Raw genomic sequence first — 72,089 nt, forward strand, 5'->3', positions numbered from 1 at the left:
ATTCACACACACTCATCCCTTTGCATATGCTCATACATGCCACACACACACACACACACACACACACACACACACACACACACACACACACACACACACACACACACACACACACACACACACACTCTACTACCTGTCCACTAAACTCCACAGCTCTTGCCTCTAATGTGATCTCCTCATTGAAAGTATTGGGCGAACACAAACCTTTGACTGAGTTAATTAACTCAGCAGAGTTAACTAACACAGCTGGTTGATTCTCTGAATCACTCAGTTACATAAATGCCTTAGCACAGACATATGCAGGGAAGGGCAAATGGCTAATTATCATTGGCTTCCCCCCAGAATTGCCTCATTCTTATGTAGCTCAACTTCAGAGATGGCCCACTGTGATAATTTAACAGACCATGCTGTGGACCTGTCTCTGGATCAGAAAGGGCTGTGGCTGGCAGTAGCAGCCATAGTTAAGGCTTACCATTGGAAGTGTCCCTTTCTCAATCTGGCCCTTACGACTGACCTCAAAATCATCTATACTGAAATGGACTTAGGCATTATAGAACTATGGTGAAGCCCATATGGTGTCATTGAATCAGGGGAAAGAGGAGCTGGTCTTTTCTACAATTCTATGAATGCCTACTGCTGTTTCATATTTGTTTACATGACCCTTAAACAAAGGACAAAAGGCTTAATGATTACTGACACCTGCAAATACCAAAATAATTTACCTGTAGAAATGAAGGACTGTTTTGATTGTAAATCTGATATGATCAAATTTTCTAGGAGAAAATAAGCAGATGGATGTATACAAAGATTTTTAGGGTACACACAACCTGTGCTGAGAGGCCTGGGTACACAGGTTGACAACAATTTCTCATTTGACCATCATGTAGCAACAATGGTTAGAAAAGCCTTTTACTTGGTTCATCTCATAAGTAAAGGGATTGCATCCAGAAAAAAAGGAGATTACTTCTCTGTACTCCTCCCTCATTAGGCCAATAATTGAGTACAATGCCCTGTTTGGTATGTCCATCTTCAAACACCTGCACCAACTGGAAAGGGCACAGAAATACCTCACAAAGAGAATGCATGGCCTCCAACAACTGTCCTATGTGGACAGGCTCAATTCACTATCATGCTACTCGGTATCATACAGATTGCTCAGAGATGATCTGTGTCTAGCCTACAAGGCAATCTCAGACCCTGCTCTACTAGAGATACTCCATATCCGTAAGTCTAACTCCTCATGCATTACTCCATCAAAAGGCTTAAATCTAATATGTGACATTAACAAAATCTGCTGGAGAGACATGTTTGTTTCCCAGAGGCTGCCCCATCTCTGGAATAGACTCCCCATACATGTCAAACAGAATACATTGCTGACCCTCTTCAAGCACAACCTTGATGAGTGGATGGGAAACCACAAATTTGTCCCAGGGGTTCCACCTGTGTCCATCAGTGACAGGGGCAACAGGTGCTGATTGAGGTTTCTTTTTTGGGGATAAACTCTTGGGTAGATGTGTAAGAGTCCCAGGGATGTTAGCCTAGTAATCTCCTATGATCCTATGCATCAAGCTATTCTGGCACCAAGTGACAAACCCCAATCTGGTACTTCCTCTCATCTCTAAGTTGAGAAGCATTTGAAAAGGTCCTCTGCATCTGCTCCCTGAAAAAAAAAACATAAAGCAAACTTTTCTTTCCTTTTAAACTGTAGCAACTGCTTGCTAGAAATCTACATGTTTAATAACAAATATTTGTTACTGAATTTTTAAGGCATAGTAAAACTATGTTCAACTATGCCAATAAAATGTTAAGTTCAGGCTATATTAACTCCACATGTCATATGACATGCAGAATAACAATTCCAGGCTTAAAATCCCTAAGATACCAGTAAAGAGTAGAAACAGTGCCCCCCCTTTTCTTTGTTTTATAGGGTCTTCAGATGAAACCATTGTCTTACTTTTTAAGCAATTAGGGACCCAGTATTCCAGTATCTCTTGTACCTACATAAATTAAACAATCCAATAAATACCACAGCAAGCGGTATAAACCTGAGAAATTCATTTCTCAGTGTCTCCGTCACATCTGGACTAGACATCCACCCTAGAGATAAAACAATGTCATACACTATCTTCCTTCAAACAGGACCTGGATAATTACATGAATATTTATAAATTTATCCTGGGCTTGACTGGCATAGCCTCCCTTGAGAGGGGAGGTACGGTCCAGGGTGTGAACAGGTAGGGAATGCCGATCACAAGACCCGTCAGACTTGCAGTTCCTTTGAGTCATATAAATCCTATGCAATAAGTAATTAATTCCCATAGCAAATTACTTCAGAGATTTGCTCATTGCATTCTGTAATCAAATGTGGAGTGGTAGGGGTTATTATTCAGTCTGTACTAACCAATTTGTTTTAGGTTAATGTTTGTGATGCATAATATATATTTTTGTCAAGAGAATGTGATACTTAAAGCTGTTACTTATCAATATGCTGTTAATATGTGCAATTAAGAAAATAATTTTGTATGCTATAATATGGGGTGCAGCTTACGTCTCTTTATTTCCAAATATACAGAATGCCACCAGAATGCTAAGCTTATAATTGGAGAGTTTATAAATGAAGTTGTTCATTCCAGTCTTCTTTCTGAACTCACAGAAAGTAAATAGAACAGACCAATCAAGGTGATCCAAATACAGTTTGAAAAAGATGAGAACTAATATGACTCTTGTCAAATTTCCAGCAACTTTGAAGTCGCACCACCAGGACTGACCAGTGGTTGACCACATTATGAAAAGCTGCAAGCTATTAGACTGCAAACTCACACGCATGCTTTCCATCTTGTCACGTCTAAAGCGCACAACAAATGCATTTGAAAAACACAGGGCACTAGACTGTCTGAAGCTATTTATTTAAACATCAGTAACTGACAAAACCAACTAAATATCTTTCTACCATGCACAAGTTGATAGAGTTGCATGGCTGGGTAAAGATTAGAGAGACATCTTACATGCTGAAAGGTGATCTAATCTATTCATTACAGATACGTTGCCTTTTTCACATTCATGTCAGGAACCCTAAAAACTATGCAGGTCCACTGCTGGCATATAAGAATACATAATCTGTTGATTGGCACTAACAATAAACTCACTTATCCTACTAGGAAACAGTTTCTGTGTACTCCATACTCCTACAGGGGTGTCACCAATCCCCATCCCAAAAATTAATGATTTTCATAGCTTCATAGATTACTACTAGGCTAACTGCCCTTATGGGACATTTTAAGCTGGGCCAATTACCCCACATGAGAATCAAACCCTGCACCTTGTGTCTGTTAGGTAAATACCTTAACCAGTATGCCAACCTTCCCAAACCAATCTTCTCTCAAACTTCACCATCTCTTACTTAGCCTTTTATGTTCAGAAGATATTCCCTTAAACCTAGGGCTACCTTAACTCAGCCCTCAGTTATAAAACCCAATCACTTATCATATCAGAAAGAAAGACTTTAACATTGATTGCTTTAATGCATGCATTCTTAATAATAAATGGAACAGATGTGAAGCATGACTGATAACAGCAAACCCCCATATTCTTGCTATATCAAAAACCTGATTGAAGGATGATTGCTGCCCCTCTACCTTTCTACAGGAAAAGTATTACATTTTATATATATAATGACAGCAGACCAGGCCCTAGATCTGGTGGCAGTACTTCCGCTCTACTCAAAAGAATATTGCAATTACAGTTGTGTGTTGCACAAATGTTCATACTACAGATGAGATTCCCAATTGGGTATTCTCTGACATCATATTAGGTGGGCATACTCACATGTGGCTTGCCACAGATTATATCCCAACCACCATCCACTGTCTCTGCTTTACATAAAACTCTACAACATATGTTCCCTAAAGGAGTACATAACACAGCTGTTCTTGGTGATTTCAAGATCAATGGTTTTGGGAAAGACTTTTTACTGCAGAACAAAATGTTGCAGGAATTTAGCCTGAAACAAATACTACAGGCTCCTACTCAAACCCATACAAGAACTGGCTCTAGCTCCACACTTGACCTAATAATAACCAACATACAAAATAGGTGCCTTCACACTGAAGTACTCCCCATTGCTTTGAGTGACCACTCACCCATTAAATCCATTTGGTCATTCAGAAAAACTAAAATAATTGAAGGAAGATCTTTCCCTAATAATAAGCTACTGAATCTCAACACTCTACTCAGTGCTATGGGTTAGACTGTCCTGTATGCCATATCTGTAATGAGCTATGCTTTAGAATTTTACAACTAAAAACTGATCACAATTCAGGATACACTGTACCCCCTTAGAAAAAGATGGCTTAGATCACAGTGTTGCCCAAGGCTTTCAGTGGATATTAAAAACAAAATTAAAGTCAGAGATTTAGCCTGGAAGACCTGGAAAAGAATCCCCAATAATATATAGCTATGCCAAACTTTTCTTAGTTTAAGAAACATAACAAGGACTGCAACATGTACTGCAAAAGCCATGTACCTTACACAGAAACAGGAATCAAAGTGGTCTAGACACAATCAGTTTTGGAAAGAAATCATATTTAAGACGGACATGAAATAATTTTTCAGCTTCCAAAAACGAATCAATAACAATGAAATACTCTACATTTGCTAATAATTATGCTGACCTTTTATAGTTCATCATAACCAGCATAACTAAAGCCTTTCCAACACTTTAGTCTCCCACCAATGAATAACAAGAACCTTCATCTCCTGATCTATGCCCTCTATTGTCTTTTGCAGTAACCACACTTATCTGAAATTTCAGTAAAAGAAAACAAGTCCTTACCTCTCAGTTTCAACACTTTAGGATTAAATCCAGCAGTCTTCATCCAACTTTCCTAAGACATGCAGCTGAAAAAAAATCACTAAACCCCTTACTCTTGTCTTTAATATCTCTCTCTCTCTCTTCCACCTCAGGCACTGTCTCACCAGCATTCAGGCATGCAGTTATAATCCCTCTAACTAAAGTCACTTCTGTTAATGGGCTGAAGGATTATAGACCTATTTCCACCCTGTGATCTATTACCAAAACATTTAAAAAACTTTTATACAAGCAACTACTTAAACACATTTAACTATGGCCATAACTATGGCCTGTTATGCGATGCACAGAATGGTTTTCACAATACCTTCAGTACCTTTACTTCCTTGGTAATAGCCACTGATACCATTTATTGCAGTCTGAATGAGGTACCTGGCTCTGCAGGTCTCTCTGTTGATATGACAAGGACATTTGAAATGGTTAACCCTACCCTTCTACTCAGTAAACTCAAAACACTCAACTTTGGAGATAAGACTATTGGCTGGTTTTGCAGCTATCTAAAAGGCAAAACATTCCAAGTACATAGAAATGTTTCATCCTCTAGTACTGGTAAATGTAATACATGTGTAATGATATGCTGCTGTTGTAGTCCAGTACTAGCCACTAAGACTCCACAGAGGAAACCGGAGGGTTAACCTCAGACCAGCAACCTTTAGAAAAATATCTGAAATTAAATTACTTTATAGCTAGGCCATAAAGATGCTTAAATGCAGCCAGAGACACAAAGTATGTTCTAGGAAGCTTTCTGTATTGTCTTTGGGGTGACCTAATTGCTAGTCTGGAGGTATGAAGGAATGCAATTGCTTTATCACTTCCAGTACCTGCCAAAGATCTGAGCAAAAGCCCTCACCTGGGTATTTTACAGGTAGATGCCAGCTGTCAGCAATAGGGGTTTGCATGAGAACTAGAAGTCATATGTCCAAACCTGTTAATATCAAATCAACTTACACTCACCCACAAAATCACACACAACCCCAATAGCTGCCCTGCAATTTCAACCCTCATCCAACTACAGGCACACACCAGGTCCCTCAGATCTTCTCATAGGCCTCTCCTCAAAATTACTAAATCACACAACTACCATGGTGACTCCCACTTCTCTAACAAAATAGCTAAGTCCAGGAATGCTCTGCCCCCCTGGCTTACAAAGCATCTCCTCCTTCTCTTCATTTAAAACAAAAATAAAAGAATATCTCACTAGCAAGTGGCTCTACTCCTGTAGTTCCCCTGGATAATCTTTTTTCCCACACTTTGCTCTATCATTCTTTACAGCTGAATGATTGTTTTTTTCTCTTCAAGTAACATTTGATTATTTCCCCAGATATGACTGTAAATACTTTAAGTATCTTAAAACTTTCATTGTTTAATTTTCTGTAATCTCTGTATTAGTATATTGTTCATTTTTCTTCTCTGTCTCAAATTGCTACAATGTCTGTAGCGTGTGTTCATAGCTTTCTATGGTACTATTTCTGTATGTTTCATACTCTATAATGTTCATACGTTGAAATAATTTTTATTGCATTTTTTATGTTTTTTATGGTACTAATTCTGTATTTTTATATTTTTTCTTCATGGAGCTTTTCTCCTCTGGTCTCCGCTGAAAACGGGTTACTTGGCCAGTAAGACACTACCCGATCAACAAATATAAATAAATAAATATGACTAGGAATGATGTCATTCTGCAAGCTATCCCAGCAGCAATATTTTAGATATTATTGTGAGAAGTCTCTCAGTGAGACAGAGCATTATGCATTCTGTCTTGGGCCTGACAACAGCAAGAAGGACCACTCACCACATCATTTGCCTTGCTCTGTTAGTAAGTTACTAGGGAATAGTATATTTCTCTCAGATATAGTCAGCAATATAGTGAAGGTTAGTTTTGATATTATTTTTCTTTATTTATTTGAGACTATCCTTCAATGTTGTTTTAAATATTTCTTGTGATTTTGAACTCTGATGTCACTGTGAATATATATTTAGTATTGTCTTGTTATTTTATTATTTAATATTAAATATATTTAAAACTTTCATTGTAGCTGACCTGTGTAGAGGTATTTTAGTTTTGAGATTACTTGCATATTTATTTGGTGACACTGTGTGGGACACTCCTAATAGCCTTGCTCTTGTCAAACTGCCATTTGTATTAATATTACACAGTAAGATTGGAAACCCTTTAAGGGCCCAAAAGTAGCTGATAAGGAGTGAGTGATGGCAATGGTTAACTAGCTTATAGTTTGGGCAGAAGGGGGCATAGATAATAGACTTGTGCCAGCCTTTCCCAGGTGTGTGTTTGTGTAACTCAAACCTCAAAGAGTGTGTGTGTGTCAGCTACTTGGGCAGGGACACGAAGCACTCATTGGACAGAGCGGGTGCTGGAGGTCTTGGCTTGGTCACTCAGCTGAGATCTCAACTCTATAGCTGTGCCAGTGGGGAGTCTTATTGGGGATCTGGAGAAAGAGAAAGAAACCAGCCCCGGACTGATTGTGGTCTCTGTGTGCTCTTAAAGGAAATTGTACTTGATGCAGAGAGCTGCATCTGGAAATACTGTGTGGGTACCTGTTATCCTCCCAGTGAACATCTCCCCATCTTCTTGGTTACTGGTCCAGTGGAGGGTCATCACATATAAATTGGCTGGCAGTGGTGGGATCACCACATCACATATTGGAATTCAGTGGTGTGGATATTGAACTCCTGTAGCCTGTAAACAGTGGTCACTAAAGAAAGTGTTTGTACTCTCAAGCAGCCACACAGTAAACATTTAGAGTTTCAAATCACAATAGTTTTATTTGTTTTTGTTAGCTTAGTTAGGGAGAACAGGCAAGAATGTCAGCAGAGGATTATGGCAAGCTGACAAGGAACCAATTGGCTGAGATATGCCAAGCCAAAGGACTGGAGCATGCCAACCTGACTAAAGCGCAAATGATTGCAGCCTTAGTCACAGCAGCATCACAGACCCACTACCAGGAAGACAGCCATACTGGCCTTGGAGATGTACAGCTCTCAGAAAATGGGCAGTTCAACTTTTCCTCAGAGGACTTAAAAATCCATCTGGAGACTTGAACTTGAGGCCAAATGTTTAGAAATAGAATCAGAATCTGTGGTGTTGAGAGGCTGAAGAAAATGAGAAACTGAGACATTTGGAGGCTTAAGAAAATGAGAGGCAGAGGCAACATGAAAAGAAGATGCTAACTCTTCACCAGGGTCATGGAAGTAATGGGAAGGGAATAACTGAATCCCAGAAGCAATAAAGGTCAGTAAATTTCTTCCACAAATTACAGAGGGTGATAATTTTGATATTACATACCCATTCAAACATATGAATAAAACTGAGTATAATGTTGACCAAGGGCTCTTGGTATGGTTCCTGACCCCCTTATTCTATGGTAAAGCTGTAACTGCTGTTTCAAAAATGTCTGATACTAATTGCTTAAATTATAATGCAGTTAAAAGTTGTTTATTAGAGTGTTTTAACACCTGAAACGTATAGAAAAAAGTTTTGTATGCACAGACGTAAGGCAGATGAAAGTGCACTGAATTAAACACTTATTTTCATAGGTGGGTGAGTGGGTGTCAGGTCACCACATTTGAAGGGCTGGCAGACATTTTGGTGAGAGAAAAAGTGCTTAGCACTTTGCCTAAGGACATGAGAATCTGGCTGGCAGATAGAGAATGCAACACCGCAGATGAGTTGGGGAAAAAAGGAGACGAATACCTAGCAAGCAGGGCATCACTGCACAGGAAAGGGATTATTAGTGCTCCACATGGGTATAAGGGAATCCATGGTGGGCAGCCTAAATTGCCCCAACAGAGTCTGCCAGTAGAAGGGGACATGACTAGTTCAAGTAGATGGCCAGGATCAATGGGTAAATGATTTAAATGTAACCAGTGGGGACAAGTAGCATATAGATGTCCAAGGAGGAAAGGTGGGGAACAAAAGGTGGGACAGCCAGTAAGTGGGAATGAGAGAATGCCAGCAGTATGTTGTCTGGAGACAACAAAGGTACCAAACTATGAGAAGAGGTTATATCCTATCTTATTAGATGAGAAACAGGCCACTGCTAAGAAAGACACAGCCTCTGATCTAACCATTGAGAAGCTGCAATGGCTAAACAGGAGCACTACTTGCTTGGGCAGTCTACTCCAGTCAGAGCTTTAGGAGGGACCCCATTCCAAATACCTTTGGCTAGGGCTCACCTTGACTGGGAGGGTGGAAAAGGAAGCAAGCAAGTAGGTGTATTTGAGGCTATCCCTGGAGATGTCCTGACAGGGAATGATTTTGATAATGCAGTACCTTATGTGGATGCAGTGACATGCAGTCAGGCTTGAAGATAGGCATGTGGGTCTGGTAGCCTTGGGGCGTGGGACCCAGAAAGACTGCACAGTTGAAGCCAGGACTGGTGAGGTGGTTACTTCAGGGAGGGAGCCACGCTGTAGCAGTGAGACTGAAGGTCAGCCACAGCTGTTGGTGGGTACTGATGTTCCCTTGGACAGACTGACTACAAGGGCAGAGGTGAGTTGTAGTACCCAGGCTGACAGTGAGGCACCGCTATCAGAGAATACCAGACTTTCTTTGGAAGGGGAGCTGGGAAGGGTTGCAAAGAGAGAGTTGAGACAGGCTCCGCTCTCAGACCCTACATTACAAGGCTTGACGGAAGTAGCTAAGGAGGCACTGATTCTCAGGGAAAGGGGGAATCTGCATACTGGGACAGAGTGTTACTGTACAGAGAATGGACCCGTGAGGGAGGGCTAGAGGGTGAGTGAATACAACAGTTGGTAGTACCCAGAGCCTACAATCTGGCACTTCTAGCTATAGCCCATGGCATTCCCTTTGCAGGTCATGTGGCCATAAAGCATACAAAGAGACATATTTTGAAGAACTTTTATTGGCCTGGGATTTCCAGGAATGTAACAGGGTACTGCAGGATCTGTGAGCAGTGCCAAAAAGTAGGCAAGGCAGGAGACAAGGTCAACGATCCTTTGATGCCTTTGCCTGTGATTGAGGAGCCATTTCAGAGGGTAGCTATGGATATTGTGGGGCTTCTGAGTACCCTGAGTTCCAAAAGAAAGAAGTATATCTTAGTGATAGTAGATTATGCCACCACATACCCTGAGGTGCTGGCTCTGTCCTCCATGGAGGAAGAAATGGTGGCAAATGCTTTGTTAGAGATTTTCAGCAGGGTTGGTTTCCCAAAAGAAATACCAAAGGATAGAGATGCCAATTTCATGTCAGACCTGCTGGCTTATCTGTGGAAGCACTGTGGGGTGAAGCACCTGAAGACCACCCCCTACCACCCCCAGACTAATGGTCTGGTGGAGAGGTTATATTGTACATTAAAAATCATGCTACCAGCATTTGCAGACCAGTTTAACATGGAGTGAGACAAATATTCACCCCATCTGTTGCTTTCTTACAGACAGGTGCCTCAGGAATCCACAGATGTTTCACCCTTTGAGTTGTTGTATGGGCATAGGGTGAGGGGACCTCTAGATTTGATTTGCAATGAGTGGGAGGGTGTGTGTGAATCTCACAAGGAGTGTGCTGTGGCATATGTTCTAAACCTCATGATAAGGCTCAGGAAACTCATGGGCTTGGCCCAAGAGAACCTGGCAGAAGCCCAACAGCAGAAAAAGGTCTCGTGTGACAGGAATGCTCTAGCCAGAACGGATGCTATGGGGCAGCAGGTTATAGTTCTCACTCTTGTCAGACACAACAAGCTGCAGGTAGCTTGGGAGGGTCCCTTCAAAGGGGTAAAGAAGGTCAGTGATGTTAACTACATGGTAGAACTGCTAGGCAGGGGCACAAACTGTACCATGTTAACATGATAAAACCTTACAATGATAAAGAGGCCCTTTTGCTGAGTATTTGCAGCGGATGGCAGAAGGAGTCTGAGGGGATCTGGTGACTGATCATCTCAGTGAGGCTCAGACTGACACCTCAGTGGAAGAGGAAGAAATGTCCCAGCAGCTGTCCCCTACCCAGGTTTGAGAAATCCGAGCAGTGTTGCAGGAGCTTGCAGGAATCTTAATTGGGAAACCAGGGTGTACCCACTTGGTGCAGCACCATGTGGATAAAGGACCCCAAAGGCCTATTAAGCAGGCCACTTATAGGATGCCTGAGAGAGTCAAACAGACTCTGAGGGAGAAGATACAAGAAAGGTTGGAACTGGGGTAATCCAGGAGTCCAGCAGTCCCTGGGCCTCCCCACTGGTGCTGGTACCAAAGAAACTAGACTAGGACTACAGGAAACTAGTCACACACAGTCAGATGCTTACCCCATGCCTAGCACATATGATGCCCTAGAGCAGCTGGGTGGGCTAACTATCTTACCACTGTCGATCTTACCAAGAGCTACTGGCAGGTGTCCTTGACTCCCAACTCTAGATAGGGGTCAGCCTTTGTGACTCCTTTCTGCTTGTATGAGTTCATGAAGATGCTCTTTGGAATGAAAAATGTCTCAGCAACTTTCCAGAGGCTGGTAGATCATATCCTAGCAGGAGCAGATTTTGCACTTGCTTACCTGGATGATATTGTCATCTACAGCCATTCCTGGCAAGAGCACCTTCAGCATGTCAGGGAGGTGTTGGGCAGACTACTGAGGGCAGGGTTGACCATTAAGCCCAGTAAGTGTCAGGTGGGTATGGCAGAGGTCTCCTACTTGGGACATAGAGTGGGGAGTGATAAGATCAGACCAGAACCTGACAAAGTGGAAGCCATTCAGTCACAGCCTGCGTCTGTTACCAAAAGTTCAGGTGAGGGCATTCTTACAAACAGCAAGGTACTACAAAAAGTTTGTCCACAATTATAGTACCAGAACTGTTCCCCTCACAGACCTGATAAGGAAAAACAGGCTAGATAAGATAGTGTGGACGCCAGCATGTGAGCAGGCATTCCAGAAGATTAAAGGAGATTTGGGAAGACCCCCTGTGTTAGCTAGTCCAGATTATAGCAAAGAATTTGTTGTGCAGTTGGATGCTTCAAATCACGGAGTGGGGGCGGGACTCCACCATGTTTCCTCAGAGGGAGAGGAGCACCCAGTGGTATATCTCAGCCATAGGCTCAAACCCAGGGAGGAATGCTATGCAGCTGTAGAAAAGGAATGTCTAGCCACAGAATGGGCACTCCAGAAACTCCAGACATATGTATGGAAGGAAATTCAATACAGTTACAGACCACAATCCCTTAACATGGCTACATCGAACCAGCCAGCAAAATGCCAAGTTACTAAGGTGGAGTCTAGGGTTGCAGGCATATGATATGACAGTGCAGCACTGAAGTGGAGTTAGTAATGCCAAAACAGATGGGCTATCAAGACAGAGTATGAGGTAATGTATTCCCTGACAGGCTCATCCCTCTCATGAAATGTTTCTCAAGGGTCACTTGAAAAACTAGCTTGAGTCTTCAAAGGGGAGAAGAAGTGTGATGAATGGAGGTACTGCCAGCACAGCTAGCTGGAATTTTGTAAATAATTATATGTTATTTGTGAATATCACACTTATTTATACAAGATGCTTGTGTTACAAATGTATTAGAACTGTATGTCATGTTTATATCAATTTGCTCTGTACAGATGTTAGTGTTGAAAAGGTAATTGTAAACTGCTTGTGCTTAAAATGTATCCACAGTGTGTCCTACTGGAAGAGAATAGAAATGCACATGCACTGTTGTAGCTGTTTAAATGTATACGTTAACAGAGGAAACCGGAGGGTTAACCTCAGTCCAGCAATCTTTAGAAAAATATCTGAAATTAAATTACTTTATAGCTAGGCCATAAAGATGCTTCAATGCAGCCAGAGACACAAAGTCTTTACTAGGAAGCTTTCTGTATTGTCTCTGGGGTGAACTAATTGCTAGTCTGGAAGTATGAAGAAATGCAATTGGTTTATGACTTTCAGCACCTGCCAATGATCTGAGCAAAAGCTCTTGTGTGGGTATTTTTAAATACTGCCAGCTGCCAGCAATGGGGGTTTGCATGAGAACTAGATGTCAGATGACAGGAAATGATGTCATTTAGCAAGCTATCCCAGCAGTAATATTTTATATATTATTTTGAGAAGTCTCTCAGTGAGACAGAGCATTCTGCATTCTGACTTGGGCCTGACAACAACAAGAAGGACCACTCACCACATCATCTGCCTTGCTCTGTTAGTAAGTTACTATGGAATAGTATAATTCTCTTAGATATAGTCAGGAATATAGTGAAGCTTAGTTTAGATATTATTTTTCTATATTTGAGACTGTCCTTTAATGTTTTAAATATTTCCTGTGATTTTGAGCTTTAATGTCACTGTAAATATATTTAGTATTGTCTTCTTTTATTATTTATTATTAAATATATTTAAACCTTTCATTGTGGGTGATCTGTGTAGAGATATTTTAATTTTGAGAGTACTTACATATTTATTTGATGACACTGTGTGGGGCACTCGTAATAGCCTTGCTCTTGGTCAAACTACCATTTATGTTAATATTACACAGTAGGATTGGAAACCATTTTTAAGGGCCCTAAATTAGCTGATAAGGAGTGACTGTTTGCGGTGGTCACTACCTTATAGTCTGTACAGGAGGGGGCATAGCCAGTAAACCTTTGCCAGCTTTTCCCAGGTGTGTGTGTGTGTGTGTGTGTGTGTGTGTGTGTGTGTGTGTATGTGTGTATATGTGTATGTAAATCAAACATCAAGGAATGTGTGTGTGTGTGTGTCAGCTACTTGGGCAGGGACACAAAACACTGGTTGGACAGAGAGGGTGCTGGAGGTCTTGGCTTGGTCACTCAGCTGAGATCTCAACTCTATAGCTGTGCCAGTGGGGATTCTTATTGGGGATCTGGAAAAAGACAGACAACCATCCTCAGGCTGATTGTGGTGTCTCTGTGCTCTTAAGGGAAATGCACTTGATGCAGAGAGCTGCATCTAGAAATACTGTGTGTGTACCTGTTGTCCTCCCACAGCTGCCATTGGTGAGGATTGAGGCTCCTTGATTACTGGTCCAGTGGAGGGTCATCACAATATGTTGAAAAAATTCTAGAAAACATGTAACAGAGGGACAAACACTTCAAACTCCAGTGCCATCAACTTTTACTGTGCTGGGTGGATGCAAGGTGCGATGAAGTGGTTAGCTATTGTTTACCTGTATCCTTTAAGTACTGTACTGCCCATATAACTATGCATGTATAGTAGTACATTACTTCATTAAAATTTCACTTTTTCATTAAATGTTTCTGTTTCCTTTATTATCCAACATGTACTGATTTATATGATATTTTAAAGGTATGATATGGTGTTTAACTACTGTTTTGAGGTGAAGTGATCCTTCTGTGATATGGCATTTTCAATAATCCGGCACTCCTCAGGTCCCAGTGGTGCTGGATTAGTGAATGTCTGCCTGTTCTAAGTAACCCCAAGAAAGCCAATATCATAGTCTTTGCCTCAGCCAGGAAATGAATTACCTAATATTCCTCCTATCCTCTTAACAGATCTTAATGGGAACATAATATCTAATGTCATCGAACAGGCAGAGGTAGCAAGGCCTAGTATTCAATCCTAATTTTTACTTAACCACAGATACATACCTTTCTACCTCTTAGCACAAAGAATCTGCTGGGCAAAGCCAAAAATAATGGTGGGACAAAGTCCCTAAAATTGGGACAAATTTTAAATATTGCTCTCTTAAACATAGAAAGCTGTTATAATAAAATGTATTGTGTTATAATGATTTTTCTGAAGGATATGAAGTTTGAAACTAAAATGCCTGTTATTTAGTGAATTCAGTCCTCAATGATTTGCCACTAAAGTCCAGAAAACCGCACATTTATGAGGATAAGATCAAAAATATGAGGCAAAAATCTGGACATTTGAGAGGTATGCACACATACAGATATTGTAACTGATGAAGTCCTTGCTCAATTAAACTGTTATAAGATCAACACCCTCTTTTCACCCACTGCTCACATGGCCATTGCTAATAAAATATTTCGATACCCAAAACCCTTCCTCCTCTTGTTATGCATTCAACCCCCACTATACTCACATAATACAGACTGTTGAGAATAACGTTTATAGATCCAGTCTATTAGCAGATACCGGAATGCACCACTGCAATTTGCTAAAAAATTCTAAATGGCTTTCAGTATCTCATAGGGCCACTTTTCTTTTAAATAAATAAAAAAACACCTAAACATGTTAAATGTACATAGTGAGTGACACAAGTTTGAAAAATACATATCCATACATGACATATAAAGCCAGAAAGAAATATGCTTGTTTATAAAAGAAGATCAAATAACTAGTACAAAGCAATAAAAAATCAATTACTAGTGAGACAGATATGAGGAAGACAAATCAAGGTGAACCAAATACAGTTTGAAAAAGGCAAGCGCTGAACATTCAGAAAAGAACATCTAAGTATATAGGAAATGGAAGGAATTTCAATAACAAAAAACAAAGAAGATATTAGAGGGCATATGAGTAAGAACCTGGGTACTGTTATACTTTCTGCAAGTCGATGGTAGTTGATAACTCAACTAAAAAATAACAAGATCTCCAAAGCCCATGGTACCAATATCTCTGAATTTAAGGTTTTCAAATGGGCAAACCTCACACCATTCTGAAATCTCAGAATTCACGCTATGCCCATGCCACCTCTAAAGTTGCAGTAGCAGTGAGTTACACAAAGTGACCTATTCTTTGTGCATAGAGATGTCAGTGCTGAGCAGAGCAAAATACAATGGGAGCGTCAAAATTGAACCACCGTGGTGGTCCACCAACATAAACTAACTATAATAGAGGGGTGCTGAAAAGTTCTAAATTCTGAGTGTTAGTTTTCCTCTGTAGTTGAAAAGAGAGTAATATTGTCTTGTAAAATGCCAGTTTTCAGAATCATAATGCTATGATCTGACATTGTTTCAGATCACTGATTGAACTATGTCAATGAAAAGTGTGGAATTTTCAATTGTGGAACTCTGAGCCATCATGACGTTCCCATTCCTGCAGAAGAAAACTTCAAAGGAAATCCATGAATGTACAATGCAAACACTGAGTGACAAGTGCCCTTCTTAGTCAACTGTGAAGAAGTGGCGTTCAAATTTTGAGTGGAGATTTCTAGACCAAAGATGCAGCAAGGTCTGGGAGGCCTCAAATGGTGTCACCTCCTGAAATTGTTGACCATGTCCATGACCTGAGTTTGGCAGATTGGCAAATATTTGCTAAAACAATTGCTGAGACACTTCAGATATCCAGGGAACATGTTGGGTTTATAATCCATGAGCAGCTGGATATGCAGAAGCTGTCAGCCAAGTGGGTGCCCAAATGTTTGAATGCTGATGAGAAAAGATGTTGTGTGGACATTTCCAAGTTGGTTTTGCAACATTTTCTTTGAGCTGATCCCAACCTTTTGGAATGAATAGTTACTGTTGATGATGAAACATGCCTACACCACTATGATCCTGAGACAAAACAACAGTCCATGCAATGGCGACACTCAAGTTCACCAAGGCCAAAGATGTTCAAGACCCAACAGTCAGCAGGAAAAGTCATGGCCACAGTGTTTTGGGATCAGGAAGGTGTTGCAATGAATGACTGTCTTCCAAGGGGCCAAACAGTTAATGCAGAATACTGCTGTAACTTTCTGTGCGATTAAAGGAGACAGTGAAAGAAAAAAGGAGAGGGAAGCTGTGGAAAGGAGTTGTCTTTTTGCAAGACAATGCACCTGTTCACAAGGCTGGCAAAATGATGGCTGTTTTGACAATCTGGGGTTTGAGTGTGTAGACCATTGACCTACTCACCAGATCTTCCTTCATTTAAATATTTCCCGTTCCCAGTTCTTAAAAAGAGTTTGGAAGGGCAGCCATTTTTGAGCGATTTGGAGGTGATTGCAGCAGCAGAGCGGTATTTCAGTGACCAGACTTCAGACTGAGTGATTTGGAGCTGATTGCAGCAGCAGAGCGGTATTTCAGTGACCAGACTTTAGACTGAGCGATTTGGAGGTGATTGCAGCAGTAGAGCGGTATTTCAGTGACCAGATTTCAGACTGAGCGATTTGGAGGTGATTGCAGCAGCAGAGTGGTATTTCAGTGACCAGACTTCAGACTGAACGATTTGGAGGTGATTGCAGCAGCAGAGCGGTATTTCAGTGACCAAACTTCAGACATTTTGTTTGACAGGGTTACAGAAACTTCAGACATGGTGTGCCAAGTGTGTTGAACTTCGAGGAGAATATGTTGAATAACTTGTAAGTTTCATGGCTCCACTTCATTCCCATCTTGGTCAGGTTTAGAACTTTTCAGCACTCCCCCCATAACAGAAAAAAAGAAACCTCCAGAAATGATGCAGCAAATCCAAAGTTCTACATGACAAGAAAAGCATCAAAATATTACTAGGATATTGAAAAAGCTCCTACGACGAGCAAAGCAACCCATCATCTTAAGGTAGCTACTGAAGCTAGGAGACTATGGGAAAATATCCAAGAATGCTCAGAACATATTCTAAATGGCACCACCCACTCTAAACCATTACATATTGCCATTATACTAGTTGACATGTTTAGTGCATGTTTTGCCACTAGCACGGTTTCCAAATGCATATATCCCAGAATACTTTTGTACCCATATTATCACCAAATAAATGTTCTGATGGTACTATCAAAGACATGACAACATTCCTGGATGTTTAAAACTTCAGTGCTAAACATACCCTCACTTAACCTCTAGGTGAATTGTTTAACCTAAATTTAGATACAAGAGTTGTTCCTGAGTCCTGGTGCACTGCAGTGGTGAAGCCCTTACATAACAGTAGCCCTGCCATGCAGTCCAGTAATTATAGATGTATCAGCCTCACAAGAAGGATCTGCAAAGCTATGGAATGTATCTTAACCAACCTCCTCAGTTATGACATCAAATTCCTATTAGGCTTGACTGTTAGCAGGTGGCTTCATCAAAGGGAGATCCTGCCTATTAATTTTTTTTTAAAACTTTTTTAAGATGGTGACTCAGACTGTTGATATCGGTCATAATGTCATAGTGTTCGCAAAGCATATCCTGATCTGGCCAAGGCATAGTAAGAAAGTTGAGTGCTCTGAAAATAGATCCATACATGGTAAGACGTATAGCAAACTGATAAAAAGATGACACTTGTATAGTTATTGCAGCAAGTGCTTTATCTGATGGTATGAAGGTAACCTTTTGTGTCCCCCCAAGGCACTGGATTGGGACCCTTCCTTTTCTGAGTTTACTTCATTGATTTCCAGAGTGAGAAAAAAGACCACTGGTTAAATAAGTTTGCAGATGACTGTTCACTGAATGTTATTGTCAAGACCTCCTCTGACACCTGTACCCTTCTAGAAGAACTTTCCCTAGTTAATACCTCATGCAGTGAAAATGGGCTCAAATAGAAAGCAAGAAAGTGTAATGACATTGTATTTGGCAAAAAACTCCTATACACAACATATAATATAGGCAATCCCCACCTGCACAATGAAAATGTAGTCTGAAACCTTAGAACCTGGGTTGACAATTCCCTTTCCTTGAGTCATCATGTAGAACTGTAGTCAGAAAATCTGCCTACTTAGCACAAGTGATAATTAAAGCTATATCAACCGGTTCTAAAGAACTCATCATTTCCTTAAATTCTTCATTGCTTAGACAAATCATTGAATATCTGGTCCATTTGCTATGTACCCCACTAGATATAGCAAAAGAATTAGAGAAACCCCAAACGTTCCAAACCAAGATTGTTTTTAAAGACTCTGAGCTACCAAGAGAGGCTAGAAGCTCTAACCTCTTACTCACTACCTTACAGAATCTTAGGGGGAAAACTATGCCTTACCTACTGCACCACTACAGACTCACTTGTACTTGATCTCCTGTTTCTCCAAAGTATAACACCAGAAACAGAGGCCTAAATCTTCACCAGCAGATATGTAGTATGTGATAAAGAGGCAAATTCATTACACAGCACCTCACCATCTCTTTTAATAAATTTCATGTGCAGGTTTAGCAGTGTGACATATTATCAAAGTTTAAAATGAACCGAGATGATTGGATAGGTACCCATTAATTTATCCCAGAACTTAATGGCCTATCCTTAAGGTGGGAACTGGCAAGCCATCAATGGTCACAAGACTAAACTGACTTTTAATGCCTGTGAATCCTTTAATACTGTTGCTATACTGACTTGTCTAAACATGGGCTAAACTCTTGGCTAGGCTTATAAAGGACTCAGGGTCAGTAGCCTAGTAACCTCCTATAGGTTGGCCCAAATGAAAGAATTTAAAGCATAAAATTAACACTGGTTGATGCTTGGCTAATTGGGGCCTTAGGTCATCTCAGAAAGGGGAAACTCAATGAAGTTTTACAGCCTCTTGCGAACTTTGTTGCACAATCATACTAAAAATTAAAAAAAGCAAACGCCAAGAGGACACTTTTATACCGCATTACCTCATTAAAAATTACATTGTATCCTCTGTAAGGCAACACAGAATATACACTTTGCCTAACTCAATTCAGAGCAAAAACAGCCAGAGTTTAAGAAATTTGTCAGGAATCTGGAAAAGGCTAGCATTACACTGTAGTCTATGTTATGGAGGCTTATCTTCTCTCTATTGTTTTGGTTTAGGACCATGACCTATTTCCCATTTATCCCATGCTGTCATGCCCTGGTTAAATGTTGCACGGTGAACTATGGCACAAAGTATTTTGAGACCTGCCAGGTACTACAAATGGATTTTTGTAACAACTGTGTTATTTTCATTTAAGGCTTAACAGTTTGTTAGCAGTTTTTATTAATAGCACATTATTTTAATAATGCACAGTTCATTTATAATTATTAGATTCATCTGTCTGAGCCTTGATTATAAAGTGCTTAGTGCTTTAGTGCTTAAATAAACCTACATTTGAACTTTCCTGATTCATTCCAGAAATACTGACAGGCAAAGAAGCTGCTTTGATAATAGGCTGCTGAAATAAAACTTAAGGCATGGGAGCCATTTTGGGTATACCATGAAATGTCACAGAGAATAACTTTCAGGTGTCCTCACAAATATTCAAACTATGTGACACTTTAGGAACTAAAGTGTGCTGTCACACAGACTCGACTAATCAATACCTGGAAAGTGCAGAGCTTGTCAGGAGGACCATTTATGATGACCACTTTAACCTAGTGGACATTCCTGTCTATTAGAAGGTGGTACCTGAGATATTTGATGGGTTTGCACCAAGTTCATTACTGAAAAGAAAGCCCCTTCAGTGCTCAGAAGCCTTCACAATGGTAAGACTATAGGTATGGAAGAGAACTGGCATGAAACATTGAGGGTAAAGGAAAGTTGAGACTGTGTAGCTAATGTGACTCTCCAGTGTTGCATGGAGGGTAGGACAGCAAGTCCGGAATTGCAATATGCAGTGATGGTTCTCATACTTAAGCAAGTAGAAAACTGTTTCTGTTTAGGCATTTCTATGTATTCCTGAGGTTCACTATCTTGAATCACTTGCTTGCCCATTTTAGAACAAAACAAGTGATTTTCAAGACTGCTGGGCACTGTTCTGTGGAGTTTCTCAGTTCCACAGTAGTGTGCAGCCATAGAGTTCAAATATATATACAAGTTTCAGGCTGTGGGCGTACATGTGTACCTCTCAGTTTCTTTGCTGAAGAATTCTGGACAAAGCCAAAAATAATGGGATTACAAATATCCAAACTCAGGGATAATGTTTGATGATTACTCTAATTAATATTAAAAATTTACTAGAACAGGTTTTGCATCAATGTGCATTTTCTGAACAACAGGAAATATGAAACGCATGGAATTATGGCATGGAATTTTCAAGTGACTGTTATCCTCAGTGATACATACATACATACGTACAAATATTTCAAGCGCGGGCATAAATGCCCTTCTGTGTTGCCAATAAACCAAAACACTTGTTCCCATAATAAGTGTCCAGGCTGTTCTTGAAAATATCTAAACTAGTGCTTGCTTTAATGTAACTTGGTAGTCTGTTCCATGCATCAGCTACTCTGTCAGAGAACCAATCAATACACTTCTCATTCCTATAGAATCTTCTACACAGGTTGTCTAATGATTCTCTAGTACTTTTTGACAACCCTAAACATTCCCAGATAGTTGTCCCTAAATGCCCTATATACCTGAATAGGATTTCCTCTTAGATATCTGAAAGACACACTGTGCAAGTTCAGATATTTTAGTCTTTCATAATAACTTAGATTTTCACATCCATGGATGCCCTTGGTATATCTCCGCTGTACTCTTTCCATTTTATTCATGGTTGTTTTCCTATAGGGTTTCCATATTGTTATTCCATACTCAAGTTTGGGTCTAATGTAACTAATAAACAATGACTTCATTATTTTTAATTTCCTAGACTTTATGAATCTTTTTATACAACCTATAGTTCTATAACTATTATTAACCCATTGGTTGATATGATTAGAAAAACTCATACCCGAATCTACCCATATACCCAGGTCCTTAAATGAGTCTACAGTTTCAATCACTGTGTGCTGTATTAAATACTGACCTTTCAGTTTATGTCTCCCAAATCTCATAAGCTTAGTTTTTGATGTATTTATCAGCATATTATTATCTGGTGCCCACAGTGCCCAAATGGTCAATTTAGTCAAGTTATTTTGCAGACATGCCTTATCTGTAACACTTGTAATCAGTTTACCCAATTTCAGGTCGTCTGCGTATAGACTGTAAAACACCTCAGATGAAAAAGTTAGATCTGAAAGATGCACTCTAAACAAGTGAGGGCCTAGGACAGAACCCAGTGGGACGCTCTGACTGTAACAAAGGATTTCACCTGTCCAGTTGCTGTATGATACTTGCCATGTCCTATTTCTAAGCCATGCAGTTATCCATCTTATCAAGAGTACATCAATACCTAATTGTACTAATTTATTAATCAGTATTTTGTGTATGACCCTGTAAAATGCAAAAATTAAATCTATATAAATTACATCACACCACAATTTTTCATTCATAGCTGTTATTATATTGTTATAGAACATCATGTTACAGGTGGTAATAGATCTATTTTCAACATATTTATTATTTATTTTTATTTTACATTTGTTTACAAGGATAGTCCGACTGGACACAGGTCCATTTACAGTAGAGGCCCAGGGAGAAATGCTCCACAATTAGATTAACATCAACATGGTAATACAAACAATAATATAACAGTGATAACTGAGGTAAGTGCAGACATAAAAAGTCTCATACAATCCAGTCTAAACAATAAACAATACAAGAGCAGTAAGTACATTTACAAATATAGAGAGTCTCATACATCAAGACTTTAACATTGGATTAGTGAGATAGAATAAAAGAATAAAAAAATCATATGATTAGACATGACATATTATACAATTTCAAGTTGACAGTAAGATACCAAACTATAGCATATATACAGTACAGATAGCAGGGAGGAAGGAAGGTGTAAAGTGTGCTGAGATTGTGAAATGCATGTGATGCATGGACATAGCCATATATTCATATGATGTGATTTGAGATCATTTCTGAAATGTGTGTTAGTGGGGGCAGAGGTCAGAGAAGGGGGGAGGTTATTCCAGGATCTAGCTATGGCATGAGAAAAAAGAGCTTTCCCCGAGTTGTTGTTAGCTTTAGAGATGCAGAGGAGGGATTTTTCAGTAGATTGGCGAGGACGATTAGTTCTGTATGGAGAAAGTAACTGGCTTAGTGCTGGGTTTTTTCAGGATGTCTAACAATGTTAAAGGCAATGACTAGCTGGTGGTAATTGAGTAGCTGGGGATATTCTATATTCTATATGCAAGCTGATATATGGTTTCTAGTCCCACCTATCCAGTTCTGACAATAACATATCCAGTATTACCTTCTTTAATTTTCCACAACATGAAAGTAGACTTAAGGATTTATATGATTCTGGGTTTGTCCTACTCCCCTTTCCCTTAAAGACAGGTTTAATAAGCGCATGTCTCCAATCTTGAGGAATTTCCCCATATTTATATGACCTAGCGAATAATAGATATAATGGCAGTGTAAGTGATTTACTAGAAAATTAAACATTTTATGAGGGACAGGGCACATAATGAGACACAATTAGGAACCTTTTACAAAATTCTGGACAGTTTAGAGGTATGGGTGCAGGGGGTGCTTAATCACTGTAAATATGCCTGTTTCAAGCTAACCTGTTATTCTGCATCTAATAGGCAGCTTTCAAGGATGTGTAATCAAGGAAGAGCAGCAGGTGAAATTGGGGTTCACTCTTTCATAGAAGAAAGCTGTGTTTATCATATAACTGAGTCACACGTCACAGTCCCCTGAATTAAATGTTCTACTACAGTGCTGGAGTAAAGATTCTGGCAAGAAAATTATAACTAGGGCAAGGATCAGGGTGTCAGATTTTAGCCTTGGACCTGGGTTTGAGGAATTGTTGGAATGTTTTACTTTAGTCCACAGTGTTTTTGTAGAACTTAAGATGGTTTATGACCATTTACTACAGGATGCAGTGGGGGGAGGGTCCTGCTGCAGTATGAGGAATTGAGCCACTCATACATGCTATCCTGCCCTTATATAAATCTGGTTAGGAACTGTGCCACATTCTCAGTAGACTTGTTTAAATTGTGTGCCTGGTGTTTGTTTACTGTACATTTTGTTACCGTTCATATCCATGATTTTTATGGACAGGATAGAAAGACAGAGCTGATGTTAAAACACTCTCCAGTTTGGGGACCAACAGCTCTGTTGTGTTATTTTGGCTTCACCTGACTGTGCTTTCAGCCATACAGTTGAGCTATTCATTGCTGACTGTGATATGGAAATAATGAGAACATGAGAATCTGTAGTTCCAAATCAAAGGCTGCAGTGCTCTTCCAGAAAGGTAGGATGTTTCCCTCCAGGTGTGGACAGCTGCTTTCAGTGGATGACATTAAGGACCTCTTTAATGACATATAACAAGAGGAAGCATGAGACAGAGAAGCTGACTGATACAAGTGTAGTCTTGCTGGCACTGAGCTTGTCTTTGCTGATGGAAGCAGAGACTAGCACCTGGGATAAGTTACCAAGTTACACATCAGCCTGTGTTTCTATCTTTACCTGTTGTTATGAGAAGTGGATAATGACTGAAAGAATGAGTAAATGAGTACAGGTGGTGGAAATGAATTATTTCATCTGGACTTTTGGCCTTACTGTCTCCAACTGAGGTGAACAAAATGCCACGTAGACCGGAATCCAAATAAATCCAAGATTTATTAACACACGGTAACATAATGTAAGCACTTTAATTTGGTAGATATCACCAAACTTCATCAGACAAGTAACAAAGCAAGTGAATTCAAATATATAATAAAAACACACCCTACCTACACAATCAATTAGCACCAATTAAAAGCTAACAAATTAATGCATTAATAAACATTTAAAAGCACATATCCCCACAACTCAAGTAAAACATACAATACATAAATATTTTATATATACAAATACAATAAATATTCAAATTTAATAAAGTACCAACTGAGATGGACTAACATCCTGTAGGAATGCACAATGGGCTGCTCTGGGCATGTCCTCCCACCCCCCGGAACAAGGCCCCAGGTCAAGAGCAGAACACATGGAAGGGATTATATCACTTTGCTGGCCTGTGAATACCTGAACATCTGGACATTCCTAAAATGAGGTGGAGTCTTTGACTAGCTAAAAAGAATTTTAGTCTTGCATAGTCGGCTGTTATGGTAACACTCACCAGAAGCTGAAGGAAAATGAATAAGTGAGTGACAGGGTGAAATGAATGAAATAATGTGTGAGTGGGTGAGTAAAGGTAGGAGGACGTAAGTGAATGGGAACAAGAGTGAGTGAGCGAATGAGTTAATGAATGTAAGTGAGTGAGTAAGTGAATGAATAAATATGTGAGTGAATAAGTGAGTGAAGGTAGATGTACTTTACAACAAAGTCAGCAAATGGATCAGGACATCATACAGTACTATTAGGATTTTCTTAATAGAGGCCAATTATATCTTTAGGAACATAGTCTTTCCATAACTAGACTGTAGTGTTCCTGCACTGTCATAGCATCTACATGCAGCTTTATGAAAATATGGACTGCTAAATAGGATGTCATTATGTATGTCAAGAACTTTGCTGTCTGCTTCTAATCAGGACAACAAATTATCAAAAAGGCTGAGCTTTATTTGCTATAATACCTCATTTTCAAGCCTATCTTCCATAATCTGTCTCTCACTTGAGTATGTTATATAATTAACCTTTTAGAACCTGAGCTTCTGCTCATTGTCTCTTTTTCAAAATACCTTATTTGTTCATTTGCACAAGTTTGACCCTTAACAGCAGACTCCTCTTCATCCTTAGCTGAAAAACAGCTAATGCTTTTCACCCTCATGCAAGAATCATTTGTGACATAAAAGATATTAATCCCTGAACTAATGAAGCATCTGAACAGAAAATGCAACTGAGTTTTTCTCAATATCCAGCCCCACTTAATTCATCAATATCTACCAAAATGTCTTGTTGTCAGCTACAACCACTTAATACCTTTTAACCTGCAGAAACATTTTCCAAATATTAACAAATAATCACGCAAAGCTATTAACTATAGAACAGTCTTGTGAACCACTGGTGGGAGTCAAACACAAACCACGCGCACCTTATGTTTGTATTAAAATTGGTTTCTCTTTTGAGCATTCACCAAAAGTAATAGATTTCTTTATAGAGATGGGAAACATTCATGCAGAACTGAATCCACTCTACAGAAGAAGCCATAATAATAAGTAAGGAGTAAGAAAAAATGATCTGGGAAGTACTTACCTTATTAGCTGGAGTAATGCTTCACTACTGCTGCTTAAAACAGTTGTTGACATGAAAGCAAGTGAAATCTCATATTAGTTATTACTTCCCTTTCACCCATATCGCTGTTTGTGTTGTTTGCTTTAGTTTCCAGGTCAGGGTACACTCTGCTATATTTTATTTTTTTGCTGTGCGTCTTAGACTTTGTGGCCTAAAGCTACTGAGGATGTAATAGCCCAAGATACATCATAAGGTCAGCAAGCACTAGTATGCTTTATCTTAGTCAAAGGAAAGGGCATAGCAATCTGTGGGTGCAGAGAGGCCACTAAAATACTAAGTGGCGAACGGTGTGACAAAAGCAGTTACTGATGCCCTCAATAAATCGCTTTAAGTCTGAAAATACATGCTAGCACGTGAGATAAAAAGGAACATTTACTCTCAAAGAGAATGATGATGCTGGGCAGGCAATAAAGGGGCAGTGGCCTCACCTTTTTTCATTGTGACAGTAACTGCTTTGATATCCTGTGTTGGAAGATTACAGGATACCATCGCATGCTTTGTTCTTTTATCCTTAATGAGGAACAAATAATAGATGTAAATTGCCAAGGAAAGAGGCTCATCATGTAAAAAACTTCATAACTTGTACATAATGAAGTAAACTGACCCTTTCGTTTACACTGAATAATACGACTAACTGATACTCTCTACGTTCTAAGCTCATCTGCAGACCAACAGACCTAATCAGTTTAAAATTGATTTATCTACTACAGTTCTCTAGAAGAACTACAGGCAATGTATTTTTCATTATATATCTAAAAAAAAAAAAAAGCAAAACCAGCAATGTAAATCTACTCAAACAGGAACTGTGGAAAATAGATTAAATATCGTCTTACATATTCTCTAGCATTAATACAATGCAGGGACTTCAGCAAAGCTTCTGATCCATACAACTATTCATGAAAGTTGTTGGGTTACTGTTTATGTTATACAGGCTTAACAGCTACAGGCAGATTTTGTGTAATTATGCCTTAATGACCACATGAAACATAATAGTCTTCAGGGAATTGTTTGTATACCGCATGTTATGATTCATGGGTAATTCAGCATTTGCACAGGCTTCTTGCACTTTAAAGCAGAGTCCTAATTTATTACAGGAAAAATATATTGTACAACAAATCTCAGCATTTACACTGTACTTAGAAACCAAAGATACACGATTGCATGGATGTATATTTATTTTCAATGTCTAATGACATTGTGAACTCAATAACCTCCCATAAACCTTCCAGTTTCCATTTTCTCTGTTAAATTGCAGGAATGATTTTCTTGATTGTTCTGTTATTATATTGTAATGCTATTAAGTAATGTGAATTCGAAGTGGATAAGTCTGTGGTATCACATGATGTGAATGCAGGACTGAATACAGAACAAAATGATGGACAAAACAGATGGACATGCAAACAAGCTTAGGTGGTGCTGTGTATAAGTAGGAAGACAAACTGAAACAAGGGTGTGTGGATAGAAAGATAAATGGTTGGGTATTTTATATTTATACAGATGGAGTGTGGTAGTTGGATAAATATTATTGTATTTCTATTTAAAAATAAGTTATGCCGGCTAGAGGATAAATGGAAATTCACTGTAAGATTAAATGAGCAATGTTACTAACTATGAAAGTTTTGTCTTAATTTTGTCTGTGGAGAAACTTGAGCATTTTTGAATGTTCTCACTGAATCTTAAACAGATGACTTTCCTTATGAAATGCAAATGCTTATACTGTTTCACAAAGCAGATAATGCTATTTTTTCTATGGACATGAGTTGTATATGACCAAGCATGAATACAAAAAGTTTCTTAGCAAATGTTTATTTATTCTTCAGGCTCTGGCATGGCACCAGGATGTTAGGATGAGGTTGGTTGTACGAGTAATGTCTTGGCAGTATCTGATTAATTAGTTTTAGATGTTATATTGATATGATCTGACCAGGGCTATTGTATAATAAGCTAGTAATGCTACTGTTAAGGGCAGCAGCATCTCTGAAGAAGGGCTTGGCTGTTAAAGAGATACCAGTGAAAGCATAGGATAGAATGGGTAGAAGAGGTTTTATTTATAACAGATCTTGAACAGCTGGTTAAAATAATCTTAAAAGGGCTCTTTAAAAGCAGTGAAGTATTATCATCTCTGCATATATCAGGACGTTTTGTGCATTTACCTTTAAAAGATCATAGATTTTTGTACTAAGCTTAGGGCAGGAAAGCCATCAAGAAGATTTGCTACATCATCTTTGCAATGACAATGATGGACTAGGTCCCATTGGATAGGAGACCATTAGCATTTATTGTAGGAACAAATTTATTGTTACTCATCCATTTGGCAAGGTTTACTTTAAAAGTTTTCAGGGTGATACCCTGCTTGATGTGTACGGAGTGTGTATTCCAACGATGGAAGTTAAAAAACATAATATCTGTAGTGGAAAGGGGTCATGTATGCAGCTCAGTTTTTTATGTATGACTTGGAATAAAAATATCAAGGCAATTATGGGAAGAATATGAACCTATAAAATCAGAATCATTATGATTATAACACTTAAAAGATAGATTTGTATGAATAAGATGAGCAAAGCCACCAAGAGATTTATATAGGATGTTTCAGCAAATAATGAATAAAGATTATGTTGCATGATTAATGTATCATAATGAGACATTAATGGAGGATAGTTTTTATTTAGAGTTTACTGAACTTTTTGTAGCGCATACAGTCACAACTACATACATGTTCATTCCTTGATGGCATACCCAATCACTATATTTGTGAGTGGTTCCATTTATTCCCTAAACAGTAGTGAAAATGATGCACAGATTGTCATACCAGTTAATTTAGCGATGTTGCCTCTATTAATCATGACTGGATGACTCAGAAGATGCAGAACGTAAGGTGTTTGTGACTAACTGTTTTGTAAAATGTGAATTTTTTTCCTACCCTTTCATAAATGCTCTGCTCTTCTTTACAATGCATGTCTCTTTAATAGTGTTCTGGAAAATGTGGGTCTATATTAGAACATAGAATGTTTAATAGTTCAAATCACTAAAGGTCGACTTTTAATGATTGAACTATTAAAACATCGAATGTTCCGAAAAAATAATTCAAAAAAAAAAAAGAAAAGAAAAACTAAAGGATGTAGGTAGGGGGGCAAGCCCCCCTGCACCCCCCACCCCCCGCTACTTAAATATACCAACTCCAAGATTGCACTACATTGAAGTAAATGGAAATCTCCCCTTATGGAGATTTCAATTTACACATCCGATATTCTGAACGTTCGCTATTGTCGTGTTGACAATATCAGATTCGATATTGTCGGTTTTTAACAATATAATATAGACCCAAAAATGTTATGCATTCCTTGTGCATATCCCACTGATCTGATGGTAGATTAGCATTCCAGTTCTTGTCTATTGTCATTTTTACTATTGATGCTAAGACTCTAATTGAACGTAACTGTTCTTCCCATTGACTAAGCTGGACAATCATTCCCTGCATAGAAAACTTGCAGGAGTCAATAGGCTACACTTCAAAAATATGTTTCCACAAAATTTGCCACTCTGACAGTTAATTTTTTCATTTACAGTTCCAGAGCACATACAGAAAGGGTTCATTGCATTGTCTACCTTTCCAACATGTATCATTTGCTTACCTGCCCTCTTAGTAGTGAAAGGAGAGCATCAGACACCATCTATAGTAATGGTTCCATATATCAATCCACCTACCTAAGGAGATTGATGAATCCCAGATTTTGTCCAGTGCAGATCTACTCATCTTGATTTTTTCTCTCCCACTTCTGCAAAGCCTATGCTGTTGCATCCTCCCTCTGTTCCACTAAGTCTGAATGTAGTAGTGCATCACAGTCCTAACTGAGACATTCTTCTCTTCCATATGAAGCAATCAGATGATCTAAGAGCAATTTTTCCTCTGCCTTATAATCTTACAAATAGTTGATTATTGTGCAAATTATTTTCCCACTACACCTGTGCTTATTTATTATAGGTTCATAGCTTCATAGGTTCATACTAGGCTATCTGCCCTAGGGCATTTATAAGCCTAGCCAGAGTGTGTTTGGCTTTCTCCGCCCATTTTAAATTAATTTTGTTATGCCTTTTTTTGAGGTTAGTATACTGTGCCTCTGTCTAACAGTGACACAGAAGTGATAGCCGGGGTAAACCTACGATCTCCCATCCACTCATCAAGATTCCTCTTGAAGAGAGTCAATGTGGGACTCTGCCTAACCTGGACTGGGATTTTATTCCAGAGTGAAGGGAGCCTCTGGGTTATGAATCTGTCCCTCCAGCATGTCCTATTTATTTCAGTGCTGAGGTTCAAGTCTCTCGAGCGCGTAGCTCGATGGGATTTGGATTTTCTGAGGTGCAGCATGTCCATTAATTCTGGGTTGGACATGGCTTTATACGTCAGGCACAGATCGCCTCTGAGCAGGTGGTATGCCACTGAGTAGAGCTGGAGTTTCTTTAACCAGGCAGCATATGGCATCTGTTTGAGCCCTTTGATCCTCTTGGTGAGGTACTTTTGGGGTCTTTCCAGTTGCTGCAGGTGTCTGGTAAGGTACATCCCAAAAGGGGCATTGTTCTCAATTATGGGCCTGATGAGGGATGAGTAAAGAGATACGATGACCTCCCCTGATCTAGATTTGAATCCCTTCATGATTAGGTGGGCTATATAAAATGTTTTTCTAACCACTTTGGCCACGTGGTTGTCAAATGAGAGATTGCTATCAACTTGGGTCCCCAGGTCCCTAATGACTTCTTCTGTACTTAATGGATTACCACCTATGTGGTAATTTGTGGGCACTTTGTTTTTGCCAAAGGGATGACTATACACTTTTGGTGTTTAGCTTGAGGCCATGGCTCTGGCACCAGTTGTCTGTTTCTATGAGGCCCTTTTGGAGGATGCTTGTGTCAGCTGGAGAGTTGATTATGGCGCCCAGTTTGCAGTCATCTGCGAACTTGGTCAGCCACAGTCCTTCCATGTTGGCCTGTACCACCGAGAAATATATACCGAACAAGAGAGGTCCCAGGACTGAGCCTTGTGGGACACCACTTGTAACTGGTTTGGAGTCTGACATGGCTCCAGCAATTCTAACCATGTGGGTTCTGTTCTTGAGCCAGTTTGCAACCCATCTAGTGACATAGGGGTTTATATTTAAGCTGGTGAGCTTATCTATAATGCCCGAATGGGGTATTGTATCGAAGGCTTTTGCGAGGTCCAGGTAGGCTGTGTGGACCACCTTCTCCTCGTCAATGGCGTTGGTGACTGTTTCAAAGAAATTGACCAGGTTTAAGAGGCAGGATCTGCCCTTAACAAAGCCAAACTGGGTAGGATCCAGTGTCTGTAGGTCCCCAATATCTTCATTTATGAGGTCCATGATGATCCTTTCCATAGCTTTGCAGACCAAGCTAGTCAGGCTTATGGGGCGATAGTTTCCAGGATCCGTTGAGGCACCACCTTTGTGGAGAGGGACCACTGTTGCTGTACGCCACTCTTTGGGTACATATCCTGTAGTAAGGCTAAGATTGAACAGTAGTTTTATGTTTGGGTTTAGCTCTTCTTGGAGTTCATGTAGGATGCAGCCCGGGACACCATCTGGTCCCATTGATGCTGTGTTTTTTGCTTTGGAGAGGGCGGCTCTTACCTGAGCATCTGAGATGTCAGAGGCAGCACTCTGTTGGGATAGATATTTGCCCTTTTGGTGGGGACAGGGGGGAGAAGTTTGCACTGAACCTGTCAGCTAGGATGTTGGCAATGTCTGTGGGCTCAGTGTATTTTTTGTAATTTTGGACTAATTCTGAGCATATCTGGGAATTCCCACCCTGGTTCCTAACATAACTAAAGAAAGCCTTGTGATTATCCTTAGTGTCCTGTGCAATTTTTCTCTCGAAGCTGGCCTTAGACAATTTTATGAGTGCCCGTAGTTTTTTGCTAATACTGATCAGAGATGCCTTCCCTTTTTGGGATTTTGCTCTATCATGTAGTAGCTTCCTCCTTCTATTGTATAGTTTGTTTATGGCTGGGGTCCACCAGACAGGACGTTTGCCTTTGGAGGATTGGGTCTTGGTTTTATTTGGGATTGCATGATCCATGCATTCCTGAAGGTGTTCATAGAATGCGTTTATAAGGGATTCTGCGGTCTGGACCATATTTTCCACAGGCCCGGGGGCTTTGAAGGATTTTGCCTCGGTTTTGAGGCGTGTGAAATTTGCTTTAGAGAAGTTTTTCACTGTGGTTTTCTGGGCAGGGTTGGGGTCGGGATGTGAATATCCAGTGAGATTAGTTTATGGTCTGATCTTACCAGTGAGGGATACACTTCTGGTCTGGAGCATAGTGTCCCCATGTTGGTGATGATCAGGTCCAGTATGTTTTCCCCTCTTGTGGGAGTGGTAACAAGTTGTTCCATAGCATTTGAGTTTATAAATTCTAGGAACCTTTGAGCTAGGGTGTTGGAGCTAGAGTAATGCTCCCAGTCTGTGTTTGGGTAGTTGAAGTCGCCCAATATAATGGTGTTTGGAGAGACCTTCATATTTTCCAGTATTCTCAGGAAGGCCAAGTGGGGTTCCTGTGTTTGGGAGGGTGGTCTGTAGCAGGCTATAAACTGGAAGGCAGTTTTACCCACAGTTAGTTGCACATGGATAGTCTCTGATGCTTCGTGCTGTGCCACCAACCTGGAGGTGTGAGTATCTTTGTGAATATTGATACTCCCCTCCTTTTGTGGTTCGTCCAAGTTTTGGGGCTGAAAAGCATGGTATGAGGTATAACCTGGTAGTGCTGGGGTGCTCTCGGGAGCCTTGAACCAGGTTTCTGTTACTGCACAGATATCGATGTTCTCCATGCTAAGGAGAGTTTCGAATGCGTGCATCTTGAGGTTTAGACTTCTGGCGTTGAGTAGCATTACTCTTAGTTTCTTATCCCTTGTGATACCTATGGAGGTGGGTTTGTCTTTTGAGCCTTGCCTAAAAAGGCACTATGGGGGTAGCAAGAGCCTTTGCCAATATCCGAAAGCCCAGGGGTGACAGGTGCAAGCCGTCCCTAGCAAAGCATCGTGGCTTGTCGAGCATGTCATCCCAGGCTGACAGGCATTGGATCCCCTTTGAATGACACCAACACTTAAGCCAATTGTTGAAATTGATCATCTTGTCTTCATATTGTGGCATCATTCTGGGTGAGGGTAAGATGCTACTCAAGGTCAGGGTCATACCGGCCTGGGCTACATATTCAGAGAGCTCCTCTATGTCTCTTTTCATGTAGTCCAGGGAGGTACATCTCAGGTCATTCACACCAGCATGGACAATGACTGAGTCATATTTGTACTTGCCTTGGCGTGACCTGAGTGCTTGTGTTATGTGGCAGATCCTAGCGCCCCACAGGCAGCTCACCATGACCTTCTCCTTGTTCAGCCTGGTGAGCAGGACGTCAGTGTGCCTGACGATAGAGTCACCTATTACAAGTGTATCAGGTGTGTTGTTTAGCCTTAAGGGCTGTGACTGTTCGGCACACTGGCTTTGTGAGCTATGTGTTGCACATGTTTTGTTTTGGGGTATCGGTTGCTTGGGTGTCTGCTTTGGAGGTCTCTGCTGCTTAGGCAGATTTTTATTTAAAGCCTCCAAGTATGTTTTTGTGTGTTTATGTGTTTGGTTTGTTGTCGTGGTAGGTCTATGTGAGACTGGAATTGTAGTGAGTGTGGTTTCCTTCTCCTCCTGACTGGTTACGCCAGTACTGAGTTGAGAGAGCTTAGCCTCCAGTTTGGCTATATGGTTGCATCTCTCACATGTGTTGGAATTTGTCGGGAGGAGGAGAAGGTTGTCTGTGTACATGAGGCAGTTGTAACATTGCCTCAAGATTCCCAGATTCACCAGCTGGACTGGAGAGGAGATTGACAACTGACTTTTGGACATGCTAGAATAGTATTGGGAATTCCTTTATAATTGAAAAAAAGGGCCAATGGGGAACAAGGTACTCAAGGGGAGTTTGTGAGTGTGTAGTGCTTTTAATTTTTTAGAGCTGACTTATATAATTGCTTTAGTGAGCAAGTGCCAGGTAACTTAAATGCAATGTGTTACAGGTAACTTAAATGCAAAAACGACAAACAGTAACTTTCTTTCAAGTGAAACAAGGAAATAAGTACAGTAAGCAATGCAGATATCACTAGGGATCCACAGAAGTGCTAAAAGGCCATGTTTTAGGTGGAATTAGCGTTTCAGGGAAATAAACAAACAACAAGCATACAAATAAAGCTAGATTCAGCAGGCCTGGATCTACAGCAAACAAGGTGTACCAATTTCAGTAAGAAACAGTTAGAATATGCAGGCACTATAAGCCTCTAACCAGAAATTCCCTGCTCAGAAGGGCAGAGTCCAGCCTCTCCTCCCACAAGAGTGCAGACTGCAATCCTTCTTAACGTAAAATAACTGGCCTGAAGCCCAAGTGCTTAAACCAGAACTAATACACTTTTAGAATAACAGACACTGAGCTCTCAATCAGCAGTTCCCAACTTAGAAGGATGTAAGCTACCTGTCCTGCTACCACAGTGCAGGCCACAAACCTTCCTAATGTAAAACAACTGGTCTGAAGCCCAAATGCTTAATCCAAAAGACTTAGAAATGATAGCTACACTTTAATCAAGTTACTACCAGCAGTAATAAATACAATTGAATACTTTAAAGAATGCCTGGATTAGTGCTCAAGTTATACAAACAAAGCTAGATTCAGCAGGCCTGGATCTAGTCTATGCTACAGCAAGCGAGGTGTACCAATTTCAGTAAGAAGCAGTTCAAATATGCAGGCACTATAAGCTTTAACCAGAAATTCCCAGCTCAGAAGGACAGAGTCCAGCCTCTCCTCCCACAAGAGTGCAGAACACGAACCCTCTTAATGTAAAATAACTGGCCTCAAGCCCAAGTGCTTAAACCAGAATTAATACACTTTTAGAATAACAGACACTGAGCCCTCAATCAGCAGTTCCCAACTTAGAAGGATGTAAGCTACCTGTTCTGCCACTACAGTGCAGACCACAAACCTTCCTCATGTAAAACTGGTCTGAAGCCCAGGTGCTTAAACTAAAAGGCTTAGAATGAGTTACACCAAGCAGTAATAAATACAATTGAGTACTTTTAAGATGACGCAAAAGCAAAATAAAGTAGGAAAAAACACAAATACAGTAAAAGCAGATACATTTTTTTTTTTTTCCTCTACCCTTTAATACTACAGGGATCAGAAGGAAGGCTGTTACCCAATTTGATAGTCTCATATCTATTCCTTCCCACATGGTTCCCTGTATAAAATTATCCCTGGCATTTACAGTGCTCATTCATGTTCCTTCTTTCATTTAGGATACTTTGAAAGCTTGTAACGACTATTAAAAGTCATCCTTTTTCATTATCCAGTCTGTACTTCTTTGTTTAAATACCCCTGATTATTTGTTTAAAGATGTTCATCATGTTTCACTGATGCAGTCATGACTGTAGGGTTCTCTCCTGCCGGCAGGCAGTCCTCAGTCGGCCAGAATCCCAAAGTCTGGGTCCGGCATCGGCTGTTCAACCATGCTCCCTGACGTCAGAAAGCCGACAGCTGACGCCATGTTCTCCAGTCTTTCTTGCCGTGCGGTGATAGCAGTTCGCAAGTGCCGGTCGGCTGACTCCTGACAACTTTTTCTGAAAAACTTCAGTCCGAAGACTTTCTTCTCCACTCAAAGCTAAGTACCCCGTTGGGGAAACTTTTTCTTGCTCCAGTCCGATGTCAGAAAAAGTTAATAATTGTATTTCATGTGGGAAGCAAATGCCTCATAAGGATTTTCATTCTTACTGTATTCCTTGCTTAGGCCCTGACCACGACGTAGCTAGTTGTCGGTTTTGTGCTAGATTCAATCAATGTACAATTAAACTTAGGTACGATTTTGCATTTCATTACTTCAGTAGGAGTTTTAACTACAAAATGTTGTCGGATACGGTTCCGGCTACCGGAGTTCACAAACGACGCAAGGACAAAAACAGGCCTCCGAGGTCCAAATCTGATGATATCGCACAAGCAGAGCCAGCTTCAGGTTCAGCCGTCGTCAGTGAGGTGCTTTTGCAGCCCCTGTCGTCGGCCATTTCGGAACCAATGGCTGAAACGGACTCCCACGAGGAGCCAACTAGGCCTTTAAATATTTCTATTGCAGGACCTTCGGACAATGCTCCTTCGGATGGGTCCGGAGCCGCTGTGCAGGTACCGGCTTCCGAAGGGGTTTTCAGGCCTACTCAGCTTCTAATAAAGGCAAAGGCAAAGACTCCTTCCAAATCAAAGACTGCAACACAGGCCTCTTCTGAACCGGCTCCCAAGTCACAGAAACAGTTACTTAAGATGGCGGAGGATTTACTTACTATGATTAGGGGTTCACATCCCCCTCCAGATAAAAGGCCAAGGCAGGAAGTTTATTATGATTCCTCTGATCAGGCTTCTGTTTCTTCAGTTTCTTCTTCTGACCAGGAATATTCTTTCCCTCCTTATGAGGATTCTGATGCCGAGGAATCCATTCCTTCAGCTTCTCCCCCTGAGGATTTCTCTTTTGGGGAAACTTTGCATGAAATGAGGGAACATTTCCACTGGGAAGGACAGGAGTATTCGAAATCTAAGAAAAGAATAAGGGATTTTCTTCTTCTTCCCCAACTTAGACCCCTGGCTATTCCTCCTGTTTTGGATATTGTGGATGATGCTTTTTCGGAGGCTAACTTAACCCCTGACTCTTTTCCTCCTGCTCCTGTTAAGCCTGATAGATATTACAGGGTTCCTGATTCCCACCAGTTTTTCTACAAGAACCCTTCTGCTGACCCTGAAACCATTTCTCAGGGTCCTAAGGGAGTTAAGGCCGCTTCTGCTAAAAACCCCATTCCCACTGAGAAGGATTCTAGATCTTTAGAAAGATGGGGCAAAAAAGTGTACACTTCTGCTACTTTACCTATTAGGGCATTGAACTGTCAGTTTCATATGCTGAAGTACCAGCAATTTCTCTTGTCTGTTTTAAAACAAAAGCTTACTTCCATTTCTGCCTGTGCAGATGATAAGGAATTACATGACTTACTGCATGCCACTGAACAAGTTGGGAAGCATGGTTTACACTGCGGATTTGATGCCTTGGAAGCTTCTTGTAGGGCTGCTGCCTCTGGCACAGTTATTAGAAGGCATGCATGGTTAAAGGAACAAAATTTGCCAGAACAAGTAAAAGCTAAATTATTGGATGTTCCTGTTCAGCATAATGTTTTGTTTGGATCAAAAGCTGAAGAGGTGATTAAAAAGATGGAGGACAAGGCGAAATCCATGCAAACAGTTAAAGATTTCTTACAAGTACAGCCACCCAGATTTAGCAGGAATTGGCCTACAAAAAATTGGTCCTTTCCTAATTCAGACAGGCCTCAGAGAGGTAGATACAGACGCTCCAGAGGAAGGCCTCAAACACAAGCCTCTTACAGACCAAGACAGTGGACTGCTTCCACCCCTAGGGGAGGAGAGGACAGGTCGCAAACACATAGGAAACAGACTCAATGACTCCCTCTGTTGGGCTGCAGGAACTTCTTGCCTGAAAGCCCCTCTCTGAGGAAAACTTTCTCTTTTTCACCGAAATTGGACTCATATAACCCAAGACAAGTGGGTTCTGGATGTGGTTTCAAGAGGTTACATATTCCATTTTTATCCCCTGCCAAGGCCAAGCGGATGGCCAGATCTTCCAAAACATCAATGGACAGAGGTCTTAAACCAGGTGGAAGCTCTTTTGGCTATGAAAGCCATAGAACTAGTTCCACTTTCAGAGATGGGACAAGGTTTTTACTCAAGGCTCTTTCTAGTCCCCAGGAAGCAAAACTCATGGAGATCCATTCTGGATCTGTCAGTCTTGAACACCTTTCTAGAGATTCCAAAATTCAAGATGCTTACTCTACAGCAGCTACTTCCAATGTTGTCCAAAAATGCATGGATGGTAACTTTGGATTTAAAGGAGGCATATTTACACATTCCCATCAGGCAGGAACGCAGAAAATACCTCAGGTTCAAGGCCGGATCGAGGCACTTTCAATTCTCTGCGCTGCCCTTTGGATTGTCTACTGTGCCCAGGGTCTTCACCAAATGCCTGGCTCCAGTAGTAGCTTACTGCAGACTCAAGGGAATTCAAATTTACCCTTATCTGGATGACTGTCTTATTCAGGCAGACAGCAAGGAGGTCTTACTCCAGCATCTACAGTTTGTTCAGGATCTCCTCAAGTTCCTGGGGTTCACTGTAAACATAAAAAACTCAAATTTGACACCCTCACAACAGATAATTTTTCCAGATGGCATTTCTGACATACGAAAAACAGTTTCTGCTGGCTTCAACTTTCAAAACCTTGGCAACTTTAACTCAGCTATCTGCAAGGAGATTCCTGCAGGCTTTGGATTACATGGCCTCCTGCATCCTTTACGTACCATATGCAAGACTATACATGAGGAAAATACAGTGGTTCCTAAAAAGTGTATGGTCTCAGCATTGCCACAGTTTAGACATACTGATCTCTGTCCTGCCTTGTCTTCAAAAGGAATTCCTTTGGTGGTCCAAGGCATGTACTCTAAACAAAGGGAAACCCTTCTGTCTGCCTCCTACCACTCAGATTCTAACAACGGACGCCTCGGATTATGCTTGGGGAGCCCATTTTCAGGGCAACTGTCTGCAGGGCCTTTGGACAACGGATCAGAAGCACCTGCATATCAATTTAAAGGAAATGTTAGCCATTCAGAAAGCTCTAATGGCCTTCAGGAATCTTCTACAACCAGGACAACTACTGATACGGACAGACAACACCACAGTTATGTGGTACATAAACAAGCAAGGGGGATCTCATTCCCACCCCCTTTGCAGACTAGCCATGGATCTATGGAACACAGCTCTAGCTTGCAATCTGGACCTTCAAGCTCAGTTTCTACCAGGGAAGCAAAACTTCCTGGCAGACAGTCTGAGCAGAAACCTTTCAGATCCACACGAATGGATGCTGGACACCGAAATATTCAGGAGGATAACAGCAGTCTGGGGATGTCCTCACATAGACCTCTTTGCATCCCATCTCAATCATCAACTACAGAATTTTTGCACCAGGACTTTCCACGAACAAGCTTGGAAAGTGGATGCACTATCATTCAGTTGGACAAACCTCTCGGGATATGCCTTTCTGCCTCTTCTTCCACGGGTATTATTAAAGATCAAACAGGACAAGCCCAAGATGATAATCTTGTTGGCCCCAAATTAGCCTCGACAGTTTTGGTACCCCACTCTGAAAAACCTATGTCTGGAGCCCCCTTGGGTCTTACCACAGATTCCGACCCTTCTGTCCCAACATCAGGGTCAGGTTCTACACTCCCATGTTAGCACTCTCAGCCTGGCGGCCTGGTTAATCCAGGGCCTTTGATTCCTTCTCTCCTACCTAAGCAGGTTATGGATGTCATTTTAGAAGCCAGACATCCTAGCACTAGAAAATCTTATGCAGGAAAATGGAAAAGATTTTGTTCCTGGATGCAGGTTCAGGATTCTGATCCTCTTCTTCCGAACATTCCTTTGATTTTACTTTACCTGACAGATCTCTTACATAAGAGTCTCTCTTTCTCTGCATTAAGATTCATGCCTCTGCTATTTCCGCTCATTATAATACAGACCCTCCAATCTTTTCCCACCAGCTCATGAGACAGTTTCTCAGAGGAGCTAAGAACTTAAGACCTCCTAGATCTCCTCCCATTCCTGCTTGGGATCTCAACTATGTTTTGGAAAAGCTCACCTTTCCTCCTTTTGAGCCTACTGCCTCTTCTGACATCAAGTTTTTATCCTGGAAAACAGCCATTCTGTTAGACCTGACCTCTGCCAGGAGAGTTTCAGAGTTGCAAGCTCTTATGGCTGTGGAACCTTATATTATTTTTCATCAAGACAGGGTGTCTTTGAGGACTAATCCTACATTCATGCCTAAGGTGGTTTCCAAAGTGGCTTTAAATCAAACTATCCACTTGCCAACTTTTTTCCCCACTCCTCAAAATAAAGGGGAAAGGATCTTACATTCCTTGGATGTACACAGACAACTACGTTTTTACCTGGACAGAACCAAGGACATCAGAAAATCAGAGCAATTGTTTGTTTCTTATGCTTCAAGTTCCCAAGGTAAAGCCATTTCAAAACAGACCATTTCTAAATGGATTGCTCATGGAATCAGATTTTGTTATTCACACCATGGAAAGCAAATCCCAGGGAATATACGGACTCATTCCACCAGAGCTGCTGCCACTTCAGCTGCCTTCCTCAGGGGAGTTCCTACCAAAGACATTTTGGAAACTGCAACTTGGAGTTTAGTGCATACTTTTTCAAAGCACTACAATCTACCTCTCTACTCTAAGTCTAGGGCAGGCTTTGCTTCTGCAGTCTTGCAGGGCCTTTTAGCCGCCCCTTCTACTTTATAACCACCTCCCTTTCATTCTGCTTTGGGATTCCACCCTACAGTCATGACTGCAACAGTGAAACACGATGAACATAGTACAGTTGTGTACACCTACCATAAATGTAGATGTTCAAGTGTCTTCACTGTTGCAGTCTGGGTTTCCCTCCCTCCTGTCCCCTCTTATTTTTACTTTTGTGTGGTTCCTTTTTTCACCATTCTTCTGAGGTGTATTTGCAAAGGATATGGGACCTTTCTCATTTTGGGACTCCTGACATCTGGGGCAAGAAAAACTGGAGAACATGGCGTTGGCTGTCAGCTTTGTACTCCTGGCATTCTGACGTCCGGGAGCATGGTTGAACAGCCGACGCCAGACCCAGACTTTGGGATTCTGGCCAACCGAGGACTGCCTGCCGGCAGGGGAGAACCCTACAGTCATGACTGCAACAGTGAAGACACTCGAACATCTACATTTATGGTAGGTGTACACAACCAAACTGATAGCTTTAAATACTGTGGCAGTCCCTGCTCCTTTTTTCATTCTACCTCCCAGGTGACCTTTTACCCCTGTTTTTGACTGCCCATTTTGCAACCTTGTCTTGTATCATCTGAAGATATCTGTCGCCTAGGTCAACTGATAATTTTTTTCCATATTTAGGACTTTATGGAAAGTCATCGTTTTGATGGTGTTCACAGTTCCTAACATTGTGTTCACTTTTATCTGCAAACTTTCCAATGTATCTTGTATTTTTCACAGTCTTTGAGAAATAATCTATTCTACAGCCATCACCGTTCAAGTATCTTCTCAGAGTTCCAGATATAAAGAAAAAGAGCCTTTGCATATTTCTGCCCAGTTCCCTTAACCCAAACATAACTAAATAGATTTTTCTGAGGTTATGGAGTAATCCTGATGCCCTTTCTCCCCAACTGAAACTTTACTTCCTTAGCGAATTTATGAGTTAGCATTATAAACTAGCTAGGGCACAAGTGCAACCTTCACATGCACCTTGATTTACTGCCTCTGGCACCAAGAACCTTCCATTAATCCTGATTTCTAATCATGGGTTTCTGCAAAGATCTTTAATCCATCCAGTAAACGTCTTACCAAATCACCTACTGTCTGTTCTCTAAGAAATTCCATTGAATCATATCAAACACTTTCTTATAAAACAGGTATTGCCACAGACCTAGCATATGTTCTTTAGTCTGCCCATCAAGATTATCCATTTTCCTGCCTTGCTTATTTTAATGTGTTCTGTCATCACTTCTAGTACCCTTCTGAAAAGTATAGCTACTCCCCTTTTCCTCCTCCAGGCTTGTATTCAAATTCTCTTACCTATAAATTCTTCAATGGCAAGTTATCTTTCACTATAACTTTCATTCCTGCAGTAATAGCATTTCCCCCTGTCCCCAATTCATTTCCTTATTCTTTTGCAATATCTTTGTTTCTTTGTGGGACTGTGAACAATGCCTCTATATTATAAAAATCCTGTTGAACTGTCGGTGATCATCTCATTTGCACACCTTACTCTCATCCTCAGATGGTGCTATCAGCCACTTCATCTAGATTCTAGAGATTTCATCTTCAAGCTGGACCAGACAGTCTTTTTGCATAAGCCTATACTTGGGCTTCCTCTTTACATTAATGGAGGATAATCTGAAGCATACCTCTCAGCTGTCTAGATTTTATCAGAATGTCCAGATTTTTTGCCTCACATTTTTGGTCTGTTCCTCATAAAATTTTGGTTTTCTGACAAATCACTAGCAAATCATTATGAATTGAAGTCAGAAAATGACAAGCATTTTATTTTCAGACTCTATACAATTCAGAAAATTTGTGCTAATGCAAAAGTTGTTCTGTCAACTTTAGAAATTTGTAAGAGCAATGTTTAAAAATTATCCACATATTTGGGCCTTTGTCCCCCATTATGTATGACCCTGTCCAGATTTCTTGCTCTAAGAGGTTGATAGGTATGATCTGAAGTGGGGCATGTGAACAGAAAATAAAAAAGCTTGGCAAGAAATTTTGGAACTAGAAATCCAGTATCTATATTAATTAAAATATTTAAGGAAATGGAGGTTCAGATTTTTTCCCCACTACTGGAATCATTTTGAATGAATGATAAAAACTTGTTTTCTTGACTACTTTGAGGTTACAGAATGTCCTTGACTGTGGTTTGTGACCTTGCTGACAGAACTGCAGGATGCAGTATGGTATAATACATACAATATTACATAATTGTCTTAGGATGCACAATTTATAAAGTAAAATCTGAGAAAATATCTCTTACATTTTGGACAAACCAAGCTCCTTTATTTTTATGACAGTCATTTCTGTGCAGGGTGTGTGGCTAGAGAAAAGTGATATATGTATATATATATATATATATATATATATATATATATATATATAGGTAGTATTGATTTATTAAGGCTAATGGAGCAGATAAATCAGAGCTATAAAGAGGAGATTAATTGACTACTGTGAAAGGACAAGGTCAGAAAATAGTTGTACTGCGGCAGACAAGTGGTGGCACACATCAGCTTTCCTAAAGAATTAAGGGCTGTATGGATATTTCTGCAGATATTCTTTGTCTGGCAACTGCTTGGGTCCAGAAGACTCTAGTGTAAAATGCATATTGTTTGTGAAATAATACATTCAAAAGTTCATGCTACTAGCAGCAGCACCCTACAGTATTAGATTTACATATTAAGATGATTATTACCAAATATCCCAGGCCTGATTTTGCATTCTCCCATACAATTGTCCAGATTAGGTTTGAAGGTAAACGAGGTGTTACTTTGTTTTACATGTAGACAAAACTTTATCTTAAAGACAGGGAATGCAATGGGTTGTGAATCTGTCATACCACCAGGTGTTATATATGTTGTGTTGGAGGTTAATGTCCCTGGCATGAATGATGGTTTGACCATTAGTTCTGTGAAGATGAAGGAGATAAACAGAGCTGGAGATGCTGACAACAAAGATTTTTTTATTGTAACCAATTATGGAATGAGTAAGTATGTTAGATGCACAGTAATATGTCTTGCCATGTAATAAAAAGATTAATAATTGATATATTAAGGTCATGTAATGTAACAAGTGTTATATCAAATGCATAAAAGAGTGTTGAACAAAACATCAATTTTACATCTGATGAAAAGAAAAGGAAAAAAAAAACAAAAGCATTGTTTTTTTGCAGTGGGGCAAGCCCCCCCACACACACACTCTCCCTGCTAATTATATATACCAACTCCAAGGTGTCACAACAGCAAGCAAAGGGCAAATTTCCTAACCCTGTTTTAATACAATCCTGCACATGGACCAGTTCAACAGCCAGAAAGACACAGTTAAGATAATTTGCTCTTCTGAGTGTTTGCTATTAGCTTTTATTCCCAGTGCAGCATATCTTGCATTCATATTGCTGAAAGAAATGTATTTGGTTCTACAGTTTTCTTTACATTATATAGCTGGAAAAATGATGCACTGCATGCAGAAAATTAAAAACAGTGATGTAAATATAGACACCAGGAGAGGCTGCTCCATTGTTTGCCAGATACATAAGACTGGTATATAGTCTGCCTTCTGTTTTGACAAATTAACATGCTGTAGAAATGTTCAAGCATTCTTAAACCATGGGTAAATTGTAAAATAAATTAACTGTATAATATGTTAAATGTCGTACTTGCAGGAAAATGTCAAACAATAAGGGAGGAGACTCTAGGTGAGTCTACCTGCTTTTTATGTTGAAGTTCAAAATGATTCAAGTTTAGTATTTTTCACTCCCTTCCTCCTTGTCCACTCAAATGACCCAGTGGCTCCACTACCATCACACAACTGATCTCTTTATTCTTCCTTCAAGTGCTTTTAAAAAAGCTTTAAAAAAGGTTATAAAAGCCAGGCAGAAGTAGTACACCCAATGGGAATACTGGCTTTGGAGATGAGAGCTAGGCCCATCCCTAAACAGTTTGAATGCCCCACTGTCTGTTCATTTCCTGATTGCAATAGACACACCATCCTTATTCCCTCCTACTTAATCAAGAGGCAGGTGGTAGGAAATAGACAAGTTTTGCAGTTTGAATGGTCCCCATCCCTAACTTCCTTCACTCAGCAGCTTTGGAGCTGCACAACTGCTGCATTCAACCATGCAAACAAGGCCCTGCTTTCATGACACAACACAGCATCACAGGCATCATTTGGGCTGTTATGAAGGTCCTACTTTCATGAGACAGCACAGCATCCCTACTTTCATGAGACAGCACAGCATCACAGGCATTATTTGGGCTGGTATGGACAATTAAACTACACTTTTGTAAGTGACACCAGTGCAGCAAGCCAGATCCACTTCCTTTCCCCTGATAAGGTAGGGCTGGCATCACCACTCACTACCATCACCATTGCCTGTGAAGCTAATTAAATGTGGGTTGGGGTTGGCAGAGTCACAATAATAACTTCATCCATCTTTGCCATGGAGCCATAGAAATTACTCAGTTTACCTTTTATTGTTCACTTGTAATACACAAGAGAAATATATGTTAAAATGCTTCCCGAAAGCTTGCTAAAAATAAATGCTAGCTGGGCATTATGAAACTATTTGGAAAATACATGTGACTGCAATGTTGCAATCTATGCAGTTTTTAAAAAAAATGAAATCATAAACCTGTTAGACCCGGAATTATGATTCAAAAATACCTTTATTTTATCTGGTAAATTACAAAAAAAATGTTTCAAAATCTGTCGGAAAGTTGTTTGCTGAAACTCCTAAGCTCTGATATACAATCTTATCATGGCTAGAATATGTAATTCTTAAATACTGTGAAGTATCTGCATATAAAATGTCTCCAGTCATAGGCTTAACACTTCATTTTACCTCATCCTTCTGCAGCCAGTCCATGCAGATTTTTAAGGCATAGTTTAGAATGTATTAAATCTATATTTAAGTTAACATTTTTATGAAGAATGTGCATGCTTGTTTAAAATTAAATGACAACATTAAAACATTTAGATAAGTCATCTATCACTGTTAGGCACTTGTCTAACTTGAACAGAAATGAGACTGCTGCTGGTTAATGCTGTTGATAACCATTTTGTATACCAAAAGACTTAATACATCAAACGACTTAGTGCAGCTGTATCCTAAGGTAAGGTAAGTGTCAAAGCAAAAATAATGCTGTGTCCTATGATTTTTAAAGGTTTTGAACATGTTTAGTAGAAGTCATGGTTCGCATACAGACATGGGGATTAAGAAAGAACCCTGCCATTCATTAAAAGGGCTGCAATAAAAAGGACCTTTTTTGGGATGCAGTAGTAGTGTATTAATAAACACATTAGCTACAGCGAAGAAAGACTTCATTATAGGCTGATTTTTTTGTCACCGAATTCTTGTTAATTATCAATAATGCAGGAGAAAAAAGTTTAAAGGAGATGATCTGTGTTTGATATTTGGTTTTCTGCTGCATTTTCAGTCTTTTTTTTTGAGGTATAGGCACTCGGCATTTTTAATGCCAGCATTTCAAAGGGAGCCCAAGTGTGTGCACGCACACACACACACACACACACACACACACACACACACACACACACACACACACACACACACACACACACACATACACACACACACACACACACACACACACACACACACACACACACACACACACACACACACATAAAATCAGCCCATCACATACACACACTCGCACACCACTAACACAAAATACCACAGCACTTAACTCTACAGTGATGTATGAGCATGGTTTTTGGCCATGTTTTTTACCATGAGTGGGCAGGCAGGAGCTGTGCTAAATTATGCAGCCATGCAATTCTCTGAATTACTTGGCTAAGTAAATGCCTTACTGTTGATAGTTTCAGGGTGACCATAACACTGATTAGCATATGCTTCTCCTCCAGAATGCCTCGTTAACATATAGCACGGTCACAGAAGCAGCTCACCTCAGTGCTGCACTTTCTTGAGGATGTGCATCCTATTTTGCCAGTAGCAAACCACAGCATCAAAAATGCAAAAGCATAAAGCCTTAACTTGAGACCAAGCTGACTTGATTTGACAAGCAGCACTGCAGATGGAGGAACCAGCTGCAGGGGATGAGAAGTGATACAGCAATCCCTTTTTACCTTATCCAGGGGGAAGAATGCAGGGATGGGCACATGTTGGAAAGACATACAGGAAAAACATTTTGTGGTGATGCATAAGATGTGATGAGGCAATTGTTGCAGGTATGTGAGTTCTGAGTGTTTATATACCATTGCTTTTGTTGGGGGCAGCTTCATCATGGCACCATTGTACACATGCCTAAGCTAAAAAAATAGCCTTTTGTCCATCATAATCTAACTCTGTAGGGCTATGACATTTATAAAAAAGTCTCTAGGTTTTGCATGTTGACATACAAATACATAAATATAACAAAATGTACATTTCAGTAAATAGGAAGGAAAGATACACCACAATAAACTCACCACATTCTCAATACGTAGCTTACCAGAATACATTTTCAAAAGGAACCATTTAATCATGAGAGTAATAACGTCTCTGTGTTGACAATCCATAACCTTTCCTTGACATTTAATAAATCATTTTCTTTAGAAATATTTCTATCTATCCCCGACTTAAATGCTGCAGTGTGATGTTTTAGGGAGTGTTTATACAGTGTGTTTGTAAGTTTTTTTTTAAGAACAAATGTCACCAAGATGTTCCCTAATTTGAAACTGAAAGGGTCTCAAAACTCTGCCCAAAGAGTTTGCATCATCTATGCCCCCATGTATTATTACTGCATGTACACAGTTTATGTTATGCCCCCATGTATTAGTACCGCATGTGAACAGTTCATGTTATGCCCTCATGTATTAGTACTGCATGTAAACAGTTCATGTTATGCCCCCATGTGTTAGTACTGCATGTGAACAGTTCATGTTATGCCCCCATGTATTAGTACTTCATGTAAACAGTTCATGTTATGCCCCCATGTAATAGTACTGCATGTAAACAGTTCATGTTATGCCCCATGTATTAGTACTGCATATAAACAGTTCATGTTATGCCCTCATGTATTAGTACTGCATGTGAACAGTTCATGTTATGCCCCCATGTATTAGTACCTCATGTAAACAGTTCATGTTATGCTCCCATGTATTAGTACCGCATGTAAACAGTTCATGTTATGCCCCCATGTATTAGTACTGCATGTAAACAGTTCATGTTATGCCCCCATGTATTAGTACTGCATGTGAACAGTTCATGTAATGCCCCATGTATTAGTACCACATGTAAACAGTTCATGTTATGCCCCCATGTATTAGTACTGCATGTGAACAGTTCATGTTATGCCCCCATGTATTAGTACTGCATGTGAACAGTTCATGTTATGCCCCCATGTATTAGTACCTCATGTAAACAGTTCATGTTATGCTCCCATGTATTAGTACCGCATGTAAACAGTTCATGTAATGCCCCATGTATTAGTACCGCATGTAAACAGTTCATGTTATGCCCCCATGTATTAGTACCGCATGTAAACAGTTCATGTTATGCCCCCATGTATTAGTACTGCATGTAAACAGTTCATGTTATGCCCCCATGTATTAGTACCGCATGTAAACAGTTTATGTTATGCTCCCATGTATTAGTACCGCATGTAAACAGTTCATGTTATGCCCCCATGTATTAGTACCGCATGTAAACAGTTTATGTTATGCCCCCATGTATTAGTACCGCATGTAAACAGTTTATGTTATGCCCCCATGTATTAGTACCTCATGTAAACAGTTCATGTTATGCTGAATGCTATTGGCAATGCATTGCATCAGTCAGGCTCTCCCTTTTATGCTTCCATCTAATACCTCAGTTATTATGATCTCCTCATATACTACTACTTCCCATGTTGCCATGTAAACAGTAATCAAGCATCTTCCCACCCTCCCTCAGTATAGTTTAAAATAGCTCCAAGCTTCGAAACAGTTTTTTTTCTCCTATCTTCAGAATGTTTCCCTTTACTGCTGAGATGTATGCTTTGGGTGTCTAATAATCTCATATATTTTAAAAGTTTCCCAACTTATTATTTCTGACAAATTATTTTGTTTGGTGACATGACTAATTGTGCCAACATTAAAAAAGAGGGTACTAAGTTCTGTTACTTCTTGTAAAATGTTGTCCTTTCCTGTATTCATAAATTCCCAGAAAATAGTGGCATTTTCTATCCTTTTCAAATCTGTTTTCAGCAGTGTCCACCCTTTTTACCAAAATGTCTGCCTGACACTGTTTCCATCCAAACTAAGCTCCTTCCTTTGCCCAACTACAACCCTTCTAACAGAGCTTCACACCAATGATAACTGTATACATGCTTGGGTCTATATTACATCGTCAAACTCACAGGAGTTCGAATGATGTAATATCGAACTATAAAGTTTGAAACCCAAGAATTATGAAAAGACAGACCAGAGATTTTTTTTCCCACGGATAAAAAATCCCTGTTCTGGTACAAAAAAAACCACTTACACTTTAAACTTGAACTAGTGTGGGGGGCTTTGCCACCCACAACCCCACACCCCCTACTTAAATATACTAACTCCGAGATCACACCACAGTGGAGGAAATAGCAAAGCCCCAAAAACGGCCCACCGATTTTTTCCCTGGGAAGAAAATTGGTGTGCCGTGGCTTCGCTATTTTCATATTTCTAACATTTTTAGGTTCGATATTACAACGTTCGGACTCCTGTGAATTTGACGTTGTAATATAGACCCTACATGCTTTACTCTTTATCTGTAATTTTGGTTATTGACACTTTTACCACTGTCATTCTTCCCTAACTTGTCTGTAAACTTTATTTCTCTCTGCATCTACGGATCTCTCATCATAATTTTTCTCTTAAATCCTTACCAGTGTTGTCACAGTCTTCTATGGAACAACGTACCTCTGTACTAAAAATTACTTTATCTCCAGAACACCACATCCCCCACACTATTAGCTAACATCCATAAATTTATCTCATATCCTGACATCCTTCATGTACCACCAGGTAAATCACATCATATTCATAATCCTATTCTCCTGCTATCTTTCTTCTGCTAGTTACCACCCCAACCCCTTTTTACCTTTCTTTTAGAATGCTTATCAGCCCCTCCTTTTGCCGAAGTGTGTGTGTGTGTGTGTGTGTGTGTGTGTGTGTGTGTGTGTGTGTGTGTGTGTGTGTGTGTGTGTGTGTGTGTGTGTGTGTGTGTGTGTGTGTGTGTGTGTGTGTGTGTGTGTGTGTGTGTGTGTGTGTCCACTTTGCTGTGGATATATCTCACCAGCAGCACCCTTCCAAATTCTTTCTGGTCTAGTGCGTATGAAAGTTCATTTAATTCCAACACCAGTAGTTCCTTTTACTCAAAATATACAGAAATCCTTGACCTTCTGCCCCATTAATCTTATCTTCCTATGAATATGACATCATTTCCCTCTTTGTCATCATGATACTCCACATTTACTACATCTTACACTCATTTTTCCATCTCAAACAAGCATTACCTTCATGATGCACTAATTATGCTCATTACTGTTCATTCTAAAATATTTTGCTTGAACCTCACATACTTTTCATTTTGTAAATTAATTTGAATAAGATCGAGGAATAGACACCAGCACATACAAGAGTAGGGTGAGGCTCACACCTAAGCAGCCAAGAGTTCAATTAAGCTGTTACATGAGATTGTAATGCACTGTGTTCCATCATTTTAGAAAAAAACATCAAGCTAGAAAAATATTTAATGTATTTCTTATGTTGCCTAAAATATTCAAATAAAACATATTTATTTATTGCATGGACGAGTTTTCTTTCTTTCTTTCTTTTTTTTTTTTGGCCTCCTTTGCACCTCCTCGGTTTGGCATCCAGTTGATCTCTAGGGCTGTTCATATGCCTCCATTTGCTCCTTAGTGTCAGACATTATTCACCCTTGCTGGGACCACTCCTTTGGCAGATTACAACAGTCCCAGTGTTACATACAATATCCTGCATGCTAGGAGATTTTTTTTGCATGCCCCAACAGAGCTGAGCTACTGATATAGCATGCATCACCACACACAACCTCACTTCTGTACTGAAATATGCTGAATTTTAACAACAATATTGTACACAATTATGAAGATGCTGCTGTCTGTTTTTAGGTCTCAGACTGCCAGCAGAAGTCAATCCCTCCCAAATTGGGCATGCCGAAAAAAAAGCCTAGGCTTCTTACTTCCTCACAAGGGTCCTCTAGCAATGAAGTCACTTATCAAACTTGGGTCATATGATCCTAGTCATAGTGCCATCCCTTCATTGCATGGAGCCATGGAAGATGTGCCACACAAAGAAGGTAACACGTGATACTATCATACCAGGCAGTTATACTTGTGACATAATATTCTTTGAGATTTATGTACTTTTTTGTCAGAAAGATTTGAACGTGCACAATGACAATCATTTTTGGCAGATGGATGAGTCATTATCAAAGCATTAATAAACTGATGTGAGTGATAGATTTTGTAAACACATATGTTTCAAAGTGCATATTCTAGTCTTACAACATTTAGTGCACTGTTTGTTACATGTATTCTAGCAGCTGGTCAGATTGTAAGTAACTCTCACCAATAGCTTATCTTGGAGGAGTCTGATCCATTTCCAGAACCTAATAAAATATTCTTCCAATCTCTCAAAGACTCTTCTAATTCATTCTGTTTTTTCTGCTTACCCATTCAACATTATTCATTTTCTTTTGTAGTAAGTCATATTGCATAACTTGTGTCATCAGCAAAAAGGAAAATATTTTCCCACCCTCAGTGCCCTAAGAGGTGGAGCCTTGGATGCTGTCTAGACAATGTGAGTTTGATTACTTTCTCAGGAACTGGAGGTGCTGCACATGGAAGGTGGGAATAAGTGAGTTTTTGGCTTTCTTGTTTTGGGATGAGGATTGGGGTTTTTCTACTAAGTGACCACTTACATCCTAGTGGAGACCTGTGAGAATTCCTGAGCTATGAAATAGGATACCATTATGTCTGGCAGCAGGGGAGAATGTGGGGACCAAAACAGCTATGTTTTACACCTCTCAACCATACCGCATTCCTTGGAATTTCCTGGTTTTGAGCATAAAATAATGGGGTGCCATGAATTCCTGAGTGGCCTCTTCAAATCACGATTTTTAAAAATATATTTACATTTTTTCGATAATGCTGACATCGTCATGCATCACCAGTGTATCCCACATTGTCATCAACATGCAGGGACATGCGTAATAACCTCAGGGTTGTGAGACAGTACCTGGCCCCTGACTGCCTGTAACTTAAAGAGATCTTAAAAAAATTGTTGTTTATGACCAGAAGTCTGCCTAAGACTTGCAGCAGCTAATGAAAGAGGACATTGCATCAACATGCCAGATCCGAATCTGTAGCAAATACATACAGTCCTCTCGGCAGTATTTGAATGAGCTATACAATGCTTAACTGCCAATGACTAAAATGTTTACAAGTGATTAGTAATGTTTACAACTACAGTTATTTCAATGGTGTCTGTGATGTAAATTGTTTACAACTAAAGTGATTTCATTTTGTATATTTTTCATTTATATAAATGTTGGAAGAAAAATCCTCTGTGCACTGCTGACTGAGGAAGGCTGTAGCAGGAACAGCTTGGAAAACAGCAGTGGCTCTGTGTGCAAGAGACGTAGTTGCATTGCTGTCATTGCCGAGCTGTGGGGAACAGGGAGGCTGCTGTGACCATAAGAGATATGAGGATATTAAGCAATTATATTGAAATTTCAACCTTCAGCTAGCTTTATTCCAAATCATATTCTGTGCAAGTGTTGCACAAATGATTTAATACATTTCATAAGTCCGCTGCCTTGCCTCCAGTTGTTTTCCCAGAGAAATTTTTGTAGGTATATACATGACAAGGAAGTCTTGTTGCTGTTAAAGGGGTAGTTGTGACTCTTTATGTTTGTTAGTTGGAGTGATGCATCATGCTACATGAATTGTTAGTTAAATTGAATGAATAAAAATTGGAAGAGGTAGCTTACAATGTTTTGCTTCATATTAATGGACTGTAGTATAAATAATAAGATTTATGAAGTTAAAATTGTTGTACGAAGGACTAAACAGAAACTATCATCTTTGCAGAGTGAAGTTAATGAAAAGAAGTGTGTTTTAATAAACAAAAAGCCTTCAGATAAAAACAGTGCTAGTTAGTGGCAAGCATGCTGGGCTCATTTTCCACATTTGAAAATCCTAGGTATTACCTGTCATGTCTGTGTCTACTTGAAAGCATATGCACAGCTTACCAAATTGAATATTATGTATGAATTAAATAGAAGTAGCTCTTTCGTGCTCATAATTTTTTATATTCATTTTCACTTTGAGCATTGTCTGTATAATGATGAGAATTCGATTTACATTCTGTTAGTATTGTTTTTTTCAGTCAGGCCTAATAATTTGAAACTACAGTGTTTCATTGCTAGTGTTTCCTGTGTTTCTGATGTTCCAGTACATAGTACTACAACACAACCTTGTTTTTTTCAGTCAGGCCTAATAATTTGAAACTACAGTGTTCCATTGCTAGTGTTTCCTGTGTTTCTGATGTTCCAGTACATAGTACTACAACACAACCTAACCTGGGCCGTTGATTTGTGACATATTGCTATACAGTTTGTTATCACTGCTAGTTTAAAACTGTTGTCCTAAGGTTATATGTAAAATTAAAATACTGTAAGTAGAGATAGTATGACTGGGAGACTCGCAAAATAAATGATTTAAAAGTTTGCATTTGTGAAATTGACAACTAGGTGTGCACACTGTATAACTGTCTCATTTTAAAGAATTGCAAAAGCTAATTTGAAAAAAAAAAACTTTGTTAATGTCCACCATGTCTGGCTGTATAGCATAAAAGAAGTGAACTCAAAAGCTGCACATGAAGAACTGGCTGTTTTTTCTGTCACTAGTTGACATCTGGAGGAAACGTCTCTAGCAACGTTAGTGGTATAGAGAGTTCCCATCATGTCAGGGGTGATTGGCGTTTATCAGAGTAATCCTTTCAGATTTCTCATTGGATGAATTTATTCTGTAGGTACTGCTATCCTAATGTTTCTTTAATGTTCAACTTTTTGAGCAAAAGCTTTTCAATATCTATAGTGTGGAGCACACATAATATTCCCTTTTGCACAAAGTCTGTTTAATTGGTGGACCTGTTGTGTATCCATACCTCTCAAATGTATACATTTTCGCCTCATATTTTTGGCTTGTTACCATACATCTCAATCTATCAGAGCAAGAAATGTGGACAAAGCCAAAAATAATGATGGAACAAAGCCCCAAAAATAGGGACAGATTTTAAATATTGCTCCTGTAAACTTGGATAGTTGCTAAAATAACAGGTTTTACATTATTGAATATTTTCTGTGGGAAACGAAGTCTGAAATTCAAATGTCTGCCATTATTTATTATTATTTAGTGACTTCAGTCTACATGTTGGTATCCCACAACTCCAATAGAATGGGCGGGGTTACATGGTTATGTATGCAGATTTTATGTTAATCAGCATCCTGATTTTTGGCCAGTTGTACCTACTTTTTATGGGTCTTTGTCCACATTTTTGATGTTTCCAGGTTGAAAGGTATGGTATGTTTGGAATGACGATGTGTTGATATCACATATACACTCATTTAGCATTTCCCATCCCCTTCATACCCAAAGGTCCTACCATCATGGCCACAGTTAGTTCCCTACTTGCTGATACTTATCCTGTTAGATGGGCAACATCTCATAAAGTAAGAGTCAGTTAAGGATACTTATCCTGGAGAAGAAGGGCCCACCTGTTGCAAGGTTTATGGTAGGATTTTGCTGGAAGGGTACAAATGAGACTGTGGGGTTAGGGTGGATGGTCAGTGACAGGATATTGGGACATAAAAAGAAGCCAAGAATAAAAATCCACAGAGGAGCTTCAAATCAACAAATGCTGTCTTTATCAAACCAAACAAAAATCTAACAAATAAAATCTGCAAAACTTTATGATGATTCCAGTTTTCAATGCACCACAATACTGCATCTTTTTATTTTACTGTTATAGATTGTATTGTGGGTAGATGTAGGGACAAATCAGGATGGCACGATATACTTAATTTTAAGGAACGTAAATGGATTATCAAGTTAGAAGCTTTATTTCCACCTGGGCTTAATGACCAACTATAAATGCACCAATGAACTGTTTTATATATATATATATATATATATATATATATATATATATATATATATATATATATATATATATATATATATATATATATATATATATAAAAGTGTATTTTGGGTTGCTCATGTTTACTCACTGAAGAAGGCAATTACAAATGAAACCGGTTTGGGGTAGGTAGTTGGGTTTATTTCCTTCTACCTTGTTATGTGATTTTACTATTTAAATAAAACTGTGGGTTTCCACCTTTACTGCTGGCTTTACTTATGTTTGGATTTCCTGTTTAAGCCCAGGTTTAATAGTAATTGACTTTGGCAAATTTTCCTTTAACCACCAGCCCATAATCCTTTTAAATAGAAGCCCACCATGGCACATAGTACTGTGCATAAAATTAATTGTGTATTATAAACTCCTTTCTCATTTGCACTCTGCCAAAAAAAGCTATGAATATTTCTAAACATTTTAAGGATTCATGACAACTGACTGGAAGATTTTCATTTCACTAAAAACTGTAGGATGGAGGTAAAACTGTGGCTACAACACTGACTTCTGTAGTGCGCATTTCTTTCAGAATTGTTTTTATATTGTACTGCTTGTACTGTGAGTGTTTGGACTGGTGTTCTGAACAAACTGTTTAGAATTAGCTTTATAATTCAGTATAACATTTCCCATGATTACTTCTAAGAAAGTATGTCAAGAGACTCACTGGAATAGTGTTGTGTTTGTCATTTATTATAACTAGGGCAATGTGACTATTCACTGCTTATTTCTATTGTGGAATGTCTTTTCCAATGTCATTGTTAACAAGCAGAGTCCAGTACATCATAGGCAACATATCAGTCTCTTTTACAGATTTTTGCATCAAGAGTAAGCCCTTTTGTCAGATTTAGTAAAGTACAGTTGTATAAGTTGAACTTAGCATAATGGTAGATTTAAAAAAAAAAAAAATCAATGCTACAGTAGCTTTAGCTATAATGACGAGTCAGCTTCCAAAGCTTCAGGGTGCCTTCCACACACACAAGTGAGCTAACTAAAAGACATGTTTGGGCACAAAGCCCTTAAGAGAGTTACAGTCAGCAGAGAGAGAGTCTGAGCCATGAAAGGGCTAGGCTAGGAATAACAAAAAATGAACGTCTCACCCTGGAATAAAAAACACACCAAAAACAAGGGAGATGGAGGGAGGAAGTGGCTACTGCAGCGTTGATCATTTGAACATGTACTGTTGTGGCAAGTTGACTGCTGTAGCAGCTTTAGCTATATGGGTAGAACACCATAGCTATCTATATTTGAGAGATGGAAAGAGAAGGGTCCAGGCCTTTTGAGAATGGTCCTAGCAAAACATGATCTAGACCTAGAGAAGGAATCCAGTTTATATCGCTTTGTAAAAGTAGGTACAGTGGACCAAGGAGCAGCTTGTAGAATACTTCTAGAATCGAACCCTTTTCAAAATGCCATAGAAGAAGCCCAGCTCCTTGTATTGTGGGCCTTAACCCTGGCTGGAATAGATTTGTCACTGTGAGTATAACAATAGGTAATAACCTTAGACAACCATTTGGAAATAGTCTGTTTTGACACTGGTTGTCCCTTTTTTTTTTTTTTTTTTTACTTTCACAAGAAATGAACAATTGATGCGATGATCTGAAAGATTTAGTTATGTTAAGATAGTTGTCTGTGGACATCCAAGATATGGAGTATCCTTTCTCCCTCATTTCTACGATCAAGAAAGGAAACCAGGAGATGGATAGTTTGACTTAAAAAAAAACTTAGACACAACTTTAGGCATAAAAGAAGGATTGTGGAAAATGAAGTAGAGTTGACTCACCATAAGAGCTTGCAACTCAGATACCTTTCTTGCAAAGGTCAGAGCAATTAATAAAATTATATTCCATGTTAAGAACCTCAAGTCAGCTAGATTAGCTGGTCCAAATGGAGCAAGTGTTAAATTTCTCTAACACAAAATTAAGATCCCAAAGAGGGACCTCCAGTTTTCTTGGAGGACTTTATGCAAAACTCCTTTCAAGAACATTTTGACATGTGACTGCCTCAAAAGAGGAATATCAATGTGCAGACATTCTGAAATGGCCAAGAATGAACCCTGTTAAAGGAAAAAGAAAGACCATAGTATAGCAAATCACACAAATACTGTAAAAACAGAGAACAACTAACCCTGAATGAGTGCTGGCTATGTTGGTGGTACCAACTAAAAACCTTTTCCACTGGCTAATATATGATTTTCTAGAAGCAGGCTTTCTTGGCTCCATTAATACCTGCTGCACTTCCACAGAAAAAAAGATGCATAAAAGGAATTAAGACCCTATCATCCAGGCAGCCAATTGAAGATGATTGATGTTGGGGTGTATCAAACATCCCTTTTCTTGTGTAAGTAGATCCATTCTGTGGCCATTTGCAAAATAAGGAAGAACCATGGTTGCCTGGACCAGAAAGGAGGCACCACAAGGATCTTGGGTGAATTGCTTCTGAATCTTCAGACGTACCCTGGATATTATTGGAAAGGTATACAGGGACACTCCTGTTCAAAGAAAATAAAAAGCATCTATCTTCAAGGCCTTCTTGCATGGACTCCTGGAACTGAATTTTATAGTTGATTGTGCAGAGAGGAAGCAAAGAGGCCAACCTGAGGAATTCCCCAAAGATGGATCAAATCTTTTAAGACCCCTGGATCTAGTTTCCATTTGTAAGAGTCTGCCCTGGTGCTGCTCAGTTCGTCCACCACACAGATTTGCTCTGATGACATGTAGGAAGCCTGTAGAGTGAGATTGTGCTGTGAAGCTAAATCCAAAGCTAACAAGGCTAGTTAGCAAAAGGGGTATGACCAAGTTTTCCCTTGTTTGCTGATGTACCACATCACTCTGGTATTGTCTGTAACCACTTGAAAAGGTCCCAGGGACCAAAGATGGCTCAGAGTATTGAGTGCCTTGATAAGAGCAAGCATCTCCTTGATATTAATGTGCTTGCATCTGTCCTTGGTGTCCCACACACTCTGTACTTTTATCTCTCCTGAAATTGCTCTCCAAGGAAAGTCTGAAGCACCTGTCATGACTGACAGCTTTGGAGCAGGGAGGGAGAAGGAGAGACCTTGATTTAAGGATATCTGTTACCTCCACAAAGCAATATCTCTACTGACAAACACCAGTAATTGGATATGTAAAGATGAAGGGTGTTGATGTTGAGACTAAAGATATTTCAGATTCCACTGTATCTTTCTCATGTGGAGTCTTGCCAGGAGTATCATGAGAATCATACATGCCATGATACTCCAAATTCTGAGGTATTCCATTACAGTGATTAAGGTCTGAGTGGAAAAATGTATAAATAAATTTAAATAAAGGTCTGCTTTTTCCCTGTGGAAGAAACACTGTTTGAACTGAGGTATCTGGTTGACCTCCCAGAACCACAATCCTGTACAAGGGAGTCAAGGAAGACTTTGAATGGTCTCTTGGAATATCAAAAAATCAGCTGAAAAAATCACCATGACACAGGAACCACACTGACTTCAGGAAATACTGAATCACCAATGATTTATTTTGGTACCTCGGCCTTTTGCCTTCAAGAAATGTTATACTAAAAAAAAACCCTCCTTTTATACACCAGATACTTAACAAATTAATCAACATTCAAATTAATTAATTACGTAATTATAAAATTATAAAAACACTGCTTAGCTGGAAGGAAAATTCACATATTTTTTAAAGACAAAAATACAAGACTTAACACACATCCTAAAATAGTTATACTCCTACAGGTTGCCTGAAGTAAAGCCACAATATGAATTAGCCATTACATGTTTTCAAATATACATAAGAAAAACACACTAAAACATTGTAAAGACAAAATGTCTTATAAAGTAATGTTGCTATCCAGGTTCATGCCCCTGGGATGTAAAGTGTGATTTGTAATCATCCTGCATTCCAACATGTTTAATTCCCACCTGAAATTCCCCCTATTGAATGAAAGTCATGCTAAGACACTAAAAAATAAACCCTTCACTGACTCATCATGTTTAGACATAAAACGAGCAGCCAATGGACTATCCATTTTCAGTCTCCTAATGTTCTCCAAGTGTTCCATAATGTGTATCTTCACTTTCCTGGTTGTTTGCCCAATATACCAACAATTATTAGTGCAGTCACAACCTATGATGTAAATTACTCCACAAGAATTGCAATTGTAATATTCCCTAGCAGAATATCATTTTCCATTAATCTTAAGGCCATGAATATTCTTGACTCTACTACAAACTGAACAATTGTTACACATTACTTGTTGGTATATTGGTATACATGATGGGCCAGTGAAGGGTTTATTTTTTAGTGTCTTAGCACGACCTTCAGTCAATAGGGGGAATTTCAAGAGGAATTAAACATGTCAGAATGCAGAATGATTATAAATCATCACACTTTACATCCCAGGGGCATGAACCTGGATAGCAGCATTACTTTGTAAGACATGTTGTCTTTACAATGTTTTAATGTGTTTTTCTTATGTATATTTGAAAACATGTAATGGCTAATTCATATTGTGGCTTTATTTCAGGCAACCTATAGGAGTATAACTATTTTAGGACGTTTGTTAATTCTTGTATTTTCCTCTTTAAAAAAATATTTAAAAAATATGTAATGTGAATTTCCCTTCCAGCTAAGCAGTGTTTTCATAATTTTATAATTAAGTAATTAATTAATTTGAATGTTGATTGATTTATTAAGTATCTGGTGTATAAAAGGAAGGTTTTTTTTAGTATACTTTACTCCTTGAAAGCGAAAGGCCGAGGTATCAGAATACATCATTGGTGATTCAGTATTTCCTGAAGTCAGTGTGGTTCCTGTGTCATGGTGATTTTTTCAGCTGTGTTTTTGATATTTTGACTTTCATTGGAGTGTGTTTTCTGGTCTCTTGGAACCCCAGTTTGAACAAGAGATCTCTCACCCAAGAGGGAAAGATTCCTGACATTTTGAAAAAAGACTATGAAAAGATAAGCAAGTCATCTAAATATGGAAAAATGTAAATACCTTGTACCCTGCAGTGAGCTATTAACTGTAGACATTTTGTGAGCATTCTTGATGCAATGGATAATCCAGAGCCTAAGGCAGAGAACTGATAAAGTGATCCAGACACCAAAAAAATTAAAAAGCACCTGAAGTCTGGATGAATAGGAATGTGATGATGATGAGTGTCTTTTATGTTTAGTCTTTCCAGGAAACTTGAAAGAAGAAGAGTAGGAAGAAGCAGCAGGTTGTGAAGTGATCATTTTAAAATAGGGCATTACCACAAACAAGTTTAGGAAAGAAAGATCCAGAACTGGTCTCCAAATGGTCTCCTAATGTGGTAAAGAACAGGTGGAAGCAAAACAGTCTGATCTGTAGGATGAGGAATGACCCCTTGGAATGGAGGAATTTCCACCCAATGCCATCTGTAACTCTGATGAATGATTTTCAGAACCCATTTGTCTGAAACAATCTGTTGCAGAAAAGAAAAATGAAGATTCAGACTTTCTGGAAGAGAAAGAGGGCCAGGGTGGGAGGGGGTCACAAGGTCTCATGAATACTCAATCAAACCTGTTGGGAGTGTCCTTTGTTTTTCTGAAGTTTGAGACTTCTTTTTGGAAACCTCCTTGCCACTTTTTAAATGTCCATTTACCTGACTTCTTTTGAGACTGTAATTCTATTTTTTTGAAGAAAATGGATGAGAAATAAAACAACTTGGACAGTTTAGAAAAGGAGGGCTAAAAAATTTTAGAGATTTCTTGAATTAGCTTTTTCCTTTCATCACACTTCTTTATCACCTCTATAGCAGAGGGGCCAAATGCTAAATATCTATCCAAGGAAGAATTCAAAATCTAATTTATGACATCATTTGGAATGTTCTGAGAATGCAGCCAAGCAAACCTTCTTAAAACCATACCAGTGGCTATAACCCTTGAATAAGTATCAGTGGAGTCTCTCTCTCTCACACACACACACACACACACACACACACACACACACACACACACACACACACACTCTGCAAACAATAAGTAGTGACCTGTGCAAAAGAGGAAACTAAATTATTTAAAGCAGATTTTTCATCACAAGAAGAATATGTAGATTAAGAATTCCTCATATTTTCACAATATTTCAGAGTAGACTTAAATATATGAGCCTGACGTGTTAAAATTCTAAAATTTAAAGTTGCAGAAGTATACACCTTTTCCCATATCTATAAACAATGTTACCTTCCTTATAGGAAAGAATGGGACTAGAATTAACTTAGTGCATAGCAGCAGAGGAGTCAACTAAGGCTATAGCTGCTGGGTCATGTTTGAGAATAGTGTATACAAATTTAAAAGACTGAGGAACTTTGTGCATCCTATCTGCCTTTTTAATGACAGCTGGCTGACTATCAGGAAAATTTCAGACAGTAAGACACACATCTTCTAAAGCAGGCAGAGCATGAGGAATTGGTGTAGAATCTGGAAAATCCTTCTGTATCAACTCATAGTATTGTTTGTGGGACCGAGAAACTTCAGTGCTCTCCCACTGTAAACATTGGCACAGTCTAGCAATAGTTTCAGAGAAAGAGAACTCCCCACGGGGCGAATCAGAAAGAGAGCTGTCTTCTGAGTTTGAATCAGAAATCTGAGGATGAGAGGGTGTGGCCAAGATGGCAAACTGCTAACAACAAGAAGTCTTAGATCTGCTTTATTTTCTTTTTTCTGGCAGGAATTTATTATACAAACTTAACAAAAGCTTATTTTCTTTAACATTTTGAGTCTTTTAAACAAACTTGCACAACTATTTGAAAGAAAATCAAGTTTTTATGGTTATTCTTGGATATTTTTCCTGTCAGAAGTTGTACTGACTGTTGTGACAGAATGAGCCACTCAAAAATGAACTCTCAAGACAACTCTGTGAAAAAAGAACTACAGTCTATAATGGGCAGTATCCAGCAACTTTCTGTTAAATCTGATAAACTTGAGATTAAAATGGACAATATAAAAGAGAATTTGAAGAAACAAACAGAAATGCTTAGAGAGATTATAAAACTACATTCTGTTCAGATCTCAGCAACAGACGACACATTAAATGACCTGGATAGCAGAATGTCCAAGTGTGAAACTCACACAGAATCCCCGTTAAAACAAAATACTTTGTTTATGGAAAAACTAGAAGACCTAGAAAGTAGATCTAGAAGAAATAATATTAGGATATATGAAATACCACAAAAGGAAGAAGGAGACAATATGTTGCAGTTTTTAACTAACTGGATGCCTAAAATTCTAAATCTACCATAAGCTCTCTCTTTTGTTATTGAGAGAGACCATGGAGCTCTTTCAACTTCTTCTCTGAAGAAAAATCCTCTGGCCCCAGATCTATTATTGTAAAATTTCTCCCCAGCCAAGACAAGGACCTGGTACTGAAGACGGCTTGGGCTAATTCTCTGATAAAAATGAATAACACTATCAGGTTTGACAGTGACTATACTGCATCTGTTATGACCCAAAGGAAAGCATGTATTCCATTTATAAAAGACTTAAAGAGGCTAAATATTAAAGCTCAACTAATTTTTTCCAGCCAGAATTATGATTTTATTTTTTTACCAGAAGGTCAAAAACCTTTCAATTCCTTTATTAGATGCAGTGGACTTTTCTCACAAAAAGAAATATTTTGATTGATCAGAAAATATGGATTGGACTGTTGTCAGTTTAAAGAGACAAGCAGCAAGAAATGGTTGGTCTTTGAAGGACAAAAATAGTAAAAAAAAAATAAAGAAAAGTAATGTTGTTCTCATTTTCTACTCTGCCTATATAGTTTTTTCACAGGTATTCAGTTTTGTCATCTAGTACAGTTCATCAACAAATACAAGGTAAGACCAACAAAATAATTGTACTTTATCAAAATACCTTTTCTGTAGTATCTAAAATATATTTATTATTATTACTTAGATGTCCCTCTATTATTTTAATTTAACTCTCTCTAACATTATTTGCAAACATAGTTGTATGCATGTGGTGCTAGGTATGTATTGAGAGTATCTGAGATAGTGTATATATATATATATATATATATATATATATATATATATATATATATATATATATATATATATATTAAAATTGCTATTACTTATAAGTCTCTTTATTACTTTATTTAAATCCTCTGAAAAATTATTTTCTAACATAGTAGTGTGTATGTGGGGGTATATTAACATGTTTAACAATCCACTTAATTTATATATACTTTCTATACTTAATTTCAGGTAATCTGTTTTTCATTTTTGGTTATTCTAGCTGGTGAATGTGGTTGTACAAGATATGCTTTATCTATGTGCAGAGGGTGTTGCGTTGAGTGGTTTTGGCTGTATGAAAATCATTTATATACATTACTTCACTTTCTTTTCATAGGTTTAGCTTGTGTGGTTCATAAGTTCATAGGTTGGTACTAGGCTATCGGCCCTAGGGCCTATGCAAGCCTAGCCATAACAATTCCCTGGATATTTCTTCCCACAATATTTACTTCTCTGGACCTCTGTCTAGCAGGGTGACTGACATGATCCCTGGGGTGAATTTCCTATCTCCCATCCAATCATCAAGGTTCCTTTTGAAGAGGGCCAAGGAGGCACTCTGCTTGACATGTATGGGCAGTCTATTCCAGAGTATGGGGAGTCTTTTGGGTCAGGAACCTATCCCTCCAGCATGTTTTGTTCATTGTGATGACAAGGTTTAGATCCCTGGAGCATGTGGCTCTGAGGGACTGGGATTTCTTTAAGTGGAGCATGTCCAACAGCTCAGGGTTTGACATGGCCTTGTATGTTAAGCAGAGATTGCCTCTGAGTAGACGATATGCCACAGAGTATAGCTGGAGTTTTTTTAGATGGTCAGCGTATGGCATCTGCTTTAGGCCTGTGATTCTTTTAGTGAGGTATTTCTGTGGCCTTTCCAGCTGTTGCAGATGTCTTGTGAGGTACATACCAAATGGGGCATTATACTCTATAATGGGTCTAATGAGGGATGAGTACAGTGGGACAATGACCTCATTTTTTCTGGATGAAAAGCCCTTAGTGATGAGGTGTGCCACATAGAAGGATTTCATGACTGTTGTGGCGATGTGGTTATCGAAAGTGAGACCACTGTTCACCTGTGTCCCTAAGTTTCTCATCACACTTTCGATGTTTAGTGTCCTGCCACCTATGTGGTAATTCATGGGTACATGTTTTTTTCCAAAGGGGATAACTATACATTTCTTGGCATTAAGCTTGAGCCCATGGCTTTGGCACCAGGCATCTGTTTCTGTAAGGCCCTTTTGTAGAATATCCATATATGGTGTTTATTCATTACTTGGGCTCTTATTCAAATAATTAGATATGCTACTGAGTGTTGGTACATTATTTATATAAGTATTAAGTCAATTAAAATGTAGTTCTTGTTCTTATTAAAAGTAGAAAAAATGACTTTCTGTTTTACTCGCAAGTGTTAAATGCAGTCATGAGCCATTTTTTACAGTAACTGCTTCTTTTTAGTCCCTTTTCCCATCTAGCGTCAGTTAAATTGCTTTAGAATGTTCTTTTTTTTTACATATTTCAATCTGTTTCTCAACTTACAACAGTCTGGATTCCATGTTCAAGCTGCCTGTGCTGCAGGAAATGCATTTTTGAACTTTAACCCCCGTTTACAGTGAGTGAACTTTTTGTTAAAATGAGCAGCAGAAACACAAAAATAGAACACCTAAAATTAATCTAGTTAATTTTAAAACATGCATATGTTGTTTTTCTCATTATCTGTTTTTCTCGTTATCTTTTAAAAATGGAATTATTAAAAGAAGAAAAGGAAAGAAGAATGCAGTGGGAAGATGAAAAAGAAGACATCTGCAAACTTTGATACCCGGTACTAACTTCTGTTTAGTGAGATCTTTTAGCCATCCTAATTATAGTTCAGTGAAAGTTGTATCCTTTATATAAGTACAGTGTAAATATAATATACTCATGTGGCAGATTACAGTACAGAGGAATATGTCATTTATAGTGATGAAAATGCTTGTTTAAAATAATATTACTGGTTTTAATATGTCATGAAGAAGCTGAAAAAATAATATAACTTTAATAATAATGAGATGGTTACTGCTATGCAGAATACTTCTGATAAACAGAGAAGTACCTAGTACAGTAATGGAATTTCCTCTGTAGTTTCTCTGGTTCTATAGCATGCTACCTGTTATATTGTACCCACAAATATTTACACACTCTCAGACTGGATTTTTCATTATTCGGTCTAAACATTGCAGTTTCTCTGGTTCTGTAGCATGCTACCTGTTATATTGTACCCACAAATATTTACACACTGTCAGACTGGATTTTTCATTATTCGGTCTAAACATTTAAGGACTTGGAATTGTGAGTCCTGATATTTTAAAAGGTTACTTTTCTTAACTGATCCATTATTGTCACTAACCTAATATATTGTTTCATAACCAGTTTTCATCTATGCAAGTACAAACAATTAACTTCTTTGCTAGCTATGTCTTATATTTCTAACATTTTCTAACTTCTGCATTGTTCAAGGGCTATAGTAAAATAATTTACCTGCTTCTTGCAACAGACAGTGGCACATCTAAAGGTTTAATTTAATAAAAAAATACAACAAACACATAGACCATGGGCAATCCACAGATAACAGAAACCTGAGATATACTACAAAGAGGTAGTTAAGCATCAAGACTCTTCATGGAATATAGAATACTTACAAATGCATAGCATGAATGAAGCTAATAGCATAGTAACAGAGAATGACATGTGCCATATATAACCCCTGGTGGTGCATTAAAATAATGTTATAGAGAGCTATTAGTTATTTGAAAGTTGGTAAGATACAGATTAAGCAAGCTTACTTAAGTAAACGATGTTACATTGCAGTTCTATATGCATAAGGACATCTGCATGCAAAAACACACTCAACTTGAAATACATATTTACACAGATCACAATTGTCCGTTCATAAGTAAGGAGTCTACAGATGTATTTACACAAGGTATAATCAACTGCCTACAAAACTAAATACCCCCATAACCTTTTGGTATTACTTTAGTATACAGTTGTCCCACTGCTTTCCATGAAATGCAATTGTGACATCTGACACCTGATGTGATGCCCAGAAGAGCTGTGCAAAGCAACAAAACTGTAAGGTTAAAGACAGGGAACACTTAATTACTAAAATGCAAATGAAAATAAGCATGCAAGAAGCTTGCATATCTTATATGGGATAACATACGGTTACCACATAACTGTTTTTATACAAAATGATTTATATAGACATTTGGCTGGAAACTATCGAGTGATTATAAACTTGCTCTGAGAGAAACATATTTATTTGGCTTCTCTATAGATATTAATTTGCATATAACAGCATTTATATACATTAAGGCACTTGCACTTTAATATAAGCTGTTATCTTCTGTGCTATATGAAACAGTTTAGAGAAGAAGATGCTTAAAATACCTCAATCTGCTCAACATCTGTTGCCTTAGTTACTTCATTAATTATTGGATAATATTTGTCCCATTCCCCTTCAATAAACATATCACACCGAATGACATTTGACAACCTTTATTAAGCTTCCATAACATAGCTTTGATAACCTGTATATTTCTGAACATAGTATAGCTGATTTTAATCACAACATAAACATCCATGTAATGTTAATCAGGACAGCATGACCTAACTCATCCTGACCTAGTAAGCAGGGTCTATACCTACACTCACTTACTTTACTTATGAAGCAGTGTCCCACCACTCACTTCATATACCATTTATTGCATCATACATCCTACCAAATAAGTCAGGACAGCATGACCTTACTCATCCTGACCCAGTAAGCAGCTTCCATACCTCCACTCACTTACTTTACTTATAAAGCAGCGTCCAACAACTCCCTTCATGTACCATTTATTGAATTACACCTCCAACTAAATAAGCAGCTTCCATACCTCCACCTGCTTATTTATTTATCAAGCAGCCTCCAACTGCTCACTTTCTTTCCCCAACTCATTGAAAGGAACATCCAACACCAGAGGGGGAACAGAAAAGGGCAAGTCTGTCCCTCTTCTCCTCCCACCAACCTGACCAGGCTGTTCCCCCTCTCTCCTACCAGAATTTCAACAACCTAATCACCCATACCAAATAGGAGGGGTGGTTCAGCCAAACATCATTCGGTGCACCCATCTTCTCTAAACCCAACTGAATCCCTATCAGCAACCCCAAAAGCCCTGTCATATGAGCACTGAGAGCCACCACTTGACTAACGGTTAAACCAATGATGTCTTTCCAATACTGAAATAGTAACCATATCTTTGCATAACTTCTGTATATTAACTAACTTCTCACTCATTCCAACTACTAATGTTAACCTCATAATGAGCCCAGGAACATTACCTGCTCTAGGCTACACCAACATTAAACCAAATGCCATGTGAAACCATGCAAGGGCAATTGCCTATCATCATCCTAACAGCCACCCTATATAATAAAGTTCAAAAGCAATCCTGCCATCCCTCCAACTATCTGGTACAAGCGTAGCACATAATGACCATCCTAGCCTTTGCTGACCCTCAAAACACTTTCAGAATGACTAAATACAGCCATAACATAAATGCCATAGAAACTGTAACCCTCTGAACTCCATATCCCAACATCAATCCCCATAACAAAACCCATCTTGACAATAGTCTTAAGTCCATCCATCTTCCCTCTCAGCTTACCCCGACCCTTCAAACCAATGACCATTAACCAAATTAATTCACTCAACCCTGTCAGTCATGCAACTGAAGTAGTTGTAGCTACATGCTCCCAACCAACTGAACTGCCTTACCTTGCTCCCAAGCCTGTCAAATAACTAAATCTTTCCATCAGAATTCATCCTACCAACCGTTGTAATCCACACCTAAGAAAGCTAGCCTCATCTTACCATATGTTTGGCATATAAAGATGTGCCCCAAACTCCTGCAGCAAGCCTTTAACCTTAATGCAATGTGATACATCTCCACAAACAGGCAACACAACCCATCCCACTGCCATCTTATACAATTGAAGTGAACCCTATCTCCAACACCCGCTAAACCTACTCAGTGTTAAATTGAATCTCCAAATACTCATCATTCTCAATTTCCCCTCCATCCTATCATCCACTAAACTACAAACAATCCCCCAAAATTATGACCCTCAACCCCTATAAAATGTGTAAACTACATGCAAATCCCCATGACCAACTCTATCCATCTGCCCCAAGGGCCATCCCAGTGAATTAACCATAAGGTAACAAAATAGTAAACTACACCACTTATTCACCCCTGCCCAAGCAACCCACTTAAACTGGCTGACATGCAACTTCAGTAACCCAAGAAGCTGAATAACTTCCTTAATCCATTGCTTGACCCCAGCTTCCCCTCGAACATTTTTTTTTTTTTGATATGTTTGTATCTGTTAAGCAAATAAACATATCCTACATCTGCAAGGAATCACAAAGAAATGCCTTGCATAAGACTTCTGCTTAACAAACAAAATATCCAGTTCCACACCTGCCCCCTAAAAGCCCACATACTCACAATGCTCCATCAAACCCTCTCTACCCATAAAAGTTATAATTATACCAAGCACCTCCTACCAGCCCAAAGCAATGTCAAGTGGTACCCTTGTTGCTTACTCCAAACCTTAACTTTTTATGTGACATTAACAAAGCCTGCTTGAGGGACAAATTTGTCTCCCAGAAAGTGCCACATTCAAAACAAACTCCCATTTCAACAAAACACCTCCTTAGCCCCCTACAAATAACTGGCTGCATAAGTGTAGATTTCCCAACAGTTCCACCCATGTCCCTCTTAAAGGACAATAGGAGCAGCATGTGGAAGTAAGATCTGAACTTGGCTAGCTTGCAAGGGTCCTAGAACCAGTGACCTCATGGCTTCCTATGATCCTGAGATTGTTTGGCCTCCTCCCCACCTGTGGAAACCCCAAACTCACCTAAACAATCCCCTGCCCTGCATAACCCTGCCCCAAAACATACCTCCTCTCAACTTACCCCTACACTACCTTGAAATGTTTGATATGCCTTAATGACCACCAAATAAAATTACCTGCTACCATGTGCAACCCTCCAGCAATCAGAGCATCCACACACGCAGAATCAATTACCTTTCAAATCCATTTCCAGCAGGGCACTGACTGTTGCTCACTCAGCACTCTCCAAGTAATCGGGGTCTCCTTCTTTCAGGGCACCAAACTATGCCCATTCAAGTTCCATACCTCCACAGTCTGTGACCACCTTGAGCTCCACATAGCAACTGGAACACACACTGAGTGTCCTCCATCACCCAATGAACCGACTTCCTTCAGGTCACTGACCGATAATCACTCTACACTTCCCCACCTGCAAAAGAAAGAAAGAAAACTGTAAATTCTCTGCACACACAACCATAACTTCTTAATGATAATATTAAGTATTGGCGGGGGCCTACCCCACTTCTGAAAAAATGGAATGCACAGAGATCATGTGCTACCCTGCAATCACAATTCAACCTCCTTGCTGCCTCCCTCCCCTTTCATTGAGCTATCTCTTCAACACCTATTGTATTATTTCCATTTATTTATATTGTTGTTATTGTATTTACCAAATAGATTCCTGAGGAGGCAAACACACCATAGTGCTCCGCAGTGCTTGCACGTTAAGCAGCCATTATTTGTGAGAACCTCCAAGATTGTGAAAATTGATACCCAGTCAACCTCCATCTGAGAAAACTGGCTACTCCCTGCTCCTTCATCACTACTGAACCACCCCAGAGGGCCACAGCCATCAGAAGATGCAAATAGTCCCTGATATCCAGAAAACTACCCCTAGTTTTAAACTTACAAAATAAAAGACTTAACAGAAAATACAATCCCAACACTGCCCCTAGGTATCTTGAGATGTGAATGAAAAGTGAAACAGATGATGACAAGGTAGTAGTACACCCCAAGAATGACAATAAAAGTTCCCCGCACCTGATTCTCCATCAGGGTTTAAGGTAGTAAACACCACCAAATACCACACCCTGTACACCAGGTCCAACACCCAATCTAGTCCTAAACTAAACAACTTGGAACAGAAGCACAAAATTAGGGGAAATTCTAATATTCCTACAGACTTAGCAAATTGATGGCACAAGTTTTGCATTAGCATAAAATTTCTGAAGGGTGTAAAGTCTGAAACTGAAATGTCTATCAATATTTCTAACCTTAGTCTTTATTGATTTCCACTAATTTACCAGAAAAGCACAGATGTATGGAATAAAATTAAGATGTGTCCTTCTCTCACCAAATGGAAACAGGTGTGTTCCCAGTGTGCCTGTCTATAAATTGAAATGCTACCCTCCCGATCAGGAAAACTGCTATTCCCCTTTTGCACCACCAGGGAAGCTTTCATTCACTCTTTCCCTTCCCAACTTATTCTGTTCTTTAAAAGAAAGTATCAGAAGAAATGCTGTGTTTCGGGGAAAAGAGAATGTTAGAGTAATGGATGTTGTTCTAACCATCTTCCCAAGGGAGACTGTTACTGGCTTATGCTGAGGATGGTGATAAACATTCATGGAGTGCCAGCATGCTTGATTTACTGTTGGTGTTATGTACAGAAGGCAGGAGCCTGGGCAAGCATGCTTTCAGTAAAAGATATCCCCCATGTGGCAAACTTATACCATGAAATATGACTTACCCAAATGTTGTTGGCACCAACTGTGTATGCCTGAACCATGGCTACTTCTAATATTAACCTTGATCATTAACAAAACAGTCTCCTAGTACAAAATCTGAACAAAACCAAAAGTAAATGTTATGAGGAACAGACCAATAGGAGGCATCCATGAAAAAAACCCAGACAGTCAAGAGATACCACTCCTGCTTTGGATCTCTGTCCCAAACTGTGTTAGACTTTTGCACCTGATTCTGAAGTGCACACCAGCACAAAGAAATCTTTAGAATCCATCTTACTATTTTCACTGGAAATACACATCAAAAAGCAAAACGAAACCAGAGACTATATAAAGAACTTTCTGTCTCATTGTCTAGGGTACAACAGCCACTTGCAGGCACAATGCACTAGGAGCTGAGCAATTCAAGTCACCAGTTCACATCTCCGAACATTGCACACTACCCTGTGCTTTGAAAGTCATTGCTCCACTCCTTCATCAAAAGATGGTGTCCCCAAAATGTAACTTAATGAAGTTATAAGTGAAGTGAATAGTTTCTTGCACTGAATTATAGAGCCTGCCTTAGAACTGCAAGTGTTGTCAGTTATGACCAATTTTTAGTGTACCTGATGCTGACACAGAAAACCATGAACAGTATCCAAAAGGTGAATCCAAGCAAGTCCGCTTCATGTAAACGTCAAGTTCAGTGCATCCGAGCACAAGCAAATCTGTATACCTCTGCTAAACTGAAGCTGCATTAGGACTGCACAGATTTCCAGATTTCCACTGTCTCTGTCTATCTGCAGTTAGCTGCCTAAAGTGTGAAAAAGTGTAGCCATCTGGGTTCATTGAAAGTTGTTAGACTGCTTTGAAATTCCTGTGTTAGTGTTAGCCTGGGGGATTCTGCTTGCATTAAAATCTGTGTTGGTTACATTTCTAGTAATCATTTTAATCGGAGTTGCTGGTTACTGAGACTTGTCTGCATATATCAACTGGACACAAGCTGATTTAATATACTTTTCTCTGCACTTATTTAAGATTTGATTCAGGAGCCAGAACGGACCCCAGGAACTATCGCCCTATAAGCCTGACTAGCCTGGTCTGCAAGGCTATGGAGCGCATCATCATGGAACTCATTAACAGAGACATTGGGAACTTCCAAACCTTGGACCCTACCCAGTTTCACTTTGTTAAGGGAGGTCATGCCTCCTAAACCTGGTGGACTTCTTTGAGACAGTTACCAAGGCATTAGACGAGGGAAAGGAGGTCCACACAACCTACCTAGACCTGGCAAAAGCTTTTGACACCATTCCCCATTCTAGTATCATAGACAAGCTCACCAGCGTGAATATAAACTCCTACATCATTAGATGGGTTGCCAACTGGCTCATGGATAGAACCCACATGGTGAGAGTTGCAGGCTCTACGTCCGACTCTAAACCGGTTACAAGTGGCGTCCCCCAGGGCTCAGTCCTAGGACCCCTCCTGTTCGGTATATACTTCTCAGAGGTACAGGCAAGCATAGGAGGACTATGGCTGACCAAGTTCACAGACGACTGCAAACTAGGGGCCATAATTGATTCTCTGGCTGATACAGACACCCTCCAGAAAGGTCTTACTGAGATGGATACCTGGTGTCAAAATCATGGCCTCAAGCTAAATGCCAAAAAGTGCATAGTCATCCCCTTTGGAAAAAATAAAGTACCCGCGAACTACCACATAGGTGGTAGTCCCCTAAATACAGTACATGTAATATGGGATCTGGGGACCCAAGTAGATAGTAATCTCCTTTGATAATCATATTGCCAAGGTGGTTAGAAAAATCTTCTATGTGGCCCACCTAATCACAAAAGGGTTTGCATCTAGAACAAAAGAGGTTATTGTGCCTCTCTACTCATCACTCATTAGACCCATCATAGAATACAATGCCCCATTTGGGATGTACCTTACAAGACACCTGCAACAGCTGGAAAGACCACAAAAGTACCTCACCAAGAGGATTACTGGCCTCAAACAGATGCCCTATGCAGCCTGACTCAAGAAACTCCAGCTGTAC

The sequence above is a fragment of the Protopterus annectens genome, chromosome 16.part0 (assembly GCF_019279795.1).
Source record: "Protopterus annectens isolate FY-2018-M chromosome 16.part0, PAN1.0, whole genome shotgun sequence".
NCBI lineage: Eukaryota > Metazoa > Chordata > Ceratodontiformes > Protopteridae > Protopterus > Protopterus annectens.